At 40.5% G+C, this 72,089-nt stretch overlaps 1 protein-coding gene across 1 annotated transcript; it reads left to right on the forward strand.

Moving 5' to 3' along the window:
* The first annotated feature begins 2,414 nt into the window (after positions 1-2,414).
* On the forward strand, positions 2,415-49,734 carry LOC149162510 (putative pectinesterase/pectinesterase inhibitor 51). Its single transcript, XM_089437306.1, has 2 exons — positions 2,415-3,550; positions 48,764-49,734. Exons 1-2 carry the CDS (start codon positions 2,557-2,559, stop codon positions 49,450-49,452), a joined length of 1,683 nt encoding a protein of 560 aa, XP_089293432.1. The 5' UTR covers positions 2,415-2,556; the 3' UTR covers positions 49,453-49,734.
* Positions 49,735-72,089: the final 22,355 nt, after the last annotated feature.

The raw sequence follows: 72,089 nt of genomic DNA on the forward strand, positions 1-72,089 counted from the left end.
TTTGCTGTTGTTGTTCATTAATGGTTAATATAAATATGGCGTGTAATTTTATTTTCTGATAAGTAATTTGTCTCTCATCCGTAAGCATATCTTGAAATCTTGGGTTTTTTTGATAATGGGTCAAATTCTGATTGGATTAAAATAGATGAAGGTTGAGTGGTGGTTTCATGATTTTATTAAGAGATTGGAGACTGAGGTTGGGGCATCATCATGGTTAAGAGCTTTTTTACATTGGAGGAGACTAAAGAGTGAAGTTGTGGCATAATCATGTTTAATAGCTTTTCCTTATTGGAAGAATTTCGTGTTCAGGTCATAAAATTGAATATCTCACGTCCAAATGCATCTTTTTATTAAATAAAGATATTAGAATACTCAATTTCAAGAAAATGATTTAAGGTGTTTGTTTAAATTGTTAAAAAATGAATGTTACTTGTGACTTAAATAGAGTGCAATTCTTATTATTCTTAATTAAATAAGTTCAAATATTTTAAGCATTATATAGTGAAATTGGGCATTGGTTAATTCTGAAAATATCATGGGATAAATATGTTTGTTTTGCAACATCAAGCGAGTTGAAGATGAAAAATATTTTTTCCTAGATTGTACATTTTATAACCACATTCAATCTAAATTTCAAAATATTTGTCAAATTCAATCTAAATTTCAAAACATTTATCACATGACCAGTTTGCTAAACTTTTTGAATCAACAAACCATAATAAGCTTAAAACACTACACATCATCATAATCATAAATATATTTCTGTTTATCAACCTCATTATCATAGTCATAAATATATTTCTTTTTAAATTGCAAACTTTAAGAAATTACTTTCCCTTTCTCTAAATCATTTGAAAACTAACAATTTCATTTTAATTTTTATTATTTTTTCATTATAAAACTTTTGTGATAAAATTTTCATTCTATATTAACATGAATAAAATAAACCAACTCAACCCAGTGTTTTAAGACTTTTATTATTATCATTATTTTATATATTGTAATTATATATTTATATTTTAACATAATAATATTAATATCAAATGGCTTATGATTATTTATAATTTTAAAAATATTAAGTTATTATTAATATCTTCATTATTTTAGATAGAGGAGGAATGACCTATTGTAGAGTTTTGTGAACCCAACATTTCGGACTACAAAGTGAGTCCATCATCAGGGGATGCTACAATAGATAATCTTTAACATTAATGATGTATCCCAGAGCTATGTTTATTATTTAGCTCTAGATAATCTTAATTTTTCGAAATCTGATGCGTTGTCCATCATATCCCTTCCATGGTAGGACTTGATGTTGTTAAATAGTGAATCCATACAGGTGAGGATGGTTTTAGATAGAGGAGGAAGGGATATGATGGACTTCACTATTTAACAACATCAAGTCCTACCATGGAAGGGATATGATGGACAGCGCATCAGATTTCGAAAAATTAAGATTATCCAGAGCTAAAATAAACATAGCTCTTGGATACATCATTAATGTTGAAGATTATCTATTGTCGCATCCCCTGATGATGGACTCACTTTGTAGTCCGAAACGTTGGGTTCACAAAACTCTACAACAGGTCATTCCTCCTCTATCTAAAACCATCCTCACCTGTATGGATTCACTATTTAACAACATCAAGTCCTACCATGGAAGGGATATGATGGACAGCGCATCAGATTTCGAAAAATTAAGATTATCCAGAGCTAAATAATAAACATAGCTCTGGGATACATCATTAATGTTAAAGATTATCTATTGTCACATCCCCTGATGATGGACTCACTTTGTAGTCCGAAACGTTGGGTTCAAAAAACTCTACAACAGGTCATTCCTCCTCTATCTAAAACCATCCTCACCTGTATGGATTCACTATTTAACAACATCAAGTCCTACCATGGAAGGGATATGATGGACAGTGCATCAGATTTCGAAAAATTAAGATTATCCAGAGCTAAATAATAAACATAGCTCTGGGATACATCATTAATGTTAAAGATTATCTATTATCGCATCCTCTGATGATGGACTCACTTTGTAGTCCGAAACATTGGGTTCACAAAACTCTACAACAGGTCATTCCTCCTCTATCTAAAACCATCCTCACCTGTATGGATTCAGTATTTAACATCTTCATTATTATATAGCCCTAACATAAATAGATAATATAGATGTAAATATTTGTCCCAGCGGCAGTCGATTCCGTATGTTGTTATGGTGTAATTATATACCCACATCTTAAACAGATAATCATGAATTAACAAACGTTTTCACTGAGAGATTCCGTAATCAAATATCCATAGTTTAAAAAGATAATAATGAATGAACTGTCTTTTTCACTGGCAGATTCTGTATTTTAATAGCTTGTCATTAAATCTCCCGTGATAATCTGCCCCGTCTAGATTCCCCGCCATTCCATACACCTCGCTGATCCTTGCACCATTCGAACGCTTCACGGACAGCAGATTCATATTCATATATTTGCCCAGGCGCTCATTCTACATATAAAACAATTCATGAGAACCATGTAAGGCTAGGTGTAAAACAAGATGACGGGGTTTACAATGTTAATCAGAATTAATATTGTGGCTTCGCTTCTCTTAATCACAATCCTCCTCACGCTTTCTGCCCAACTCTCCTCAGCTAATTATCTCTCAGCTGGCAGTGGCCATAAAATTCTCCTAGTTCAGAAATCTTCCACGAGCCATAGCATAGTTTTAGCGTGCCAGGCATCACAGTACCCGGACTTCTGCAAGTCATCTCTGCAGGCCAATTCTAATATTAGTGAAAATGCAGGGCCAGAGGAAATCATTGGTGCAGCCATGGTTCTCTCATCGGACCTCACCACACAAAGTTATCTTCATTCTAAACAGCTACTCACTACTTCGGATAACAGGAATTTCACAGGCGCCGTTAACGACTGCTTGGAGTTCCTGGAGGGTGCCATAAGGTATATTGCCAAGAGCAGGACTCAGGAGCTGAACCCGAGGAATATTAAAAACGTCAAGATCTGGATGAGCGCAGCGCTGAGTCGTCAGAATGACTGCAATTCGGCTCTCAAATATGTTAATACTACCCAGGCAGTTGGAAGATCCATGCAAGAACTCATTATAGTTATGAACTTCACTAGTAATGCTCTAAGCATGGTCGATGCTCTGGATACTTACGGGAAGAATATGGTCATATGGAGGCCTCCCAAAACGGAGAGATCATTGAATTTATCTAGCACTGCAGATTATTCCCATCATTTCAATAAAATTTTGGGTGTATCAGAGGTAAATGAATTGGTTCCCGACGTTACTGTTTCGAAGGATGAATCCTCCATGAGCATTCAACAAGCTGTGAATAGTGCACCGGATTATTCTGAACGGAGATTTGTGATACGTATCAAGGCTGGGGTTTATGAGGAGATCGTTAGGATTCCTCCCAATAAGACTAATATCATGTTTGTGGGCGATGGCATGGATAGGACTGTGATCAGGGGGTCTATGAGTGTGCCGTCCTTGCCTGGTGTTCCCACTACATATGACTCTGCAACTGTTGGTAATACTCTGGTCCTGGTTCCTCTTTCTTCTCCTTCATACCAAGTTAATTTTGTTTGCCTGAGTTTGGTTATGCTATTGTGTTTAATGATGGTGTGATTCCTGGCTGATTTTACATGCCTGAATTCCATGTGTTAGACCTATGAACCAAAGGAATCCTATTGAAGTAGTTAAAACCTCTTTGATTTGAAAAGCAAATACCCATTAAGCTAAGTAGGTTCCCGAATCCCTTGATAGTTCCAAGAACAAAATGGAGGTGTATTCTACAACTTGAGTTGTGTCCACTACCCCACGCCCCCTGCTCCCACCAAGCGTGTATTGAATCAAATCCATGCATTTGGTACATTTATGATTTAATATGGATACTGGACTCAGTGTGCAGCTTCAGAAATCCCAAATACATATTTCCAGTTTAGCTTCAGAAATCCCAAATGCATATTTCCAGTTTATCCAAATAACATAGTGTTTTGGCTTTTGTCAATTTTACTCGAAATCCAATGAGCTGAGCTTTACAGCCTCTAAGAAAGAGGGAAATAGTCATAGACACAATACAGCTAGAAAGGTTTCAGGCTGTCTATGTAAGAGGGAAATAGACACAATACAGCTAGAACTGTAAGAGATGGCCTCTTATTTCAATGCTTTGAGTAAGCATCCCTAACTATGTACGGGAGATCGTCTTTAGACCAAGTGTTGACCCTGGCTGTCGAAAAAGAGTCTCCATCGTAGGCTTTGAAGCTCCATGGCTACTAGCTTGTGCAACATGTTATTGTTGCTACAAGGTAGTGTAAACTATGTAATGTCTTAAGAGCAGAAACCATTCATCATGCAAAAGGGATTAATAAAGTTTAGTAAAGCAAGAACTTTTTTGAACTTTATGGTTTTATACCATGGTCCTTTTATTGAAAGAGACCAGAGAGCGGTTGTCAATGATCAAGTTTGGTGTCTTGAGTCCCTTCTTTAATATTATTTTATAAAAATTGGCCCTTTTCCTCTGCCTTCAAATTGCAGGGAAGATGGTATTTTTGAATACTGCAATTCACATTCCTACAGCGAACTCTTAAGCGTGTCTTCATGAAAATGGCACGTAGCACGGTCAAAGAGCAGCTTTGGTCTTGGGTTGGGCTTGATTCCTAGCTTGTAAAATTTTCCAAACGTTGTAGTTCGAACTTCGAAGATGAAAGTACAAAACATTGGTAGACAAACTGCTTAAGAGTCATTAAGCATGTAAAGGGTTAACGGCTGAGTATACACATTTGGTGTGAAACAAGAAAACAGGAAATTAACCGTTTCCCTGAGAAAATGCTTCAGGGACTGCTTGCCAACCTACTTTCTCTATCCAGGACTCTGGCTTCTTTTTTGGTGACTTGTGTACAAAATGCGGTTGATTGCTGCGACTGCCAACTTGACACCACGTACAGCTCTAGAAGAAGATCAGTGAGAGCTTAAGAACATGTGTTTCTTCCGGTTAAAATCCAGAGTAGTGTGGATTATGTATGCTTTTGTATATTTTAGTAGTACAATGGCTGCCTGAAGGATCCAATGGCTACTTAAAGGTAGGTCCCTTGTCGCACAAACAAAAAGATCTTATACATCAATTTGATGTCTCGCTTGGCTGTGACCTTAAAAGTTGGATTATTAATATATATCCCTAAAGGACTGGCACCCTTATCAAAAGTTTGTAAATCTCTCAAAGGACTGCAAGTCTGGTCATGGATGCAACTACCTTTGATACAGTTGCAGATTCTTTTATGGATCCTCTTAATGAGCCCAAAGGGGTCTAATCACTTGTCCAAATCTTGTAGTCAAGGAATGCGGACAGAAGGTGTGCCTTTCCCATCATGTTGCTTACAACTGTTGCCTGAAAAAGCCAAAACACAATGCCAATGCCCTGCATGCTAGATGAAGTTAATGACAGTCTGAAGAAAGGTACAGATATAGATGACAAGACCTCCTTCCAGGGAATCAAAATGGAAAATGACGCTTAAATATCCAATCAACGAATTAGAATTTCACCACTGAAGTTCAACGCAGATTAAATTGCTTGGTAGGAAATGTTGATCTAGAAATCATCAACAAGAATTCAGATGGGAGAAGAGAACAGTTGAAATCCAAGATTGCTTCGAATGCACTCTGTCAATTGCTAAAACAAGAACAATGCTTTTCTTTAGATTGTGGGTTGTTCAAGAGAGGAGAACTATAATATTTATTTCTGCAGATTCTGTCTTCTTCTTAAGGCATTTAAAGCAGAAAACATTTAAAGATAGTTTTACATTTTAAGGATAAAATATCTGGAACCTTTCATCATGACACCTGTAATGTCATTTAACAGGCATTGAGCTTTGCAAGTTTGATCCTCAGGTTACACCACAGTAGAGCATAATTTCCAGGGGCATACGCTAAAATTATAAATTGGATCCTGGGGTTCTGCTGATAACTGTACAAGTATGTATATGTTATTTTCACACAGAAATGGTTTCCCCTGTGAAATCATCTCCAAATCAGCTACAATAGCAGGGAAGGTTTACTCAACATCTCAACTGCAAGCTCTCTCCACGAGATCAATGACTGACAAATGATGCAAGGTAAGCTTCTGAAGATGTAATCTAAGGTTAGATTTTTCGATTTTCTTTTGGATTAAATTTAATATGGTTCATTTGTTTTAAAATGGGTCCCACGATGTCACCTTGCTGAAGCACCACTTTTCTTCCCTTAAAAGCAAAGATTAGCAGGTTCATTGCTCCCTGTACACTGACAAGGAGCAATGCATCGCCCTTTTCCTTACTGCAAGGAGCAATGATTGCCTAATGCCCTTCAGCAGCAATGACCTAGTCAAGCTTTTAGATTTGTTCATTTTCTAGGGGATCACGTTGAAGAGGTTTGAATTTTCAATTACCTCATGTAATCGCTTGGGAACTCGTACTAAACTTTGAATTCAATAAGACATAAGGGTCTGGAATCATCCTCTCCTCTCCTCTCCTCACCAATTCTATATAATGAAGTCATTCCTAAGGGACAGAGTTAGAGAGATATGTAATTACATGCTGCTGAAAAATGTTAGAGAGAGCTTCTTTGCTGCCATGAGTTTGCCTATGGTAGAAAGAAAGTTCTCTCTAAGATTTTTCAGTAGCATGTAATTATCTCTCTCTGGAGTGGCATCATTATATAGACTTGGTGAGGAGAGGAGAGGATGAATCTAGACCCTTAGGTCTTGGTAAATTTAGAGTCCAATATGAGTTCCCAAGCCATTAGATAAGTTAATTCAAGCCTATTCAAACTGATCATCTTGACAATGAGTAAATCTAGAAGCTTGACTAGGTCATCACTTTCTGGAGTGGATTCATTATATAGACTTGGTGAAGAGAGGAGAGGATGAATCTAGACCCTTAGGTCTTGGTAAATTTAGAGTCCAATATGAGTTCCCAAGCCATTAGATAAGTTAATTCAAACCTATTCAAACTGATCATCTTGACAATGAGTAAATCTAGAAGCTTGACCAGGTCATCACTTGCTGCTGAAGGGCGTTAAGCATTCATCACCCCTTGCAGTAAGGCAAAGGGCGATGTATCGCTCCTTGTCAATATAGAGGGGGTGACAAAGCTGCTAATCTTTGTTTCCAAGGGCAGAAAAACGATGCTTCAGCAAGGTGACATGAGGATGTGTCTCAGGGAGACACTTAGGATGGAAAATAAGGTTATAACACTAACACTGACTTGACATTCATTATGTTCGGACCAGGTCAGTTGTTGACATGTCTCCCGTGGAGTCATCTGACAAATCAACTTGTCACAACGCTGAGTCAAAATCAGCTAATTCTGAGTGAACTGGCCAAGTTTGACAACACTGCTTTGTAGCAGGCAAAGTAATCTTCCGCTTGTGAGATGCAAATGTCACCATTTTAATTATCTCTGTTCTTCAAAATATAAATTCAACATGAAGTTCACACTATGGCCATGTTCACAGAAAGCGCCAGAAATGCTGTACAAATGCATGAAAAAAACAGAGAAACAGCAATACAAGAAAACCGAATGCCAAACTGAATTTTGGATCGAACTGTTTTATTTATCAATGAGATTTCCCCACTTTACATTTCATGGGCAAATGCCTGTTTTATAGTTACAACTAATTAACCGTTACAGACTTATTCGTTACAACGAACTGACTATACCTAAATTTGCTAAAACGACTAAATCGTTGTCAAAACTAACAAACTCCACCTTGACAACAATTTTCCCATTCATCATCTTTCCTGCAAGCCAAGAGAAGCTAAACACCACCGCAGCTTCTCTACTGTAACTGGCTTTTTGAATATGTCTGCACAATTTTCTCGTGTATGGACCTTTTTAAGAGCTACTTTTCCGCCATCGATCACATGTCTCAGAAAATGATACCTTACATCAATGTGCTTGGTTCTGCTATGATAGGCAGGGTTTGTAGCCAAGTGAATAGCGCTTTGACTGTCACAAAGTACATTCACTTTCGCTTGCTTCCTTCCAATCTCATCGAGCAAACCCTTTAACCAGATTGCTTCTTTACTGGCATCTGAAGCAGCTATATATTCAGCTTCGGTAGTGGACAACGCAACTGTTTCTTGAAGCTTTGACATCCAACTAATTGCTCCACCTGCAAGAGTAAAGACATAACCTGTAGTAGATCTTCTTTTGTCCAAATCACCTGCATAGTCAGCATCTACATATCCACAAACTGATTCTTCACTACCATTAAAGATGATGCAATGGTCACTTGTGCCTCTTAGATATCGACGCACCCATTTCACTGCTTTCCAATGTTCTTTACCTGGATTTGCCATGAATCTGCTGACAACTCCAACTGCATGTGAAATGTCAGGTCTTGTAGATACCATCGCATACATTAAGTTGCCTACAGCGTTTGCATATGGTACATGAGACATATACTGCTTTTCTTCATCAGCTCTAGGACTCAAAATCGAAGAAAGCTTAAAATGGGAAGCTAAAGGAACATTAACAGGTTTCACATTATTCATAGAGAACTTTTCAAGTACCTTCTCCACATACTTCTGTTGTGACAACCTGCTGACAACTCCAACTGCATGTGAAATGTCAGGTCTTGTAGATACCATCGCATACATTAAGTTGCCTACAACGTTTGCATATGGTACATGAGACATATACTGCTTTTCTTCATCAGCTCTAGGACTCAAAACCGAAGAAAGCTTAAAATGGGAAGCTAAAGGAACTTTAACAGGTTTCACATTATTCATAGAGAACTTTTCAAGTACCTTCTCCACATACTTCTGCTGTGACAACCAAAGCTTACCATTTTTCCTGTCTCTGTGTATCTCCATGCCCAAGATATGTTTTGCTGCTCCAAGATCCTTCATATCAAACGCCCTAGAGAGTTGAGCCTTTAACCTGTTGATCTCTTCCATGCTTTTGCTTGCAATAAGCATATCGTCAACATATAAAGCTAATATAATGAATATGCCATTGAAACTTTTGAAGTACACACAATGATCATACTCACTTCTTATAAAGTTCTGGCTCACCATGAAGGAATCAAATTTCTTGTACCATTGTCTGGGAGACTGCCTCAGACCATACAATGATTTCCTGAGCTTGCAAACTAATCTTCTTGCTGTGACCTCATACAAAACCTTCTGGTTGTTCCATATATATCTCTTCGTTCAAATCACCATGTAGAAAAGTTGTTTTAACATCTAACTGTTCTAACTCAAGATTAAGCAACGCAGTTAGTGCCAACACAGTACGTATAGAAACAAGTTTTACAACTGGAGAAAAAATCTCATGAAAGTCTATACCTTCAACCTGAGAATACCCTTTTGCTACCAGTCTCGCCTTATATCTTTCGATACTACCATCAACTTTCCGTTTCAGCTTGAAGACCCATTTACATCCAACAACACTTCTCCCTTCAGGAAGCTCTACAAGATCCCAGGTATTGTTCTTGGCTAAGGAGTCCATTTCTTCTTCCATAGCCTTTTTCCATTTCTTGCTATCTGTATCATCTATCGCTTCCTGATAACAAGACGGTTCCCCATCTTCAGTAACCAAAGCAAAAGATGAAGCAGAATCTTCATACCTTTTGGGAGTTTTCCTTTCCCTTGTAGACCTTCTCAGAGCGACTGGTTGCTGAACTGGTTCAGAAACTTGCACTGGTTCAGAAGCTTCAACGACTTCCTTTGTGTCTTCAACACCTTTGTCTCCAGAAGTCTCTCCTTCCTTTCGACTGTCACTGAAAGATCTAGCCTCCAACTGAACTCGTTGACTCGGTGATACCTGTTCCTGTTCAATTCTTTCAACATTTGATTTTAACAAAGAGGATTCATCAAATGTTACATCTCTACTAATGACTATCTTCCGCAATGTAGGATCCCACAACCTATATCCTTTCACTGCATAGTCATACCCAACAAAGACATAACATTTCGACTTTGGATCTAATTTTGAACGCTGATTTTTCGGAATAAGAGAATAAACATCACAGCCAAATATCCTCAAATGAGAATAGTCACAAGACTGACCTGTCCAAACTTCTTCAGGAATTTTACAATCAATCGCTACTGAAGGTGATCTGTTAACTAAATAACAAGCAGTAGATACTGCTTCTGCCCACAACTCCTTTTGCAAGTTAGCATTGCTGATCATGCTTTTGGCTCTTTCCATAAGAGTCCGATTCATACGCTCAGCAACACCATTTTGCTGAGGAGTATAAACAGCAGTTTTGTGTCTAACAATGCCCTCATCCTTACAGTATTGTTCAAACTCAACAGAAGTGAACTCACCACCATTGTCAGTTCTTAGACATTTAATAGATTTGCCTGTTCTTTTCTCTACCATTACTTTAAATTGTTTAAAGACATTGAATACATCAGCTTTCCTTTTTAGCATATAGACCCAAACTCTACGAGAGTAATCATCAATGAACGTTAAAAAATACAATGCACCTCCATATGACATAACAGGGGAAGGCCCCCACAGATCAGAATGAATGTAGTCTAAAACATCTTTACTATTATGATTGCCAACTTTAAATCTCTGTTTACACTATTTTCCATACACACAATGTTTACAGAAATCTAAATTCAAGGATTTCAGACCGAGAAGAGATTTACGTTTCATCAGTATGTGAAGACCTTTCTCGCTCATATGACCCAAACGCTGATGCCACAGACGAGTACCTGCTTCTTCCTTTTCTGACGCAACCGCTGCTTCACCGACCTGAGTACTTCCTTTTAACCTATAAAGATTTCTGACCTTTTCTGCCTTCATAACCACAAGAGCACCTTTGAAGACTTTGAAGACGCCATCCTGACCTGTAAACTTATAACCATCTGAATCCAACACTCCCAAAGAGATTAAATTTTTCTTCAAATCAGGTACATGTCTAACACTAGTTAATGTTCTAACTGTGTTATCATACATCTTAATCCTGATATCTCCCATCCCAACAGTCTGACATGACATATTGTTACCCATAAACACAGAACTACCGTTTACATTTTCATACGAAGTAAACCAATTTCTATGTGGGCACATATGATGCGAAGCACCAGAGTCTAACAGCCAGCTATCAAAACTCTGAGAGACATTACATTCAGGTGAAGTTTCATCTATCATACACAATTCTTCAGCAGATAAAACTTCGTCTACCATACCCGAATCAGCCTGATTCGCTTCGTTCTTCGGGTTTTCAGATTCCTTCCATTTCCAACAGTCCTTCTTCAAGTGTCCAACTTTACCGCAGTTCCAACATTTTGCCTTACACTTCTTGCCCTTCGATTTCGACCTGGAAGACCCCCTTGACTTGTCTCCTCTTTCCTTTGAGCGTCCTCTAGCGACCATGGCTTCTGATGCAGTTGTATCAGTGCTGGATTTCCTTCGTACTTCTTCAGACAGAAGAGCTCCCACGACTGATTCAAACTTCAAGGAATCAGCAGAGCTGAAGCTGATTGAGGTTACGAAGTGATCCCATGGTTCAGGCAGAGAACACAGCAAGGTTATGGCTTTATCTTCTTCCTGTATTTTGACTTCCATATCTATTAATTGACAAATTAGTGTATTAAAAACATTCAAATGTTCTGCAACGCTTGAACCTTCTTTCATTCGAAGACTGTATAACTGTCGTTTCAGATAAATTCTGTTGGTTAATGATTTTGTCATATAAAGGTTTTCAAGTTTTTCCCACAAACCTGACGCCGTAGTCTCTTCAACGATGTTGAAGAGAACTTCATCCGCTAGACATAATCGGATGGTACTGAGAGCTCGGGCATCCAAGTCCTCCCAGTCTGAAGTAGTCATGGTTGTGGGTTTCTTAGTAACCCCATCCAATGCCTTGTGCAACCCTTGTTGCACAAGCAGATCCTTAACCTTCAGTTTCCAAAGAGAAAAATTGCTCTTTCCGGTGAATTTCTCCACCTCGAATCTTGCATTCGACATCTTGGCCATTTTTCCTCCTTCCTAGGGTTTCAGTCTTTCTAGGATTTTATATTTCCCTTTTCTTTTAGGTTTTCCTTCAACTAAAGAGTATATCTCCTTATTTCTCCAAATAGGAAAAAAAAACCCTTAAAATTTTTCTTTTCTTCAATAATAAAAAAAATTGTCTCCTTACTTCTCCAAAACCCTTAAAAAAAATTCCTTTTCTTCAACAAAAAAGACTGTTCTGTTCCTCCTATTTCACTCACACATTCCTTTAAAAAAAAAATCTGAAACAATTTCTGAATACAAGCCCAGAATTATTTAGCAACGGCTGAAAAAAAAAAAGATACCCGGTCTTTCACGCAGCTTTTGCTGGTCTTTACGCAGGTTCTGAAACGCTGACCTCCTCTTACGCAGGCTGATTGCAAGTCTTGGACTCACGCTGCCTTCACGCCCATCCAACCGCTCTCACGTAGGCTGATTCAATGCACAGCTGGTCTTTACACAGGTGCTGATTGCAAGTTCTTCAATGCACAGCCGCCTTTTATTCAACGCTTTTGCACACGCAGATTTGAGAAACACCTTCACGCTGACCGCTGAACACCTAGACGTTCACTCTGACCGCTGAACACATAGACGCAGCCCTTCCTCCACGCAGGTCTGGCAACGTGGAACTTGGCTGGGCGCAGAGACACCTTCACGATGACTGCAGAACGCAGAGATGCAGAGACACGCCTTCACGCTGAGAACAGCCTCTCGACAGCACTCCTGGACTCCAGACTCAATTCACTGGCTCCGATACCACTTGTTGGGACTCTGGACACCACATATCTCCACAATGGTATGATATTGTCCACTTTGGGCCTAAGCCCTCATGAGTTTGTTTTTGGGCTTTACCCCAAAAGGCCTCATACCAATGGAGATATTTGTTCATCCTTATATACCCATGATCCTTCCCACTTCTACCACTTCTACTTTGTTCGTATACCCAACAATTGTTGGGACTCTGGACACCACATATCTCCACAATGGTATGATATTGTCCACTTTGGGCCTAAGCCCTCATGGGTTTGTTTTTGGGCTTTACCCCAAAAGGCCTCATACCAATGGAGATATTTGTTCATCCTTATATACCCATGATCCTTCCCACTTCTACCACTTCTAATCAATGTGGGACTTTGTTCGTATACCCAACAATCCTCCCCTCGAACAAAGGACCATCGAGCCTCCCCTCAAACCATCCGCAGGATTCTCCCCTCTCTACCAACCAGGATTCTCCGCTCCAATGCGTTGGAAGCACACGCCTTACATGGTAGCACCACCTGTCTCGAGAGCTTGCTCCATCCCAGGTCAACTCCTCTTCACCGTGTTGGAGAACAAGACACGTCCATGAAGAATCCGGAGCACACCGCCTGTTTAACCGAGCTCATCCACAGGCTTACGGGGGCTCACCATCTTTGTTCGGCATTCCGAGGATTCATCCACTTGGGTAACCTCGAACTTGGCTCTGATACCAATTGCTGTACAAATGCATGAAAAAAACAGAGAAACAGCAACAGAGAAACAGCAATACAAGAAAACCGAATGCCAAACTGAATTTTGGATCGAACTGTTTTATTTATCAATGAGATTTCCCCGCTTTACATTTCATGGGAAAATGCCTGTTTTATAGTTACAACTAATTAACCGTTACAGACTTATTCGTTACAACGAACTGACTATACCTAAATTTGCTAAAACGACTAAATCGTTGTCAAAACTAACAAGAAAAATCTAATGAAAATTATCCTAGAGGCTGGGGCTGTCATTAAAATCCGATAGTGACCCTAACACATTGTGGGGGGATGTGGGGGTCGGGGAATGGAAATCTGAAAGAAAAAACTCAGAGTCTGAGACTCCTAATGCTTCTGTATGGGAAACCCCTTTATCAATAATGGTGGGAGAAAATAACTTTTCCGATCATGTTTCCTGATATTTACCGGATAAAATTTGAAGAATTACAGTAAGTTGTAGAGCATATAGGCAGAGTTCAACTTAAATCCAAATTCTACCAAATTTCGAAAATGCTGAATGCATTATGCAACTCTATTCTCTCTGAAAGCAAGGGCCATGCCAACTGTACTTTTGATATACACAGAAAAATCAATCTGCTACGTGGAACAAGTGATTGTCACATATCCTAACAATCTCTCACTTAACAATAACTTCAAACAAAATTGGCTCCCCACCTTGCCCCATTAATTTCTTTCCATCTATTGCCTTAAAGCACCTGTAACATTATTGTTAGTCTCAAACTTTACATCACTAGATTTCATCGCCTTTTAATATGGTGGAATTTTTCCTTGATATGCTTCTCTGTGAATGGAATTTGGGATTCTTTGTCAAAGAAATTTTATTCTGACTGTCACAACAAATAGGCATGGTGCCCTATTCAAAAACAATATTTCTGCAATGAAACGGCTTCCTTGGTTGTTTAAGGAACTGCAATGTTCTCTGCCTTAATACTTGATTAGGCAACCGCCCATTTCCTCCTACTCCTCCAACTCAAAACTCTTTCAAAACAAGATAAATACATAAGCACTAGTAGAATTTCCATTGTGCATATCATATGCCCAGTCAGCACCAACGAACCCATGAAGCTGAAGGCTTTTGCCTTGATATTTCTCATAGCAAATAGCATAGCCATTAGTGCCCCGTATGTACCTAAATATCTCCTTGACACCTGTCCAGTGATGTCTAGTCTTGTACATGCTATTAATATATAAGGTTACCAACCACACTACACATGAAACTCTTGCCATCTCCTCTTCTTGTTTGCTCTTAGGACTCATGTGAGTGGACAAACACGATCCCACTTGAGATGGGGTGCAAACTGTTTTACACTTACCCATCCTAAAAAGCTCAAGCATGTTCTACGAATAGTTTTTCTGGTTGATAAACAATTTCCAATTTTGGTGGTCTTTCTTTATTTGAATTCCCAAGAAATAGTGCAACTTACCTTAGTTCTTCATGTCAGACTTACATGACAATTGGGACTTGGTTTTCTTGATTATTTTTTGATTGCGGCTAATCAAAATTGTTATCAGCATATGAGCCCAGAATAATGAAGTGATTATATTGTTGCTTGAAGCAAGTGCAATGATCTGCATCACTCCTTATGAAGCCTTGTCCAGCAACATATTTGTTTAACCACTGGTACCACTGTCGTGGCACTGCTTCAATCCATATACTGATCTTCAATTGAAACACCATGTCTTCTCTCCCTTCTATCATAAATCCTTTCCTTCTAAGTTCTGGTTGCTTCATGGAGATTTCTTCTTTGAGCTCACCATTTAAAAATATGGTCTTCACATCTGTTTTCCCCGCTTCCAAATCATAAGCAATTGCTAGCATGTTGGGCATGGAACCCACCCATAGCAGGTTTTGGGGCTCAAATCCCAAGTTTTGGTCAAAGGTTTTGTAAGACTCCGCGAATTGCGGGCGCGAAGTAGAGGTTAAATCATAGGGTTTTCCACCCTAAAGTAATGTAATGTAATGTAAATTCATGTCGGCCTACCCATGGTCCGCGGACCATGGGATTGTATAAATAGAGCGAGGCTCTAAGTTGTAAAGGGTGTAGTAGATAGAGGAAGTATCGAAGGAATGGTTCAAGCATAGAAGAAGAGTCTAAGTGCACTGGGTCGTAGTAGTAGGATGAGGCTCTGCAACTGAGTGCGTAGATGCCTAGTCGAGTCTACAGGTGAGTGCGCGGACCCCTGCAGCTGAGTGCGCAGGGCAGTGTCGGGTCTGTAATCGGGATTGAAGATTAATAAAGAGAAGTTGATTCTAAATTCTGTGTATCTAGGTTTCCTCTTACTTTTATGCATTTATACTATTTGATGATTTCGCGCACTGACATGAATGTTGAATGATAAATATGAATATTGAGCTCACATAGATAAGTTAAGTACTATAATAAGAATGCAGTAAGTATAAGGAATCAAGGTAATACTTTCTTCGCGCTGCAAACAGAGCTGCGTGAAGGCAACTTCACAGTAGCAAGGGATAGAGAGTTGCACCAAGCAGCGTGTTCGAAGGGTCGAACCGCGAAGACATCCCTAGGGTGCGGAAGCCTGGTGCTAGCACCCTCCCATACTACTTCGGGTGAGACTTCAGTCCGTGCTCTACGGATTGTTGCCGAAAGGGCTAGTAGTACCGGGATTTGTTTGGCTAAATCACCTTTGAACCTGGGTCAGGGCCATACAAGCCAACAAATGGTTCCATTGTCGGGGCCAGGATCTACATATGGGATGTCTGATGTCGTGCCACTGGAACCCAACAAAGAAAGAAATTGAAGAGTGGTTGGACAAGAAGATTCACGAGTTCGTGACACAGGGAAACAGAACTCCGCGAGTATCTAAGGAACAATGGTTGGAGCGGTACTTGTATATGGAAATCCACGAAATTTTCTTTGCATCCTTTCCTTTTGAGCTGTATGAATGGATCATGAAGTTAGTAGACAGCCAGGGAAGGTGTAGGCTTGAAAAACCAATAGTGTGGAATCTGGAATTAGTGCGCTGACTAGAAGCGTCAGAAGATAAGATCGCGCAAGCTGTGGACCATTAGCTCGACTAAATGATAGGAGGATTTATCATTGGGTTTGCGGTAGACACGACTGTTAGCTACAGTGAGGCAGAATGACATTTTCTCAAGGGACCGTGAGGTAAGTATATTAAATCTTTGAACACTTGGATTAATATGTTATTGTGTGAAAAGCAGGTTATGCGAATAAATTAATGTTTGGGACTACGCGGAGTGGGAAGATCTACAAAAGCGAAAGTAGTGAAAAATTGGAAAACAGTCCCTTAATTTCACCCTCGCAGAAGGGCGAGGACAAGCTCGTGAAGGTTTCTTCGAGAAGTGTGGTCAGTTTGATAAGGCAGTGAATTCCGCGGTTACCACCTCCACTCACACTGCCACCCGTTTCACCCCCCTCACCGCCATCCCCACCCACTCCACCTCCGCCACCTCCACAGTTCAATATGGCGAGCGCGATCAAACTACTAGTATTCAGAGGAGTAGGGAATGAAGGTGCGGACCAACTCTGGTTTGTGGTAAGAGTGGTATGGGAAGCACAAGGTGTCACGGATAATAATATTAAGAAAGCAACGTTAGTAAGTGCATTGCAAGATCACGCATTAACATGGTATATCAAGCATTCTAATGACCACCCAAATGGAGGAATTGCAGAAATCCAAGCCGCGCTGAATAGGGAATTTAGTAGGCCGAAGTCGGAAACACAATCAATCATCGAGTTTAAAGAGATCGCGATGCTCCTGGGTGAGACCCCCTGGGATCTATATCAACGGTTGAAGAGTACGATTCACGAAGCCAATATGACGTTGACGGATGGACAGTATCGCGCATGGTTTGTAGCATCTTTGACACCGCACTTGAGGATGACGCTATCATAGCAGAAACTTTCCACCCAGACCGAAGCATTGGAAATAGTAATGAGATTACATGAGACCCTTATACAAGACCCTGGGTTGGGGGTCCAACAAATCCACGCGCAGCGACATAATTTGTGTCTGGAAATGCAGAGTTTGAAACTGGATAGGGCACCTCGTCCAGAGGCGCATGAAGAAGTATGGTGCATAAAATGCAAAGGCCAGGGCCACAACAAAGATCATTGTCCAATGTTCGTGAACTACTTGGCAGGAGGAGGGCCGATGTCGTTGGGACCGGAGACACAGGCAAGGCTGAGCGCTGCACCTACTTTATGGTGCGCAATCTGTCAGATAGGAGGGAAACACACTACGGATAATTGTCATTTGTTGCAGAAGTATACGCAGACATCCTAGCAATTGTTTTGTAATTTCTGCAGGTCAGTAGGCCACGATGAACGCACTTGCCGCAGTTACGAACTAATGATGGATTAGACCCCTGCCTATAGGGTGCAGACTGAAACGCGAGCCCTCGACCCAAATGTAGGGATGGTGCGTGTTGGATTTCAGGGGTGTGGTCGAGGACGAGGTGGAATGGGACCAGGAAGGGGTTGTGGACAACTAATTTGCTACAATTGCGGAGGGCCAGGGAACTATGGCTGTGATTCTACTAACCCGACAAGGATATCATGTTTGTATTGTGCTCAGTTTGATCATGAGACAGAAGACTGTCCTTTGTTGATCACAAGGATGCGCGAAAAATGGGTATTCCAGCCCCCTCTGACTCAGAATATACAAATGATGAGATCTGAACCGCTCGAAGAAGACCCGAATGTAAACATGATGCTCAGAAGTGGTATGACCACTGTCACACGGAATCAGTCAATAGTGCGGACACAACCGACCTTCCTAGAAGTCTAAGACATTCTAATGACAAACAAAACAAAGTAGAGCTATCCTTCTCTAAACATGCATTGTTACATGAGAAATCAAGTACGTGACTCTTACCTTTGTCCAAACGCTGTTGTAGAAGTCCAAGCTTTGTTGATCTGGATGAGCTCCTCCTTTTCTCCAAAACCTGCAACCACCAACAGTCAAACCATTAAATAGCACCTGATTGTAACATAAAACAAAGCATATTCAAAATGTAGACCAAGGAGTACATGAAATAACCCATAGATAACAAGTTATTGAGAAGAATGGACTAATTTGCATTAAAGGTAACAAAAAAGGAACCGTTACAACCTGAGCCTTGGTGTTGTGCAAGCTCCTTCCAGGGTCCACAAGAGTCTTCCTTTACTTTGACAAAGCTCACCCTCCTCCCAATGGAAACAAGTAAAGATGACAATCTCTCCTCACAAGTTCTCACAAAGAGGTCCCAATTCCAGCAGCATCTACCCTTAGGAATTATTAGCTTTCAGCCTCCCTCCCTCTGGCCCAATGCCTGTATTTATAGTGCTCAAAAGGAAGTTATTCAGGTCCAACATCAATGGGATAATCCCCTCTTTGGGTGGGATAGCTCCCTTATTGATGGGATAAGTTCCTCTTTGTTAGGGGTACATGAACCATCTGGAGGCGCTTCATACACGTCAAACAACCTTCTAGAATGCTCTAGAAATGACCACAAGTAAGTTTTTGAAGATAAAACTTGCGCATTTTAACCTTTTCAGAGGGACGCACCTGCCCCTTTAGATACAGAGCGTCTTTGGACGCAGACATCATGAACATTAGGTGCGTACCCGCAGGCAAGGTTGAGAGAACCTGCGTCCCAGAGATAAACACATTTTTAAAGACTTTCTCTCTTTCTTGGAGTTTGACATGGATAGCAGAGGCATAAGACTTGCTTAAGAGGGTAGTATGACTGTTGATAGAGCCATACCAACTGTAAATAGCCATGGTGACATTTTTTAGTGTAACAGATTGCCCCCTAAAGTGCGAAGCCTGTAGTAGATTAGGGTTTCATAGGATCTAGGAAGGGTGAAGCGCTTTATCATTTCAAGGATTATCTTGTGGAGAGCCTGGTCGGAACCTGCAATTTTCAACACAAAATACATGTATAAGATTATATCATCACTGAGGTAGGCATTCCCATACTCAGATCAAAACTTTAACTAACAGACTAACTACTCTGATACAGGAATGATCTTGCAGTACATCATAATCATAGACTTTTGTAGACACAGTATGGGCGCAGCCATCTGTTTATGATTAGTCTACTTAGATAATGAATACAAAACTCCTCGCAGCCTGGATGGTGGAAACTAGATCCAGGGTCTTCATTTCTCCTTCTCGAATTGGTACGATTCTAGCCATGTGAATAAATGAGTCGATGTCGAACATGGTAGAAACCACTTGATTACCGGTCGATGATGTAAACCGTTAACAAGTGTGAGAGAGACCACCAGTAATGTCAATGGTTCTCAAAGTACCCAGTACAATCCATGAGATGTGAATGAATGAGTTGATGTCGAACATTTCATGGAATCCTTCGATCGAAAGTCAATGATGTAAACTGACGTCAAAGGCGAGAAACCTGCCATTGATGCATGCAGACTTCAAGGTACTGACGATTTCTAAGTCATCTCTCTAGATAATGTGTTGATGTCGATAGAAAGCGACTCATTGCAGGCAAGCCCGCAACACGAAATCATTGTTCAAGTTGAAGAAATGTTGCTGTAAGGACTGACTCAGGGATGGTCAAACGGATGACAAGTATTTTGCAGATGAAAGTTTTGTTTGCAGACCTCTTGAACACATAACGACACGACAGATGGCTTGGTGATAAATAACTCAAAGTTAATCCCCGGAACCCAGTTTGAAGACTTTCAAAGCGGTTTGGTCAACTGTGAGGTAAAAGATTTCCCAACCCAGGTGAATCAAAAGTGTCGTGTCCAAGAGCGGTGATAAGGTTTTTCTGTAGTAAAAGATAACAAATAGGTTCATTCTTCTCTCTTTTCCCCCACCATTTCTGGCAAGTACCTCTTTATTTTTAACAAGCTTGAGGAGGATAACATATGCTTGATTATAAGCTCATCCTTCGGATGAGTCCAACCTAGTTTTGATTCGAACCCTAGGAAGGAGTGGTTCGTTCCTGTTTGTAATTGAACAGGTCCTTTACTGTGAAATGTTTTACGAGCCCAGTATAGGAGAAACTCGGCGTTTTTCAATTTTAGAGAGTCTGAAAAAACTAAAGGAGACTCCACGGTGAACTTTTTCGTAGATTTGTGTCCCTCAAGCCCGAAAAAGTATAAAATAATACCTGGGGGAACTGCTTGATCTTGCGACCAAGGAGTACTTTCATGATTAGTGCCACTGACCTGAAAAGTAAAAAGCGATCAAGGACACGTCGTTTTATTTCCATATCGAGTTTGAAACGACAAAAACCCGGCAATCTTTTCCTGATTTTACGGTCAGAAAAGAGCTATAAGGGGACCGTCTTTTAATTCCGTTTTAACGAGTGTAAAAGAAACGCTCGGCAATCTTTTCATGTTTTAGGAGTCAGAAAAGGGCTTAAAAGATGACTCTGATATTTTTGTTCGTGAAAAATGACAATTTTCCCTCTAAATCCCTTTGTCCTGCACAAAAACGACACATTACTCATACCTGTTTAAGATAGGCAAAAATTCATTGAAAAACATCCTTTCATGGTGAAAAATAAACAAACCTAGCATTCATTTATCCAAAAAACCTATAAAAAGACTTTTTACCATGTCATTTTTACCATTTTACTGTTGAGGTTGAAAAAAAGGCTTTTGGCAAGAAACTTCCCGTGGTCATTGCGGAGAATCCGACCGTCAGAATCGAACGCCGTCTCTTTCAGGTATTCCACAACATCCTCCTTGTCAATTTCATCCGTTTAGAATTTCATTTTAGGTTTCCTTTTTGATTTTTGGGGGGTTTTAGGTTTTGAAAACCGCTCCGCGGGGTACGCAGGTGCCCTAAAGGGTGGCCTGCGTCCCTCAACTTTTTCCTACACAGGAAAAAGGTCGGGGGACGCAGGCTACCTTCAGGCCACCTGCGTCCCGACGCACTGTGTGCCAAACGCGGGGTGGGTCCTCCGCAAAATGCGGATTTTGAAACCCCAAGCTCCCAATTTAACCATTGAATTTGCCCAAGATTTATTCTAATGCCTGTTTATTCATGTGTATGGCACTTACCATGCTGGATTGGAGAGAAAGAGAGCACGAGGAGGTTGATGAAGCTGCAATCAATCATCAACCTTCCATCGATGCCCTAAGAGGATGTGGATTATACAAATACTGGGCCATACCTGGCATGAGGGCTCAGGTAAGATTCTTGGAGTGGCTGGTCGAGAGATGGAATGTTCATGAACAATGCTTTTATATCGGAGAGCAAAAGCTCGAGATAGAGCCCTCCGATATCTACTTTCTCACTGGCTTGCCGAATAGAGGCGAGCGACTCAATCTAGCCGGGACTAGGCCGGGTGGCCAATCCCTTGATAGTCTCTGAGCAGATTGGTGCCTACCTGATCGACACCATGCGAAAGGCATAGAGATCAAATAAATCTCTCGGCGTGAACTCATGGTCTTAGCTTTTACTGTGACCAGGATTTGTGGCTCAGCCACTTTACACATTGCCACTGGGTCCCAAATGCGGATGGCAATTGACTGTCTCCAAGGCACCATCTTCAACTGGTGCGATGCGGTGTCGGCTAACTTGAAAGCCCAACTGACCAGGGCAAAGACCGGAAAACTAAAGACCTTTGGATATGGGCCTATAGTCGTGAGCTTTGCCTTAGAGAGAGTTCCGATGCTGATCCCTCAGCATCTCACTGTTGATATTTTGGGTCCTCGGGAGCCAAAGCTGATACGATGGGTTACGGTGATGGCCCGGCATCCTGACGAGGGTGCGGCAGTTGTTCGATTCACTGATGGTTACTTTCACTGGTTAGAGGACCAGGTGTTTGCGATTCAGGACTTTCCGTATGCCGGAGTAGATTTTCGGAATGATCCGGACATGGTTCTTCCACAGGGAGAACAATGGGATGACAGAGGTACTTTGTTTTTCACAAGTGTTTTAAGTTATGTATTTTTTTTTTTTTATATATATCGCCTTAAACTGACAGTAAAAAATGTTTAAAATGCAGATGTAGGCCCACGGCGTCCAGCCAATCTCCGGGCATTCGAGAGGAGACACCCACCTGCACCGCCACCGGCCCCACAGGATGCGGCCGCAGAGATGCTAGTCGAGTTGGAGCATGACCTAGAGCGTCTCACGGTAGGCATACCGGAGACGACCATAGACGACATTCCTATCAGACTGCAGCGCTATGTAGTCGCGGTCCCGGGGCCTATTAGGGGTTTTTTATGTAAGGTGGCCCAGGCAGTAGTGTCTTACAGAGAGCATCACCAGTGACTGGATGGTCACCTTTTGTAGTCACATGTGACATTTTTGACTTTTTGTACTTATCATTTTACCGATCATAAGGTGTTTTAAACCTATGATCGAAGGCGATGTATATTTTTTGACACACTTCTATCTATATATATATCATTATTACCGGCTTACTTTGTTTAACATGTATGATGAAATGTTTATAAATTTGCATTTATGATTGTTTACAAATGTCTATTTAACATTCGAGACGCCAATGCATCTGCTAATGTATTTAAAGACCTTGGAATATGTTGATATTCAATGTAATCAAATTCACGTTCCAAGAGACGCACCCTCAAAAACAATCTTAACAACACAGGATTTCTAATGGCATAAACTCTATTAAGCTGTAATACAACGAGTTCAGAATCCAACCTCACTATCAAACTCCGAATCCCAAATGAAATAGACTCAGATAATAATTCAATCACTGCACTGTATTCTGCAATGTTGTTTGTTGTTTGACCGAGGCTTACCCCATGCATAGAAACTAACTCGTCAGAGGGCGAATAGATAACCCAAGCTGCGGAAGAGATATTCCGTGTACTACGACAAGCACCATCAGCAAATCCTATATACGTTTGGAGAGGTGTCGACATCTGCAATATCAAGAGCAAAACCAAGATAAGCCAGAATAACGACGAAAACACACTCTTCTAAACTAAGCACACTGACTAAACTAACAAACATACTAGCTAGAAAAGTAAATCTAACCTAACTAAAAAATTCTCCACACCCATCATTTAAGCATAATACCTCTTCAGGTAAAGCCCATTTCTGGGTTTGCCCAAAGAGTCCCCATCAAAATCTACTAACTCATAGGCCCCTTTTGCTAGCTTTCGCTTTACAATGTAGGGCCCATGCCACATAGGAACGAATTTTCCAGCACCTAGCTTATCGTTAGCTTGATCATATAATAGTACTAGGTCTCCTTCCGAAAAACTGCGAGGGGTCACATTCTTATCATACTGAGCTTTCATTCGCTTCGCGTGAGTCTCGATTGCTAAAGTAGCTTCACGTCGAGTCTCATCTAATTTGGCTAAGTATAACAAACGTTTCTCCTCTTCGGAAGTAGCCGGAAGTAATTCGACAGCCATTTGAAGTGATGGGATTTCGCATTCAATGGGTAACACAGCTTCCAAGCCATAAACTAGCTGGAAAGGAGTGAACCCTGTTGAAGTTTTCACTGAGGTTCGGTATGCCCATAGCGCCGAAAACAACATGTTGTGCCAATTCGACCGATGGATACCAATGATCCGTCGAATCATGATGACTAGAACTTTGTTGATAGATTCAACCAAGCCGTTGGCTTGTGGATAATAAGGAGTAGAACTGTCATGGCGCAAACCAAGCTGGCTTGTAAGCTCAGTCATCATGATGTTTCGAAAGTGACTCCCATGGTCAGTAATGATTGCTTGTGGGACACCAAACCTAGTTATAATATGATTGAATACGAAAACTGCAGCTGTTTTGCCGCTTGCGTCGAATGTAGGCATCGCCTTGGCCCATTTAGTAAAATAATCAACCGTGAGGATGATATACGCATGCCCCCCGGCCGAGTGAGGGTTACAAGTAATAAAATCGATACCCCATTTGGCGAATGGACCAACGGCAATTATAGGGTGGAGAGGAGCAGGTGGTGCGCGCATCTTGCGATCAAACACTTGACAGTTGTGGCACTTCCGGACCGCAATGATACAATCTTTAAACATGGCCAGCCAGAAGTAGCCAGCGCGCAACACCTTCTGAGCTGTGGCATACCCAGACATATGACCACCACATGCTCCAGAGTGACAGTCATTCAAAACCCTCTCAGCCTCTTCGTGAGTTAAACAACGTCAAAAAACCAAGTCTGCCCCCTTGCGATAAAGTGTATCTCCAATAATTTTGTATTGTTGGGATTGAAACCAAATTTTTCGACGTTCCGACTTTGAAGCTTCAGGCCGAAAGGTTTGGGTTTGGAGATAGATGATTATATCCCCGTACCACGGATCTAAAGTACTGATAAGAAACAAAGATTCGTCTGCAATGGGCTCCTCTGCCACTGTTTCCGTATCAGTATACGGGAAATCACACATCAACTCAGCGAAAACTAAGGATTTCTTAGACTTGGACTTCTCGAACTCCAAATCGAACTCCTGCAAGATAACGATCCATTTGGAGTACTTGCCCCCTAGCAATTGCTTTGTCAAAATATAGGTCATAGGGTTGCAATCCGAAATCACAATAGTTTTGCGGAGAAGGATGTAGTGACGAAACCGCTAAACAGCTTGAACGGCTGCCAGAGCCAACTTTTCCACATGTGAGTATTTTAACTCGGTTGGATTTAAGGTCCGACTAAGATAATATATCACATGTTCCGTTCCGAGTTCATCTTCCTGAACTAAAACCATTCCAATGGTGGAGTGGGAGGCGGCGAGATACAAGAGGTAATCCTGGTTGTAGTTGGGAGGATGCAGCAACGGTGCATGGGTTAACGCGTGCTTTAGCGCATCAAAAGATTTCTGAGCTATCTCATCCCAAAAGAATTGAACATTTTGTTTTAACAACCGGGTGAAACCCTTTGTAATCTCGGCGTAGTTAGGAATGAATCGACGTAAAAAGTTTGCTTTCCCTTGCAAACTTTGGAGTTGGCGTAAACTCGAAGGAGGAGGCAATTTGACGATAGCTTCTACCTTTGAGGGATCGACGCGGATACCGGCTTTTGAAACAACGAAACGTAGCAATCGTCCCACTTCTATGCAGAAGACACATTTGTGTGGATTCAAACGAATTCGATAATGCCGACACCTCATGAAAATAGCTCGTAAGTGAACAGGGTGATCAGCTCGACGTAATGAGTGAGCAGGCAAATCATCGAGATACGGTTGCACAATGTGTTTGATGTCGTGAAACGTGTAAGACATTGCCCGTTGGAAGGTGGCTCCGGCGTTCTTAAGTCCGAAAGGTAATTTGCAGTAAGCAAACGTTCCCCAAGGGCAAATGAAAGCCGTTTTTGGTTGATCGGCAGGTAGAATATTGATTTGATTGTATCCGGAAAAACCGTCCATAAAGGAAAATATTTCACTGCCGGCACAATCATCAATGATTTGATCGATATAGGGCGTGGGATAGTTGTCTTTTGGACAAGCACGATTTATATCCCTATAGTCGATACAGATTCTTATCGTCCCTTGTTTCTTGTTGACCGGAACAATATTCGAAACCCAATCCGTTAACGGAATTGGATAAATGAAACCTGCTTTCAACAGCTTCTCAACTTCTGCTTTTATGGCAGCCGCTTTCCTAGGGTGTATCTGGCGCAAACGTTGCCGAACGGGTTTAGCGTCCAGGTAGGTCTTAATCTCATGAACAACAATGGAGGAATCAATTCCTGGCATCTCCTCGTAAGACCAGGCAAACACGTCGCAGAACTCTTGGAATAGGGCCTTGTAATTTTGAATTTCATCGTCTGTACATGAGGCACCTATATGAATGTTCTCAATAGTTCCCGTTTTTACTGAAATGTCAATAGCAATAGTATGAGAAATATTTGCTAAGTTCAACTTGGAATCAGGATGTTTCATTGGATTCTGAGCGTCCTTGACATATTCAGCGGAAAAAATAGATGAAAAGTCTTTTTCAAAAGCATCATCTTCAGGTAAAAACGAAGATCTATGATGGAGATCTTCCCATGGTAGATCGTCTACACTTAGGATTTCGCGAAGTTGTTCGTCAGATGACACAACTTCAGGAAACGTTATCCGTTCTGAGGTTGATGTGAAAAGTGACTCTTCACCGACCACATTCATTTGGTCAATTTGGGTTGAACTCGTGTCGGAAAAAGACATAACTGCTTCATAAGCAATTTCATATGGACTCAAAGGCATAGCATCACCGAATGAGTCTATCTCAGATTCAGATGGGACAATCCAAGGATCATCATAGATAATATTTTCTGATGTAATCATATGAATTGTTGCAAACGAAGGGTCTACGTTGATTGGAGGGAAAGGAAAAGTTCCCAGTAAACCGGAATCTTTAACTAAACCTACACCAACGTCCCTATAAGGGATTGTCGTTTTTCCGACATGCTGAATACTCTCAGAAGAGGCTGGGTCAGATGAAAAATAAGCCAGCTGATCTATGGTCACGATCTTACCATTGTGTGGAAATTTTATAACTCTGAAGACCGATGACACGACCGCTGTCATAGCGTAAGACCAACTTCGACCCAAAAGAAGGTTGTAGTCTAGAGGGGCATCAACCACTTCCACATCCAGACTAACGGTTTTTCCTTCAACCCCTATAGGCAAATCCTGAAGAATGCCAAACGGATGGAACCCACGGCCATCGAAGGCCTTAAGAATGGTCGGGGATTGGTTCAATGTAGGAGAACCAAGCGATCTCCAACATTGAATCGACATAATACACGTAGAAGCTCCTTCATCAATTACAGTCCTATGAATGGGTCTGTTTTTTACTATCACTGGGATCTGGAAAGCCATTTGATGAGGGAGACGCGGTGTACTATTTTCTAGATCGAAGATTATCAGGTTCGGATCCTGAATATCAACAGCTCCTATAGCCGACAATAGTAATTTGCGTTGTGCTGGACATGATTGCAGCACTTCCAAGGCCGACATTGCTGATGGTGAAACAGCTAAGTCCTCAACAATGTTATAATTCTGAGCTGCTCTCGCATGTGGATTGAAAGCAGATTTTCGAAGTATACCCTTGGCGGGCGGTTTGATTACCAAGTCTGGGTTAGGTTTCTCGATCTGTAGTGGATCGGAACCAGGAGCTGAGGTTGATGGATTAGAATGAGAAGATTCTGCTTCTTTACCATCAACAGGACTCTTACTACCATAATCATGCGACCGAGTCGCAATCCGTACGTGAGACATCATTAATATGGGTTCTTCACTAGCACCCGAGGAAGAGCCTATCATCTTAGTCTCCTGCTTTGGAAATGGATCTTTCAAAACAGCAGGAGTTGAGGAACCTTTAACGATTTTCACAACCTCTGCCCGATGAGGGCAATCCCTTGTGAAATGATCTTCTTCACAAATTAAACAAGGATATTTAGGTTTGCGCTTCTCGTCATTAGGTTCTGACTTCTCTTTTTTCTCCTTTGGAGCCTTATCTGCTTTCTCTTTCTTCTTACCTTTCTTCTTTCCACCGTTCTTTGATTTGGCCGTAGATGACTCTACAGCGTGAATGTCGGCGGTAAGTTCAGGAGAAGACTCTCCTGTCGGGGAATCAGGCAAAGTGATAATAGGAGTAGTTGAAACCTTGGAAGACTTCTTCTTACTCTTTGTATTCACGGTACCAATCATACCATCAGCAGCATGAGATCCCGAAGGAGTAGCAGCGATTTGATTCGATTTTGGAAGATCTGGGATCTTCTCGTGTAACGTACCCGACTGAGTATAAACCAAGTCAAGGTATTGCGCCTGAGCAATGACTTGCTCCTCAGTAACTACTCCGGCCTTAGCTACATCTTCAGTAATCTTTGGTAATAATGATTTAACAAACCATTCAGCTAAGATTTGGTCCGGGATAAAAACTTTCACTAACCTTCTACGACGTCTCCACTCATGAATGTGATCAGAAATATACGTGGACGTCGATTGCTTTAGTGAAGTTAATAATTCCGTGCCGTTATCGTATCTGACCGGCAACTGAAAGTGAGTTAGGAACGAGGTAGCTAACTGGCTAAAATTGTAAAAAGAGGCCCGTGGTAACTCAATGTACCACTTGGCCGCGAGACCAATGAGTGTACGCTGGAAAAGACGTAAACGGATTGAATCATCCGAGATAGAATTTGAAGCACACCAGAGGTGGTAAGTCATCACATGATTGGACGGATCCTCTCCAGACTTACCTTCGAACTTGGGTATATCACTGGGCAACTTATTTGGCATTGGCGGCCAGTACGGAAGATATTGAATTGGATCATTCGTCAGGCGCGTCAAGTCTGGTAAATCCAAAGTTGCAATAAACGGTAACTGCCGGTTAGGATCTCTAAAAGTCTGGGTCACAACACCAGCCCCAGGAGGAGGATATCCAGGATAACTAGGAACAGGAGTCGCATTTGGGATATTATATCCTCCTGGAAAACCAGGATTAACCGGACCGTACTGGGGTTGTTGAGGTTGTTGATAAGTGTACCCAGGATACGGTTGATACTGGTAAACTGGTTGTTGGACAGCTTGCCCGGTTTGGTACTGTCCCTGGTACGGTTGGTGAACAAATTGAGGTTGAGAAGTGACAACCGTACTTATACCAGGCTGCCCTGTAGGCATCTGAACCGTGGTTTGAATCGTGGATCCGGACAACGGTACAGATGTCTGAGGGGTGGTTGCAGAGACAGTAGAAACCGGAGCCGTCGATACTCCAGAAGTAAGTGCGGTGGACTGGACAGATGGTGCGGTAGTTGCAGCAGTCGTTTGAGATGGAGTACTAGGTGCAATTGGCGACTGAGTAACTACCGAAGTTACAGGAGTTTGAATAGTTGACTGGACAGGTTGTGGTTGCTGGGGTGTACCAGAAACTACAGGTTGTCCAGCTTGAGGTAACAACTGTAAACTTGGCTGCAACACCTGCTGACCTTGTGATGGATCCCACACTAACATTCCAGGGTATTGACCCGTAACAGGTTGAGGATACTGAGACCCATAACCGGATTGAGGATAGGATTGATAATTGTAAGGTGTAGCTCCCATACTTGGAATATATGACTGACCTTGAGGTGGTTGATAACCTTGATTTGAGTATTGACCTTGAGGTTGATAACCTTGAGGTAAATACTGATACTGGGGTTGACCTTGACCTTGAGGTTGATAACCCTGAGTTTGATATTGATACTGAGGTTGACCCTGGGGTACATATTGAGGCTGGGGTTGACCTTGAGGTATGTATTGCACCATAGGTGTATACTGACCTTGAGGTTGCCCCCCAGATCCAATTTGTGTACCTTGAGGTTGTCCCCCAGGCGTTAACTGAGGTTGCCCCCCAGGCGGTAATTGGCCACCTTGAGGTTGGGAAACGGGAACTGAACCTGACATCATGTAAATGTCTCCTACACCCAATGGTATATTACCACTGTTTCCAGTTAATAACCCATGATCAATAGGTTGAGGAGATGCCCCCGCAAAGGTACCAGAAAGTGACTGATACCCAGGGGGGACAGAAGGACCGCCATGTATAAATAATTCAGATGATTGAGAAAACATGGACGACTGACCAAACATATTTACAGGACTAGATATACCTCTAGGTGGAAAAGGAGTACGAGGTGGAGAAAAACCGGCACTTAGGTTGTCTAGATAATTAGTTAACGCAAGATACCAAGTAGTACTCCTAGGTGGACTGTAAAAGATGGATTCACGCTCTCTTAAGTCAAGAGTAGGTTGATCTTCAAGAACAGGGCCTACTTCCTCCTCTGGGATAATTTCTTCAATAGCTATCAAACCAGCAGGAAGATTTTCAGTTATGACTCTTTCAATCCTAGGTGAATCAGGAACACTAGAAGCTGGAGTAACAGGTTCAGATATTTCAGGTTCTTCGCCTGTGTCACTAGTAGACGAAAAACTACCAACAAGCTCAGAAACTGTAACAGCTTCGGGATTATAACCTGTCTCTAAACTTTGGTAATCTGGATGGACTACCAAGGAATATTTTCCTTCTTCAGGTGAACCTACTCTACTGCCACTAGGAGGAGTTACAAGGACCTTTAAACCTTCGTACTGACCTGGATCGTTTTCAGGAGGTCCACCCCGCGTTCTACGGAGTTTTCTTAACAAATCAGTTCCGGTAACAATCTCAGGTGACTCGCCCCGAAGTCTACGGGACTGTCTCGGTAATTCCGCCACAGCTAAAAACTTTTAACTACTACACACGAAAACAAAGTAAAATTTCAAATGAAACCACCTAAAGTCTCTAAAGAACCAAACAAATTTGAATCACTTGCCTAAAGAATCTAGGGCGTCAAACCAAGCACAAACAGTAGCCTTCCAGACCGAAAGCGCTAGTTGGTGATGAAACCCAACATCGCCGGATTCAGTACAGAAGTGGCGGGTGGAACAGTTACCCCGGCAACCTGCTTAATGAATAGACCGGCACAAGTTCCTCCACTTTAACCGTCTCGAGTGAATTGAACCCCCCGGAAAATCCAAGTGAGTCTAGCCGACGTCTGCTCCAGGTACAGTGGGATCTTCCCTCCACCGTCACCTCGGTAGAATCCTAAAGATAATGGTCACTAAGGTTACCAACCGCAACAAATGCACCTGGGGGAACAGTCCAAACTCCGACAGCACGCAAGGGCAGAGTATCAAGCTCAATCCCCTTGCCGGTTCCTTGACAACAATCCAAGGTTTACCGACAAGTGACCCCTGGCTCCTCGACAGTGGTTAATCTGAGGTTTACCGTTTGTAATACGTGCGTGTCTGGCGTCGTTCCCAACGAGGGAGGATTGATCCCCTCACTGGTTCGGACACGAGCTCGTGCTTCTCCTTTAAGAGGAGCTTTCCCAGAGTACAAATGAGACAATTGGATTTATTCTATCACAAGATAAGCTACTTGTTTGGTTTTGTTGTCTTGGAGAGTTAATTACTCTCCTACTCCAAGACACTAGCCTGATCTAAATTGGTGCTTCAGAGCCCTAGTAAATAAAAGTTACTACATTGATTTTACTTTAAGCGTTAATTTTATGGTTTTTCCTTAAAGACAAAAGGGTAGCGGAAGTGAAACCAATGGTGTGTAGACTCGACTCGTAACCACTACAAAAATGCACCTAGGATGATTTACCCCCTACTTTCCTTTTTCAATGAAATTCCTAACTAAGAGAGTTGAGAGATGCAAATTTTATAGAAAACAACTTTCTTAGTAAAGACAATCAAAGAAACAATTCTCTTTTCTTTCCAAGCATACAAACATAACCTCTATTTACTCACGAAAATTCCTTTTCTTCAAAACTTAAAAAATGCTACTAAAGCAAATTCGATTCCAAAAGAATTTTGTATTTTGCCTAAACTAGCCAAGCAAATGACACTATTTATCAAAAATTAAATCTAAGAAATCAAAGGAAATCAAGCCAAAATCACACAAAAACAAACTAAAAGGAAATTTACCTACAAGCAAAACTTAAGGAGGACAAAAGCTTACAAAAATGATTCCTGGATGTTTTACTTGACCAAAATCAAATCAAGGACCAGCTAATGCAGAATCAAAAACCAGTCAAAACAAAACTCTAATCTTTTTGTTCTTTTTATAAAATGGAATTCAATACTCAACCAAAAAGTACTTCGAAATTTGCCAAAGAGACCACTCAAAGGGAGGTTGCTCTCATAGGTAGACTTAACGACAGGTCTGACTTCTAAGAATGCTGACAAAACCAGAGAGATCTAAGGCTTGACAACTTCCACCGTCAAAGTCACTACAAGACCCACTCAAAAATCAAACCCTATGGGTCAAACTTCTATGAAATCCACTAAAACACTTAATGCTATTGAAACAAGTTCAGGGGAAAATCTTTGACAAGAGAGCTATGGATCTGGGCAGAAAAAACTAAGAAAAATCAAAATCTAAGAGGAAAAAAGCAAAAAAAGGATTTTTCTTAAATTTTTGCAGGGGACGCAGGCAGCCTGTTAAGACAGGTGCGGGCCCGCTCTGTGCACACAGCGACAGTGCGTCCAGGGACGCACTGTGCAATACTCAGAGGGTGCGTCCTTCGGAAAAACTCAAGAAAAACTAAAACAAAACTAATCCTAAGCTAATCCACCCAAATACAAGTTCACACAGTCAAAAACCAGAAAAATAAACCAATTTTCTCAGAGCAAAGTTCATTCAAAGGAAAAGACCTTTCACAACAATGGTTCCCCAGTGGAGTCGCCAATTTGTCACACGGAATCAGTCAATAGTGCGGACACAACCGACCTTCCTAGAAGTCTAAGACATTCTAATGACAAACAAAACAAAGTAGAGCTATCCTTCTCTAAACATGCATTGTTACATGAGAAATCAAGTACGTGACTCTTACCTTTGTCCAAACGCTGTTGTAGAAGTCCAAGCTTTGGTTATCTGATTGAGCTCCTCCTTTTCTCCAAAACCTGCAACCACCAACAGTCAAACCATTAAATAGCACCTGATTATAACATAAAACAAAGCATATTCAAAATGTAGACCAAGGAGTACATGAAATAACCCATAGATAACAAGTTATTGAGAAGAATGGACTAATTTGCATTAAAGGTAACAAAAAAGGAACCGCTACAACCTGAGCCTTGGTGTTGTGCAAGCTCCTTCCAGGGTCCACAAGAGTCTTCCTTTACTTTGACAAAGCTCACCCTCCTCCCAATGGAAACAAGTAAAGATGACAATCTCTCCTCACAAGTTCTCACAAAGAGGTCCCAATTCCAGCAGCATCTACCCTTAGGAATTATTAGCTTTCAGCCTCCCTCCCTCTGGCCCAATGCCTGTATTTATAGTGCTGAAAAGGAAGTTATTCAGGTCCAACATCAATGGGATAATCCCCTCTTTGGGTGGGATAGCTCCCTTATTGATGGGATAAGTTCCTCTTTGTTAGGGGTACATGAACCATCTGGAGGCACTTCATACACGTCAAACAACCTTCTAGAATGCTCTAGAAATGACCACAAGTAAGTTTTTGAAGATAAAACTTGCGCATTTTAACCTTTTCAGAGGGACGCACCCGCCCCTTTAGATAAAGAGCGTCTTTGGACGCAGACATCATGAACATTAGGTGCGTACCCGCAGGCAAGGTTGAGAGAACCTGCGTCCCAGAGATAAACACATTTTTAAAGACTTTCTCTCTTTCTTGGAGTTTGACATGGATAGCAGAGGCATAAGACTTGCTTAAGAGGGTAGTATGACTGTTGATAGAGCCATACCAACTGTAAATAGCCATGGTGACATTTTTTAGTGTAACAACCACGGGAGATGATAAGGAGAAGCAGCCAAAAGAAATTACGTGGGTTTGCAAGGCTCCTACAAAGGAACCCGAGTTTGACTTAGAACGTGCAAAGGAAACATTCATGGAAGCTAAGAAGAGCTTCACAGAGGCCTCCACTTCAGGTAGTAAGGATCAACTAGAACCAGGAATGGATCCTTCAATGCTCACTACCTTTCTGGAGACATGCATGAAACTGCTGCGCGACAGCAAAGCAGTTAAGGGACTACAAGAACTGATCACTAGGTGCGCGGGGTCAGGAGAACCGCACGTGGTCTGGAAATTGGGGAAGCATGCATTGGACACTGGAAGGAAAATGAGGTTGACTGCACAGATTGGTGAGTATGAAATGGATCAGGTAATCTTAGACTTGGGTTCCGACGCGAATGTATTACCAAAGCAAACATGGGAACGCATGGGCAGACCCGCATTACAATGGTCCCCTATTCAATTACGAATGGCGAACCAACATAAGATTTTTCCCATGGGGAGATTGTAAGGGGTAACAGTAGATATTGAGGGTGCGAGCGCACAAGCGGATTTTGAAGTAATAGAGATTTTTGATGACAGTAACCCCTATCCCGCGCTGCTAGGGATAGACCGGGCCACCAATATGAACGGAGTCATAAATCTGAAGAAGCGCAAAATGATCTTCGAGAAAAAGTCATTACATGTAGTAGTACCACTGGATCCAGCCGAAGGAGTGCGCTACACTGAACTAGTGCGCGATGATGATCTTGATTGTATTTACAAGATAACTGCACGCGACCAGGATTGGGTGAATCCGACTATAGATGGGAGAATCTCGTGGGAGCACGAAATCTCCTGCACTTCGGATTCAGACGAAGAATTAGAGCGATGGCAGAATCGGCTGCACGAAGTAACAACGCTTAATTGGAACATGATGGTTAGATCATTGCGTCGTGTGACAACAGAGGCAAGGGAGTTGTCGACATATGATGGATTGTCAGTGGTGCATGAATTTCTGAGCAAATTTGAAAGCACAGTACCAAAACCGCAGCGGTTCGGTGTGCTAAAGGGGGTACTGCGCGCAACACCCGCACGATGGTGGGGTACACATCAAGGAAATTTTGAGGACTGGCACGGATGCAGAAGGATGATGCGCCTACATTTTGGAAAACCCCAGCTTCGAATGAAAGTCGGTCAGCAGGGGCGGAACAACTTGTGCGCCCACCTTTCTTGATGGGTACAGACACATGCTGTACAGCCCGCACAAGCACACCCCAACCCCAGAATGGAAAGTCGGAGTAAATCGCAGCAGTAGGAAATGCGACACGCACTGCAAGTTTTCCACGTGGAAGCATTCAATAGGGTCCGCGAAGTCCTAAACAGGGTTCATTGGGCAAAACGAACTGATTGAGACCTGCGCGTGCCAGCGGTTCGATGGGCCTATAGGACCATGTGCAAAAACCTGAGCACGAAGGCGATTCCAAAGATGCGGAACATAGTTGAAACCGTAATTTCGGAAGAAAGGAATCCTCACATAATAGCTCCCACAGTTAGGACAATATGCGAAAACCAGGACGAAGGAATCACACAGCTGTGCGAGGACGAACATATAAGAATTCATGAAGCCATTCAGCGAGGGAACCTTAGACTTCGCGAACTCGAAGAATATCGGGTATAATTGAGGAAGAAAATCATGTTGATGGACACTGAGATCAAAAAACTGGAAAACGAGATCGCGCAAGCATGTCTCATCGATAAACCAAGGATGACAAGGCAAGATACAAATAGCCATACCACTGCATTAGAAGATTGTCGCCAAGAATTTATGACTCTGCTACCATGGCTGCGACCGCACCTTACCAACCATAGTAACCAAGGGAGCGCACCGCATAAGGTAGAATGCGTGGCGCTGACTGTCGCGAGGGTAATTGAGGAGTGCCCACGGACTAGACTGGAAGGCGAATTGAAGTCTCGCATAGGTGGTGCGACCACCTGACTAGCTGTAGGGAGCACAGTCTCAGCGCTCCAGGTAGTTGAAAGAGAGTGTAGGACTATAAAAGAGTCTGTGTGGGAGCTGCGCGATAAGGGGGTTGCGCGCAGGATCAGCATGTCACAAGGGTCGTGCCTGCGCATAGGGGGTTGCGCTGCCGCACGGGTAGGCTGGGAAGTGACCGTTGGTGTCACTATTCATGACAAGATGTCCAATTTAAGGCAAAAGGGAGTGGGCGATGGGCAATTAAGACATGAATTAAGAGCTAGATTTGGGACAATCTGCTGCCAAGAATGCATTAATGACTCAAAAGAGGGGGGAATGGTCGAATTCAAATTCAAAAGACGCTATAAAACTCCAAGGACTAGCCACGAGACAACACTTGTTCACTTGAGATTTGAGCTACTACGAAGAGCACGAGTGTTGAGCGCCAAGCGATATGCGAGCCTCCAAATTCGCAAACAACCACAGACAGTTTGAACAAGATGACAACTACCAAGAGAGGTGTGGGTTTTGCAGAGAACACTATCGAGGAACCCGCGCAAAACCCTACAGTGTGGGGTGGGGATACGTTGGAAATTCCGAAATCACCTCGGACGCCGAGGCCCAAGAAGGATAAATAGGCAGCGAGACCAGTCCACATGTCCCCGCAAAATCCGTAGTTTGGTAAACTTTCCATGGAAGAAAAGTGTAAGGTTGTCACCATTGAGACAGACGATGACAAGGAGGACCTACAGGCTCTCCTAGATGAGATAGAGGTGGATGAAGAAATAACAGAAGACGTCTAGCAGGTGCATGCTGCCGCAAAATTGCCCGAGTACGTTCCTCAGTAGAAAGGGAAAGCTAAGGTACCCAAGGATTTGGATGCCGCAAAGAGTGCACTCCAAACCCCGCTCCTCCCAAATGGAATTCTATTCGAGGGTTCAGCAATGGGCCGTGTGCCCACAATGAAATTTGAAGACTGGGAACTCGCGGACAGTGAAAAGTTCCCACATTTAGAAACTGAGTACCTCATGAAATAGAGCAAGGAGGGGTCAGTTACAACGCTAGAGCCGCAGAAATGGCTGCACGGTGTGGAGAAGGCCGGACTACTCCACCTACTATCAATTCCGCACTTTCACCACGCACCTATCACAATCTTCGTCATCAGGCAGCTACTTTGCCTGGTGCACGATGGGTACCTATGGCTGGAGGAACCTATTCCCATCACAGTGGAGCTTATCCATAGGATTTCCCTGCTTTCCTGTAAGGGAAAGGACCCTGCAGAGATAGTCGGCAAAAGTGGAGATTTGGCGCTTGTAGAGGCCATGAAGAGGAAGTACAAATTGGTAAAAAGGAAAAGGGGCTACGCAATCATTAGCATTAAAAATAAAGGGGTGCGCGTAGCCATCCAACTCCTGGCCGGGAAGGTGATGATAAAATGCCGCGGGGATGAGGTACTAGCGCCGGTAGTTGCGCTGGCAGAACAATGTGTGGAGGGGGTCCACTTCAACTGGGCCGAGTTCCTCTGCGAAGAATTCCTAATGAACTGCAGGGAAGCTCAAGAGTAGGGCAAGACCTTCCACTACATGTGGTTGCTCTTGTCTATTTTATTGGTGATAGGGGAACTACCTGAGGACAGTAAGTTCCCTCATATTGAACAACACTTGCAAGGGGCTGCAAAATATGCGTCACTCTGGGCTACGAAGGATGCCACGAGGATCCGCGAGACTAAAATCTTTTGGGTGCTCATGGAAGCGGGTGTCCGGATGTGGATTAACAAGAGGCCGTGCCTATCCCCCACAGTGTACAACAGTCTGTGGAGCTTTGCAGACTTCAAGGTGGATATGCACAATGTGTATGTCAAGGCGCATAAGGATCCGGTGCAGACCTGGACCAAGCTTCATTTCATCGCAATTGATGACGTCATCTTCTCCGTGCTCGAATCATGGCCTCCCGAGTGGCATGCCCTAGATCTGGCGGAGTAGGACAGAACAACGGCCCAAAAGCAGAAGGATGCCACCAAGTTGCGCATCACCCAACTGGCCCAGCAAAAGTGCAACGAGCAGTTGGCCGCAGAGGTAAGGGCTGCTCGTGAAGCAGCGAAGGTAGCCGTAGAGCAGGCTAAGGCCGTCGAAAAATTAGCCGTAGCACAGGCAACAGGGGCCACCACGATGTAGGGGGAAGAAGGCTCGAACTTGACCACAGGACAAGGAGCAGAAGACACAACAAAAGGCGCGAACCCGAGCACAACATCTACACAGCTGAAACAGCCATGTCGTACAGAAAGAGCAGGCCCACAAAAGAAGAGCAAGGCTTCCAAATTGGACATTGAACCAATTACATTGACAGAGGGTGACCTCTATGACATCGGCGACACAGTGTGCGAGGTCACCAGGGAAGCACTCCAGGAAGTTATGACGGAGCAACAGAATGTGTTGGGGGCTCTAAGGGCGCAGTTGCAGGAACTTCAGGTGCGACCCCCACAGGAGGGAACAGTTGCCGCCTATGGCGCCGTAGGTACATCAGCAGCCGAGCAGTTGCTGCGCGCAAAAATGGCCAACACCATAGTGCTTCCGGAAGGAGCGCTAACAACGGAAAGCAAGGAGGACAGAGCCGTGGTGGGCAGGATCAAGGGACTTGGCCTAAACTTGGCTGCCCTTCCGCGGGATACATTATATCAACTGCAGGACAGAGTGACAGCAGAACTCCACACTAGGGAAGGACGCGCAGTACAGATGCTCAGCGAACAGAGAATCAACATTGAGCAGCTTAGTCTACAACGCGATGAAGTGCTTGTGCAGAGTTAGCAGCTGGAGAAAATGGTAGAGGAAGCATGTCGTCATGTTCCAGAGCTAGAAATCGCGACAGACCTACCAGTTGGAGTGTGAATTCACAAATTGGCCAGTGGATTCCGCAAGGCAAAGGAGGAAGCAACGGGGATACAGTTGGACCTCAACCTTCAGATTGTCGAGCTGTGATTAAAGGCGCAACCCTCTACGCCCTCGGAAGTTAGGGAACAGCACGCTGGCGCTATTCAAAAAGGGCTGGAGGAAATAAGACAGGAACTACAGAACTGCACCACTATGTTGGAAGAATCCTTCGCAGTCCTCACTTCATTATAGGAGGACCCCAACATACAGTGCCTGGAAACGGAGGCGTGGGAGCTTCAAGTGCAGTATGACAGTGTGCACAGAACAACGTAGATAGTTGTCCTGACCCAATGGCTTGCGAAGCTACAACAGGAAAAGGCGTTGAAGGAACAAGTGGATGCCATGCGGCAGAAAGAGGTAGTCCTTAAAGCGCGCGTCCAGCCTTGGATTGATGAGGCCTTCATCATCACTGCAGACATCGAAGGAAAACTTGCACAGATGAAGGTGATGCATGCCTTAAGACAGGGATTTCCCTTGATAGCGAGACTTCAGCCGAAAGAGTGGAGCAGATCCAGCAGACTGCAGAACAATGTGCTGCGGACCTCCATGCAACACAGGATCGGTTGGAAGGGCTCCGTGCCAAGATTGCCGCACCAGCAGAGTGACTCAGGATGAGTCACAATGATTGTGTTAGGGGCCTGTTGGGCATGGAATCCCCCACCGCTGGTTTTGGGGCTCAAAGCCCAAGTTTTGGTCAAAGGTTTTGTCAAACTCCGCGAATTGCCAGCGCGGAGCGCGAAGTAGAGGTTAAGTCATAGGGCTATCCACCTTAAAGTAATGTAATGTAATGTAAAGTCATGTCGGCCTACCCATGGTCCGCGGAACATGGGATTGGATAAATAGAGCAAGGCTCTAAGTTGTAAAGGGGGTAGTAGATAGAGGAAGTAGCGAAAGAATGGTTCAAGCATAGAAGAAGAGTCTAAGTGTACTCGGTCGTAGTAGTAGGAAGAGGCTCTGCAGCTGAGTGCGCAGAGGCCTAGTCGAGTCTGCAGCTGAGTGCGTTGACCCTTGCAACTGAGTGCGCAGGGTAGCGTCGAGTCTGTAATCAGGATTGAAGATTAATAAAGAGAAGTTGATTCTAAATTCTGTGCATCTGGGTTTCCTCTTACTTTTATGCATTTATACTGTTTGATGATTTCGCGCACTGATATGAATGTTGAATGATAAATATGAATACTGAGCTCACACAACTAAGTTAAGTATTATAATAATAATGCAGTAAGTATAAGGAATCATGGTAATACTTTCTTCGCGCTGCAAAGAGAGTTGCGCGAAACATAGTGTGCAAAGGGTCGAACTGCGAACCTCCCAAAAATCATCAAGATATCCCTAGGTTACGGAAGCCTAAGCACCCTCCCATACTACTTCGGGTGAGACCTCAGTCCACGCTCTGTGAATTGTTGCCGAAAGGGCCAGTAGTACCGGGATTTGTTTGGCTAAATCACCTCTGAACCTGGGTCAGGTCCATACAAGCCCACATGGCACCAACATCAACCTAATACGAGTTGCTTTGGTCATCAAAGAAAAAGCCTCATCATAATCAACACCCTCAACTTAAGAGTACTCCTTTGTTACCAATGAGCTTTATATTGCTGCATTGGACCATCTATCTTATACTTCTCCTTAAACACTCATTTGCATCTATTGGTCTGCCTTCCTTTAGGAAACTCCTCCAAATGCTAGGTTTGGTTATGTTCCAATGTCTTTATTTCTTCATCCATGACTTTCTTCCCATAAGAAGCTTCATCTCCACTAAGAGCCTCCTTGACATTTTGTGGCTCATCACCCATGAAAGATAAACAACAAAAATCAGATGGCTCAGCCATATCACTTAGGCCTCATTCACTTACAAAGGTTCCTCAAACTCTGCCCCCAATTTGGTTGATCATGCTTAGCTTGCACATTTTTACTTGTCATTGATGATTGATTTTCCTCTCGCTGGAATGCAAAAGGAAGATGAATTTCATATTTTCCTCTAGAATTTCCACATTCGAGATCTATTATAGCTATTCATCTATGCTCATCTGGAATCACCACAGGCTGTACTTTTGTTTTGTAATGGATTCTTGATGTTGATCTCCACGAGATTTCTCCTTGAAAATCACATCCTGGTTGTATGTATGGTTGTAGGTATGCTAATGTTCTGACGAAAATCACAACTTGTAGCCCTTGACTCCTTCTGAATAGCCAATAAAGAGTCAAGGCACTTCACAGATATGTTGTCAAGTTCTGTGTTATTCACCTTAGCCACATACATGCATGTTTCACACTTCAGAAACCTAAGATGTGCAAGAGAGGGCTTCTTTCCACTCTGAACTCCTCTAGTGTCATGTCACCCAAAATTGAACTTGGTGACATATTAATCAAATAATTAGTTGTAGCAACTGCTTCAACTCAAAATCCTTTGCTTAAGCTAGCATTCTCTCTCATGCTTCATGCATTTTTTATCAAGGTCTGATTTGGTCTCTTAGCATGGCCATCTTGCTCGAGACCATGTGGAGTTGTCTTCAAGCCGTGCAATTCCCTGAGATTAGCAAAATGCCTCAAATTCTTGGACCAATACTCACCACCATTGTCAAGCCTTAATCTTCTTCTGACTTTGCTTTGTTTCCTTTCCAACAAGACAACAAAGATGTTAAAACTTTCAAGCATCACTTTTCTTCCTCATAAAGTAAACCCATGAATTCCTAGAGAAGTCATCAGTGAAAAAGTGATAAAGTGATAAAGTATTCAGTTCCCACAATGGAAGAGATTGTCCATAAGTTCACAAATATCTTATGAAGCAGCTCAGATATTGGAATCCCAAATCCTGGATCCTCTGGGTTCTTTTGCTGAAGTTTCCCTTGGAGTTTTGGAGCCTCAAATCCTTGGAAACTATTGGCGATGTTCTTGGAAATGTTTTCTGTCTGTGCAAAACAATTGAGGCGAAGTCTGCAACTACTTGCTCTCATATAGTGTCTATGTTGAGATAAGGACAGGGATGTTGCATCAAATGTGCTGCAATATGGTGATCACCATTGGACACAGGTTGTGAATTATGAACATATTGCATTCTGGTGGCGACGACCCTTTGAACATGGACACTTTGTGATTTCTTGCACAAATGCAAAGGACCAGAAGAGTTCTAAAGCATCTCTTCGGAGCCTTTCTTGGTGGAAGAATTCAGCAAATACTACCAGCGGGGTGGAGATGTCCAAGCATTGTGAAAATACTCCTGGCGGTACTTGTACAGCTGCCTCAGAATCTATTCCTCTTTAGCTTTCAGGGAATACCATGTCCCCTGTCACCCCTCCCGAGGAAGGGCCATCACCTCTAATTCTTGGCAGCTTGCTTCATTGTCGTTAACTATGATAGATTCCTCTTTTGGTGTTGGTACATGGAAGCATGACCCAGAATCTCAATCTCTTGAAGTGGACAATAGACAGCTGATGATCATTGATGTCTCTCCTGCCTACCAACGAGGACAAATTCCAGACAGATGAAGCCACAAGTAAATGAAGGGAAACATTGTCGAGCTTGATCCTCCATTGTGCTAGTTTTCTATACTTAGTCTTGAAGAGAGATTCCATACAGCCTGGAAGAGTATTTTTTATTAATGGAAAAACCTGTGAGCAATTTTTGAAACCGACATTTCGGACTAGCAAGGTGAGTCCATCATCAGGGTAATGAGATCTGTATTTTGAGAAGAGAGAGTCAAGAAATGAGAACCTATTAATAGAAGGATGGATAGATAACCTAGGGTTGGAGAGGTCGGCTTGATTTTCCTCAATTTATTAATAAATGGATAAAAATAATTTTAATTTTGTTTTAAATTATATTTTAATTCAATTTTTTTTTTTTATTTATTTATTTATTTTATTTTAAAGTTTAATTTTTTTTTTTTTAATTTTAAAACTATATTAAAAATACAATTAAATTACCTAAATTAATTTAACCTACATTAAAAATAAAATTAATTTAAACTAAATTTAAAATAAAATCAATTTAATTAATTAATTAATTAATTTTAATTTTAATTAATTAATTAGTTGAATTTAGTTATTAATCTATGCATTTATATATACATATATAAATTTATATATATATGTATATATATTTTAATTTATTTAATTAATGAGCTGTAAATGGTGTCCTAAGGATGAATTTGAGGGAATTAGAGTTACTTTAATTTGTTCAGCAAGGGTTTCCAGGTATTACTTAGTTTAAGGCCATCATCCCTATTCATATTATTAGAAGATTTTTCAATTTCAATTGCCTCTTTAATTCTTATTTTTAAATAGTGTTCTTCCTTGTGGATTACTTTAGCTTGTTCCATGCATATATAGTGAGAGGAAGAAATAGCATGCTCTGCAAGGCCTGATTTGTCAGACCTGTTTCTAGTAATATCACTAATGTGCTCTTTTAGTCTTACTCCAAAGGATCTCCCTGTTTCCCCTATATAAACTTTACCGCATGAACAGGGAATTGAATAAACGCCTTTGTGACTTTTTGGGTCGATTGCATCTTTTGCAGATTCAAGCATGTTTTTTATGGTGTTAGGGGGGGTGAAAGCTACCATAATGTTGTGCTTAGCGAGAACTTTGGCAATTTTATCAGTGGTACCTTTGATATAGGGAAGGGATATTCTAGGGTTTTCCAACGATTTCTTTTTGTTTTGTTTATTGGTTAAGGAATCTTTAATAATTTTGCTGATGGTGTGATGTTGATAGCCATTGTTTACAAAAACTTCATGGAGATGGACAAGTTCTTCATCTAGATGTTCTGGGTCGGAGATTCTAGAGGCTCTGGTGGTTAAGGTTTTGATGACACCCATTTTTTGCTTAGGATGGTGGTGGGAGTTTGCATGAAGATATTTGTCAGTGTGTGTTTGCTTCCTGAAGACCTGGTGGCTTAGCTTGCCATCTTTCTTGGTGAGGAGGACATCTAAGAAGGGGAGCTGGTTGTCTTGCTCAATTTCAATGGTGAATTTTATGTGGTGGGAGAGGCTATTTAAATGGGATAAGAATTCCTTGAGCCTATCCAAGCCATGGCCCCATTTGGCAAAAATATCATCTACAAAACGCTTCCATTCTTCGGGTGTAAAGGGGAAAGACTTAAGGGCCATTTGCTCAAAGTGTTCCATGTAAAGATTGGCAATCAATGGAGATAATGGGGAGCCCATTGCAACACCATGAGTTTGCTCATAAATTTTACCTTTAAAACTGAAGTATGAAGATTTAAGGCAAATGCTTATAAGTTCCACTGTTTCTAAGTCTGTAATGTTCTTTAATACTTCTAAGGCTTCATCTACTGGAATCATGGTGTAGAGAGACACTACGTCAAAGCTAACCATTAGGTCATTGTCATTAAATTCTAGGCTTTTGATCCATTCTATGAAGGAAGAGGAATCTTTGATGTACGAGGGAGTGTTCCCAGCTAAAGGTCTGAGTTTGCTTGCTAGATATTTAGCTAACCAATAAGTGGGGGATCCTATAGTGTTCACTATAGGTCTTAATGGAACACCAGATTTATGGATTTTCGGCACTCCATAAATTCTAGGGATGATGGCATTATTAGGGATTAATTTTTTCTTAATGGAGGTATCAAGGGAGGAGTTTTTAATTTTGTCACTTACTTGGCGAAGAATTTTGCTGCTAGGGTCTTTGTTTAGAACTCTATAACAGCCACTGTTTACCAAGTGTTCTTCCATTTTGTGCTCATAGTCAGTCCTATTCATGATGACAGTGGCATTACCTTTGTCGGCTTTTAAGATTATAATGTTTTTGTTATTTTTGATGTTTTTTAGGGCTATGGCTTCTTCTTTGGATATATTGCTGGGGGGAGGTCTGGCATTTCTAAGAATTCTGGAAACATCTTGCCTTATTTCCTCTGCTTTGTTTTGGTCAGTGTTTTTTATACTGACTTCAATGTTACTTATGATGTCATATATAGGAATTTTGGCTGGGGATATTGCAAAGTTTAAGCCTTTTTCAAGAAGCAGTTTTAGGTTGTCATCTAACACTAGCTGAGAGAGGTTTACTACAGTAGAATTTTTGCTGAGGAGGTGAAGAGAATTAGAGGAGTTAATACTATGGCCACAGTCCACTGCGTGAAAGGCTTTCTTATTTAGCTGAGATGAGTTAATAGAAGGTGCGCTGGAATTATAATGGTCTGCTACATCTTTTACTGTTTCAACAAATTCCAACGATTCTTTGTTCGGCAGATGTTCACTATTGTGCTGCGTGGAGGCCAGATCCTTCTGCGTGGAGACTAGTTCACAAGTCAACTGCGTTTTGTTCGGTAGATGTTGAATATTGTGTTGCGTGGAGGCCAGATCCTTCTGCGTGGAGATTGGTTCCCAAGTCAACTGCGTGGGAACAATACTCTTTATCTGCGTAGGAACATGATTTACAACATGGTTAATTTGCGCTAGTTCTTCAGACTTTGAGGATGATTGATCTGCGTGAAATTCTTTACGATGCTTCTGCGTGCCTGATACAGGTTGACCAGCGTGATTTTCCTTAGGGTTCATATCATTCACCTACGTAGGTATAATGGGATAATCGTTGGAAAACCCTAGAATATCCCTTCCCTATATCAAAGGTACCACTGATAAGGTTGCCAAAGTTCTCGCTAAGCACAACATTATGGTAGCTTTCACCCCCCCTAACACCATAAAAAACATGCTTGAATCTGCAAAAGATGCAATCGACCCAAAAAGTCACAAAGGCGTTTATTCAATTCCCTGTTCATGCGGTAAAGTTTATATAGGGGAAACAGGGAGATCCTTTGGAGTAAGACTAAAAGAGCACATTAGTGATATTACTAGAAACAGGTCTGACAAATCAGGCCTTGCAGAGCACGCTAGTTCTTCCTCTCACTATATATGCATGGAACAAGCTAAATTAATCCACAAGGAAGAACACTATTTAAAAAGAAGAATTAAAGAGGCAATTGAAATTGAAAAATCTTCTAATAATATGAATAGGGATGATGGCCTTAAACTAAGTAATACCTGGAAACCCTTGCTGAACAAATTAAAGTAACTCTAATTTCCTCAAATTCATCCTTAGGACACCATTTACAGCTCATTAATTAAATAAATTAAAATATATATATATATATATATATATATATATATATATATATATATAAATTTATATATGTATATATAAATGCATAGATTAATAACTAAATTCAACTAATTAATTAATTAAAATTTAAATTAATTAGTTAATTAATTAAATTGATTTTATTTTAAATTTAGCTTAAATTAATTTTATTTTTAATGTAGGTTAAATTAATTTAGGTAATTTAATTGTATTTTTAATATAGTTTTAAAATTAAAAAAAAAAAAAAAAAATTAAATTTTAAAATAAAATAAATATAAAAAAAAAAAAATTGAATTAAAATATAATTTAAAACAAAATTAAAATTATTTTTATCCATTTATTAATAAATTGTGGAAAATCAAGCGGACCTCTCCAACCCTAGGTTATCTATCCATCCTTTTATTAATAGGTTCTCATTTCTTGACTCTCTCTTCTGAAAATACAGATCTCATTACCTTGATGATGGACTCACCTTGCTAGTCCCAACTGTATGTTTCAAAAATTACTCACAAATTTTTCCATTAATCAAATATACTTACTCTTATTTAGATTAAGCTTTTATGCTGAGGGCTATCCTCTTTTGTGGCCTGATGACTTTGTCCGGGCTGGTGCTTTTGGTGGGCGCATGCGCAGTCCACCCTTTTTTCGTCAAAAGCTCTGTATATCATGTTTTATTAATAGTCAAAGTAAGCTTTATCTCAAAAACAAATTGAGGAATTTGGCTTCATATAACAGTCCAAGATATTCCCCAAGATCTAGTCTGTTGCGGCAATCAAAATATTCTTGAGTACCAAAATTGACGGGAATTTCTGGTTATTCCAAACAAAATACAGTGGAAAAATCCTTTGTTTCCACTGTTCAGAATTTTCTGATAAATTCTGAAACAACAGAAATATGGACAGAGAGTAATACTCTGTTTTCTGATAATTCAAAAACTCAAAAACCGAGCATAAAATAATACTCCACTTTGCCTCAGGATCACAAACTGATCAAAATAATACTCTGGTTTTGACACAGAAAAATACTCTGTTTTTAACTCAGAAAAACAGAAAAATTCGTTTGCTGGAAACGGTGTTTCAGCAACACAGTTTTTTTTTAGTTGCTGAAACAGGTGTTTCAGCAACGGTGTTTCAGCAACGTAAAAATTTTGACGTCAAGTATTTTTGAGTTACGAGCTGTTTCAGCAACTAAGAAAATTTTGACGAAATAACTTTTGGTGAAACAGAAACGCACAGAAAGGAATTTCTATTTATGAAAGTAAACTAACTGATAAAACTAAGTCTTCCTCACATAGAGGGATTTCCACAACTGCTGTTATAAAACATCTTCCTCTTAACAGAGGGATTTACAATCTATGCTAAAGAGCATCTTCCTCTCAACAGAGGGATTCACCAAACTATGCTGAAAAGCATCTTCCTCTTGACAGAGGGATTACATCAGGAACGCTTCAGTTCCACACAACAACTATCTCATAAAATTTCAGCACTGCTGTGCAAAATGGCTTCATTCATGTGAGCTCATGCTGCTGCACATTCTTTCTTAAAAACACAGAAATTACATTCCAGCGCTGCTGCGCTATATTGCTAAACTCTTAACACTGCTGTGTGCTGCGTTTCCATATTCACTAACAGAAAACTATACTCACGCTGCTGCGTGCTCTCCTCTGCTCTCTATCTTTCTCTTTCACACATATATTTTACTTCTGTTTCTGTTTCTATTTATAGTGCAGGAAAGGTTCTTCACCGCCTTAACTTGCTGATGAAATATCTGCTGCTCATAATTAACAGATTTGATTTCTTGCTGTATTTCTTGAGTCGGTTGTGCTGAAACCCAAGACTGATAAATGCTGTTACGGCTCGAGGCTGGTTCTTATCTCTTTCAGCCGTCTGCTCATTAATACGCTTGCTGAAAAGTAACGGTGTGGCGCTGGATCTAATCTTCTTCATTCAGGCAACACAAAATTAATTAAAGAGTGAAAAGATGGTAATAGCGGTGATTTAACAGATCGGGGGAAAAGTGTGGGGCGCCGGATAAAGACAAATGAATAAAGTAAAATAGCTGCTGCTGCTGCACAGCAGTTGGAATTAATATTCCAACAAAAATCATACATATTTAGGTTAATTAAAGCTTTTGCGCCGTCATTCTCCTTGTCCATTTTCAACTTCCTCAATAGAAGTTGTGGCCAAGATTTCTTCAATTTCCGAATTCGTATGCGGTAGTCTAACGAAACTGTTTTTTCTCTGTAAAGTTATCGTAATTGCTGTTATATTTTGAAAAAATTTGGTAGAGATACTTGTAAATCTAAGTAAAAGTTTAGAAAGTTTGGTAGAGATTTTTGTAAATCTAAGTAAAAGCGGTAAAACTTCATAATTTAATTTTAGGTCTTTTGGAAATTTTTGATGGTGCTGAATATATTTCCACCATCAAAAATCTGATTCAAACACTGTCTCAACTAGACTTTTTGATTTTTTTGCAATTTTTTTCCCAGATTCTAATCCTTTTTAGCCCTCCTAGCAATTTTTTTTTTTTTTTTTTCTAATTCTAACCAACTTTATTCGTCCTATCAATTCCTCCACCTCCCTAGACAACTCCGAGGAGATTTGGTTCATTAGATTTTGGATTGTTAAGATCTTGTTTTGGAAGTCTTTGATCAGACAGCTGGACAGATATGATTGTCCAGATTGTGGAGCTCAAATCGGACAGTTCTGCGTTTGCTGCGATTATTCAATCTCCTCAACCTGACAACAAAGGTGTCTTCCTGAAGCTCATAACCCTGCTTCGATACCAATTTTCGAATCTGAAGAGATAAGATGCACGACATATATTTGGCAGAAGAAACGAAGTAAGCATCCACAGTAAGCACACAGGAAAAAAGGAAAATAATATCGTCTGGGTTTTATCGATCTCAATCACTTTGTTGCTAAGAATAGAATCTTGATATTGATTTCTACAATTCTACTAGCTCGGAAAAGCAAGCGTATGACAACTATACATTCCATAGTTTGACATTCAGATGTATTTTCCATAGCATGACTTTCATTGGTTTCACAATTGCATATGCAGCTGTAAATGCGGACGGTTTTTTAGCACGGGACATTGCATTTGAAAATGCAGCAGGGCCAGGCAGTCACCAAGCAGTAGCCCTAAGAGTAGATAGTGATCTCTCTGCCTTCTACAGCTGTGCTCTTCTTGGCAACCAGGATACACTGTATAGTCATACTCTTCGTCAGTTCTACAAAAACTGCAGAATAGAAGGCACTGTTGACTTCATATTTGGTAACTCAGCAGCAGTTTTTGAAAACTGTGTTATTCTGGTGCGTCCTCGTCAAGTAAAATCAAGCCAAGGATCATCAGATGCTGTTACTGCGCATGGCCGAATAGACCCAGCTCAGCCCACAGGATTTGTTTTTCACAACTGCACCATCAATGGAACTGAAGAATACATGAAAGATTACTACGCCAACCCAAAAATTTACAAGGCGTATTTGGGTCGGCCATGGAAGATGTACTCCAGAGTGATTATCACGAACTCATACTTGGGAGAGCTCATTAGCCCCGAAGGATGGTTGCCTTGGTCAGGGGACTTTGCTCTTGACACACTTTACTATGGGGAATACCAAAATTATGGGCCAGGTGCTACGCTCTCTGGAAGAGTGCCATGGTCTAATCAAATCCCTGGGGGAAATGTAGGAATGTATTCTATTGAAAGCTTCATACAGGGTGATGAGTGGCTACCGGGTACAATCAATTAATCCAAAAACAAAGGCTGATTATTATGTATTTTCTGACGCACAGCCTTCCTGATATTGCTTCATCTCTGTAGTAGTACTGCAATTTCAACCAACCTGATATTGCTTCATCTCCAGAGTCGTTCTGCAATTTCAATTTGAGTTGTTATTGCTAATGAATATTTACATCTTTAAAGATGTTATCTCTTTGTTATTCTGATCGAAGTAAAAAGTATAAAGAGAAATATCTTTGTTATCTTTAAAGATGTTCTCTTTGTTATTTATGGTTGATTTAAAAAATATAAATAGACACGAGTATCACCTAATTTTTAGGGTAAGATTTTTCCCCATGAGAAATCAAAATAAACTTAATGAACATTTAAAAATAAATAAATGTATATTCTTCATATCTATTTTGCCAAAATACATTTAATTAACATTTAAAATACAAATGTTATTTATACTTGTCTACACTTTTCCAGCGACGATCTCCCAAGTAGTATTAAATGGTTATATTTAATACCAAGCATAAACATAATTTTATTTTTATCGTATTTATTGGTAATAATTATTTAAAATTAGAGTAATTTTTAGTTGAGATTTAACTAAATTATATGCGGATAGTATCTACAAAATATAGGTTTTTTCCAAAAGTGGAATTAAAATTATGGTTTTTTTTTATACATATAAAATATTTTTATTTGATATATATTTTTTTAAATATATAGATGGTAAGTATTTTTAATTATTATACAAATAGAAATTTGTGATATTATTGGATTATTATTGGATTTGAAGTTTATGATATTATTTTACTAAAATGTTATATGTGAAAATATTGTATAATTTATGAATTCTTGTATTTTTATTGTTATTCTAGGAAATCAATTCTACAAAGTATTAGAAGTAGTCACGCTTTGACTAGTGCAATTTCATTGATCTCAGCAAATTAGAGTTGAATGGTAAATTCTTAGAGTACAAAATTTGTTCTCTTCATGGTTAGGTCAAAATGTGAAAGAAAAGTCACTAAAACCACCATAGCCTCAACATGGGGTCTCTCTATATAATAGAAGAAGGTGGACAAGATTGTAGAGGCATACAAAGATGTCAGTGTTTCACGTGTGGGCGTGCCTCAACATTGCCAAGTCAAACACTTAATTATTTTGATACTTGGTGTTCCTTTACCTAATGGTCCAATATATAAATGCTCTCTTTTGTATAATGAGGAAATAAAATAATAAATTCATGAGTTCATCCAAAAGGGCCACATTCGACCGAGCTCCTCATCTTGCGAGAGCCCAATTGTGTTGGTGCAGAGGAAGGATAGGACATGGAAACTTTGTATCGATTTCAAATCTTTAAACAAAATCATTATCAAGAATAGATACTTGATCCTTGAGACTGCTGATTTTCTTGATCAACTTATGGATGCCAAGTTCTATAGTAAGAATCATATGAAGTTAGGCTAGCACCAAGTTTCAATTGAACAAACCAATGTGTGGAAGACAATAATCAAATCTCAAGAAGACCTTTTTAAGTGGTTGGTTATGCCCTTTGCCTTGACTAATGATCCAACAACATTCATGAGGATGATGGATGACACCTTGTGGTCATTCACAAACTTTTTTGTGGTTGCATATTTGGATGATATTCTCATCTTCAGTAGAGCTTGGGCCAAACATTTGCAACACATTCAATAGGTCCTAAGCACCCTATGACAAAACAAGTTGTATGCCAATATAGAGAAATGCTTATTTGGCATGCAGTGAATTCAATATTTAGAATACATCGTGATCTGTAAAATGCTGTAGATATTCCACTAGACAGTTTGTCACAACATATCTCATAAAATTATACTTAAAACTCCAAGATCTATAATATTACAGTTTTATTTCTCTTTAGGTTAAATATAGATATATAGATTATTGTTAATAGTGTATGCATGCGAATTAAAATTATGCAAAAAATAGAGAATAGAGAAATAAAAGCTCACACACACATTTGATACAAGATATGAACTGGGAAACCCTTTGAGAGAAAAACCCAGTTGGAAGTTGAGGTTGCTCTGCTCTTTTTCTCTTAATAGAAAATGTATGCGAGTACAAAGAAGTATGAGTTGTGGCTTGTGGCTACTACACTGCACAAATCCTCTTTGTGTTTTCTATCTCCTATCCCTTTCGTCTATTTTTGCTTAGCTATGGAACAAATGGACTCGAAAAAATGGAACCTCTTTTTCTCCTAGTGGCCCGATTATAACACAACCCAATCGCCTACTCGTGGCTAGGTTTGACTTCCTCAACTCTTAACCAGAGTTACATTATAAACTCTTCTAGAGTCTTCATGATGAAGCCCAGGCCGCTTCCAGGCCGCTTCTACCAGGATCCTCCATGTATGACAAAATACATCTCATTCACATATGCTTGGTTCAAGAATGCGCCCTTACTGTTCTAATTCGACCCGAATTCAAATACCAAATAACGCAATATGGTCACTCATTCTACGGCAAATCGACCCATATTCATTTCTTAAGAGATCCCGCTATCATGCTTGTTATAACAGTGGCTTTTCGATAGCACTTAAAGAAGTGTCCCGCTGGCGGAATTATGCAGCGTTATATAAATTTTATGCCTGAAATTACACAGCGTAATCTATATATATATATATATATATATATATATATATATATATATATATATAGATATAGATATAGATATATATATACGCTATGTCATATAGCGTTACATCTTAGCCTACATGTATCGCTATATCCAACGATTCCCACGCCTCCAATCCACTTACGCAGCCCAAATTATATATGTAACAGTCACGCTTTGTAATTGGAGCACATAAATAACCGGTTTATGCCAATACAGCTTCAGAAGTTATTGAGCATACAGTAGGCATATAAATAGCAGTTTTACTTCGATATGGGCGACAATTATAGGCAGGCGTTACCGTGTAGGAAGGCGCAGCTCTTCAAGGAGTAATTGCTATACATATTCGCCTTATATGCTAGTTACGCTACTACTCATTTCAACACCGAAAGATTTGAATGCTTGTCATACAACGGACCGCTCTAGAGGTCTCCGACGCCGGTTGTGGTCTCAAACAGAGACTATGATAAACTTCCAGGTATAAAATTCCAGTATGAACAGAGAAGGGAATTTCAATAATTCTTAGCAAAACAGAGACTATTTTAAGCCTGTATGTCATCAAACGGAAGGGAAACGAATTCAACAATTATTGCACAGCAAATGCGCATGGGAAAATAAAACCATTAGCCACCGTGCTCTCTGTCCCATTGCATGCTCAGATTACTTACTATATCCTGAAACTTTGAAGACCCGAACCCGTAAAATCGTGGGATTTACAATGTCTTACAACCATCTATAATTTATATCAAAGTTCTGTATAAAAACGCAGGGACCGGTGATATTCCAATACACAGCGAAAGACCAAGACTTTCAATACCCAGTAAAAATCAACTATTGGATACATGCATAGTATCATATCTCAGAATTCATTAAACGCAAACATGGTCATACAGAATATACTCATATTTACATAAAACAAACATGATTCACAAGAGCTTTACATTCATGGCCAGATATACAAATCTATGGCCCTTTTACAACTGCCCGAAGGCTCCCAAGGAGAACTTCTCACACTCACTCCCTCACGCTCCCTCCCCCATGCCTTTGAGGCTTCATAATTTATTAAACTTAGCATGATCTAAAATCCTAAAATTACTCAACAAACCCTTAAATCTCTCAACATCCCTAAAATCTAGATCTATCCCTAAAGTTTTGCAACTAAATCTAATTTAAATAGATTTTAGGTGTGGACTCAACTAAGTCCCGTACATAGCATTTCTACTTCCTAGAATTTCTATCTAACTCTATTTTCTCTCATATTCCTTAAAAGAATATTTACAAAATCCTCACTTTCTCCTATTTTATTAAAAATAACAAATTAATTAACAAAATATTAAAAATTGTCACACCCCCTATAATCACATATTTACAAATGAAAAAATGGTCTTGATGCTCCTGCATCAGACTCCCCATGTAAGAAAATTCATGACCACCTGGTCATAAGTCTGGATATCTCCTCCTGGATCCCAAATTTTATTTTGTAATCTTCCCATGCTTGTCGATTGCTTTACTATTGTTGCTATCTGCTGTTGTCTTCCAGGTTTCCATATTTTGTGTTGTAATGCTCCACTTGCTCTGCTCTTGCAATCTTTCACTGTCATTCCCTTGTTGTCGCTCCTTTTCTTTCTTTCAGCTGTCTTTCTCTGGGATGTCTTTATCATCAACCTCCTTATCAACTCAATTTCTCTGTCCAGTATGTCCTCTGTCTGCTGATTGTTTCCATCTCTTGATTGCTGAATTCTCGTTCTTGCTTGCTCCTCACTTGTTTTGATCACCTTTTCTGCTGCTGCTACTATAAATGTTGCATCACATGTTGCTCTAGCTGTCACTATGAATGTTGCGGCCTCCCAATCTTCCTTTCCCTCTGCAACATTCCTTTGCTTATCATCTGCAATTTCTTTTATGACAACTGCTTTGTCATCCTTCATCAGCAATCTATCCTGGACATTCATCCTCTTTTCTTCCAATTTCCTCCTTTGAAAGTCTAATTCTCTATATAACTCAATGATTTTACTTGGAGTAGACTTTGGAAAGTTTACACGATCTTCCATTTCCTCACATGGTCTTTCTTCTGCTAAATCTTCCTTAACATCCTTCAGTAGATGTTCTTCCTCTTCTTCCAAACCTGCAATCACACACAAATCATTAGTTTTAAAATCACAAGACCTTACGGTCTTATTTGATGCTTCAGTCATCAAGTCTTCGGGCTGCTTCGAATCATTCATATGATTCAACTCCTCTAGCTCTTCATCACTTTCAAAAAGTAATGGTCCACTCTCTGGGTAACATAACGAAACTTCAACATCTTCTTCAGCATCTTCATTTTGCTGTAGCTCAACTCTTTCGAGCTTCTCTATCCTCTGCCTGGCATCTATAACCTGTTCAAGTTCCCTTAGTTCCTTTATCAACTGCAAATTCACCTGATGATTCCACTTCTCTTGTAGTCTCTGCCATCTCAACTTCTTTCTCATGACATAACCATGCTTCTGGTTTTCCTCATTTCTTTGCAACATCTCCATTAACACCTCAAGCTGAACTGCTATCTCAGCCTTCTCCCTTTCATATTCCTCTTTGCTTAACTGTCTCTGTATGCCAACTGCCTTGGCACCCTTCTCCTTTTGTCCTCTACTGTGGTTTATTTCAGAACCTCTGTTATAACTGTCACTTTCCATTTCTATGAGTCCCCACTCACTTTACTATGAGTTGCACTAAGCCTTTTCAGCAGCAAGTCCTGTCCTGCCGCCACTTACCTCACCAAGCTCTCCTCACTCAGTCTTTTGGCAAGCAATTGGTTCTCAATCTCCGGAACCTCCTTTGAGCACTTCTCTTTGCTCTTCCTGGCTTCAACTCATCTCCCTGTTCACAACTGTCTTCCTTATCCAATCTCTATTGGATTTCCTCAAGGTTCTGCCACCTCTATGTTTTCACTTAGAAACTTTCACCAGCTTCCTTTATCTGCTAGCAATTGCCTTTTGGGAGTTGCAATAATATTTCAATGCAAAGACTACAATATTCTATTCTTCAAAAACATATCATCTTACCTCCACGATCTCATCTGATCTTGTCCTTCCATTTACCTGCACTTCAGTCTCATCATTCCTGCAATTCTGTCCAGCAAATCTTTATGCTTCCTCTGCACAATTCACTGTCAATCAGATTTTAAAATCTGATCCTCTCTTCCAATCTTCTAGCTTTAAACAAACATTCTTCATTTCGACAGAGCCAAGCTCTGATACCAAAAATTGATCAAGCCCAGGCCGCTTCCAGGCCGCTTCTACCAGGATCCTCCATGTATGACAAAATACATCTCATTCACATATGCTTGGTTCAAGAATGCGCCCTTACTGTTCTAATTCGACCCGAATTCAAATACCAAATAACGCAATATGATCACTCATTCTATGGCAAATCGACCCATATTCATTTCTTAAGAGATCCCACTATCATGCTTGTTATAACAGTGGCTTTTCGATAGCACCTAAAGAAGTGTCCCGCTGGCGGAATTATGCAGCGTTATATAAATTTTATGCCTGAAATTACACAGCATAATATATATATATATATATATATATATATATATATATATATATATATACGCTATGTCATATAGCGTTACATCTCAGCCTACATGTATCGCTATATCCAACGATTCCCACGCCTCCAACCCACTTACGCAACCGAAATTATATATGTAACAGTCACGCTTTGTAAATGGAGCACATAAATAACCGGTTTACGCCAATACAGCTTCAGAAGTTATTGAGCATACAGCAGGCATATAAATAGCAGTTTTACTTTGATATGGGTGACAATTATAGGCAGGCGTTACCATGTAGAAAGGCGCAGCTCTTCAAGGAGTAACTGCTATACATATTCGCCTTATATGCTGGTTACGCTACTACTCATTTCAACACCGAAAGATTTGAATGCTTGTCATACAACGGACCGCTCTAGAGGTCTCCGACGCCGGTTGTGGTCTCAAACAGAGACTATGATAAACTTCCAGGTATAAAATTCCAGTATGAACAGAGAAGGGAATTTCAATAATTCCTAGCAAAACAGAGACTATTTTAAGCCTGTATGTCATCAAACAGAAGGGAAACGAATTCAACAATTATTTCACAGCAAATGCGCATGGGAAAATAAAACCATTAGCCACCGTGCTCTCTGTCCCATAGCATGCTCAGATTTGAAGACCCGAACCCGTAAAATCGTGGGATTTACAATGTCTTACAACCATCTATAATTTATATCAAAGTTCTATATAAAAACGCAGGGACCGGCGATATTCCAATACACAGCGAAAGACCAAGACTTTCAATACCCAGTAAAAATCAACTATTGGATACATGCATAGTATCATATCTCAGAATTCATTAAACGCAAACATGGTCATACAGAATATACTCATATTTACATAAAACAAACATTCACAAGAGCTTTACATTCATGGCCAGATATACAAATCTATGGCCCTTTTACAACTGCCCAAAGGCTCCCAAGGAGAACTTCTCACACTCACTCCCTCACGCTCCCTCCCCCATGCCTTTGAGGCTTCATAATTTCTTAAACTTAGCATGATCTAAATTCCTAAAATTACTCAACAAACCCTTAAATCTCTCAACATCCCTAAAATCTAGATCTATCCCTAAAGTTTTGCAACTAAATCTAATTTAAATAGATTTTAGGTGTGGACTCAACTAAGTCCCGTACATAGCATTTCTACTTCCTAGAATTTCTATCTCACTCTATTTTCTCTCATATTCCTTAAAAGAATATTTACAAAATCCTCACTTTCTCCTATTTTTTAAAAAATAACAAATTAATTAACAAAATATTAAAAATTGTCACACCCCCTATAATCACATATTTACAAATGAAAAAATGGTCTTGATGCTCCTGCATCACTTCAACTTCATAATCATGTGGTTTGTCCCTTTTCCATGAATTATGGGCGCTAACATGGCATCCTCTCAAATTATGGTGGTGAAAATATGAAGGTCAACCCCTGAGTGACATAAATTTCGCATACAAACTCTGATTGACATGATTCTTGCGTCGTTGGAATGTTCTCCATGTGTAGAATCGGAAAAAAAATTGTTGCAGTAAAGCAACAAATTTTTACCCCCAAAAAACATCATTTGATGCTTCAAAACACTATTGGAAGGTTTTAGATCGTGTTTTTCCAAACTAGGTCCCACTGGTAAAAAGGGTCCTATGTGATGATTCCTCCACTTTTTCCACTTTAAAAGCATTGAGATGGATGAAAAATAATATAATGATCCATTTTGAATTAAACCTCCCCATTTTGGGAGGATTTTGGTTACAAAAAGCTTCTACTAAATGAGGTGACTCCACGTTCTCTCGGGTGTACCATTTAGCTTTACCTTGAAGTTGTCCTTCCAACCCAAATTTCCAAAGGTCATGTTTCCTCTGTCTCATAGTTGTGGACCTCTTCTGCAAAATTGTATCTTCTTTCAACTCTGCCTGAGCATCTAGTGCCAAATCCTCCACAGAAGCTAGGACTTGTTCGTCTTCCTGATCTAGAATGTAAGGATCATAGAGTTTCAGATTCTCTACATTCACAATTGAGTAAATGCACATATATGCTGATAAACTGAGTTGATAGGCATTATCACCCACCTTTTATAGTATCTCCAAGGGACCATACTGCAGAGCCTTGATTTTCGTACCAAGCCCCTATAGCCTCTCTCTGTTCAACTGTAGCCATATTCTGTCCCACACCTTAAAAAATTTCTTTGTTCTATGTTGATCATGCCTAACCTTATTTTTCTCCTATGACTTATGTAGTGTCTCTTGTACATATATGGATATGCCTTATCTTCTCTACAAATTTTCAGCCCTCAAGGCATCTCTTGGAAAATATTCCCTCACTCCTCCTTGCTGTCCATATGCAATATCCTAAGGTGAAGGTGACAAATATCCAAAACAAGTTTCAAATGGGGATTTTCCTATAGAAGTGTGGATTGTTCTGTTGTTAAAATATTGTGTATGTACTAGATTTTCATCCTAGGTTTTTTGATGCTTTTGGTTGTATCCCCTAAGAAGTTGCACCAAATTCTTGTTGACTACTTTTGTCTGTCCATATGTTTGTGAATGGAATGTTGTAGATCTCTTCAACTTCATATCCATATTCTCCCATAATGTAGTCTAGAATGCATTGAGAAATATTGTGTCCTTGTCTACAACGATGCTCCCTGGTGTCTCAATGTGCACCCAGACCTGTCCAAAGTACAAGTTTGTTGCTTCTTATCCACTGATAGTCTTTTTATAGGGCATTAGAACACACATCTTGCAGACCCTGTCAACTACCATGAACAGGTAGTCATGTCCCTTCTTGGTTGTTGGTAAACCTCCCATAAAGTCCATGGAAATTCTTTCCCAAGGACAAGTGGGTATAAGTACGGGATGATATAGACATTGTTTCCTATTGTTAGGCTTACTGGTACAAAAAAACATGCATCCTCTTATGAACCTAGCTACCTTATCTTGCATCTTGGGCTAATACACATACCTCTGCAAGTTGACCATCGTCTTCCCTACACCAAAGTGCCCGACAACCTTAGGTGTGAGCCTCTCTAATCAATTGCAATCACTTACCTTTAGGAACACATAGCTTATCTAACCTGAAGAGTAACCCATCCTGGAGATGATAATCAATGGTTTGTTGCCATCATGCACATGACTCTGACTCTTCAACTATTGAAACACCTCGTTGAAGTCTTCATCCTCGAGATATGCCTCTTTGTATGCATCATGGATGAATGGATCCATGTGCATAAGAGTCCCCAAAACTATGATCTTTGATGTAGGTGTCCTTAAGAGTGGTGGGCCCCAGTATTGTAGCAATAATGCTACAACTCCTGGAACTCCCTTCTTTAATTTTATCAACCCGGTAGTTCGTAACAAACTTGGAAGCGACGGTGCTGTATGCACAAGTACTAGCTCTTGCCGCAGCTATCACTTGGTCAGCTGGCACAAGTCCGCTAGGAGCTTAAGCCAACTTCTATGAGCTCTTAGAAGAAGCTTTTTAATTGATGGATGAAAGCTAACTCAAAGGAAGCTAATCTAATTGCGAAAAGAAAATGAAAGCCACAAAGGAACGCAAACCCTAGCAAACCCTAATTCTACCAGCTAGTCCTACTGACGCAAAGGAGAGCATGCAAACTACAGAAAGAGATGCCATTACTTCTAGGAAGGTAAAATGCATGTGTCTAAGTTATCACTATCTGAAGAAAACATCTTTTTGTATTTTTGATTAAGTTATTAGAATTATCATGCATGTGCTTTTAACTAGCTTTTCACTGTGCAGAGGTGGATCAAGGAGGAGAAATGCTTGGGAAAGGTTGGGAAGGTTCAGAGAGGGTCTAAGGGGTCCCTAACACCCTTCCAAAGAGTCTCACAAAGTTTGGCTGCCAAGAAACCGTGTTTATGAGCTTCTACAGGAAGTCTGCAGGGGTTCTACAGGATGTTCTGGGATTTCTACAGGATGTTTTGTAATGGGATTTCGGAGCATGGGTGAGTGAGGTAAGGTGCACGAATGGATAGGGAGGCAGGGTAGGGGCCTGAAATTACCCAAGGACTGATGGATAGAGTTGAGGAGAAGGTGTAGATGGCTGGACTTGTTCCAAGAAGACTGACGTAATGTTGCACAAAAGGTAGGGTTATGAGGGCAGTATGGCAACGTGAGGCAAGAAACCAAGTTAGAAGATGAAGATGGGTTTGAGGGAGTTTGGGTAGAAAAAGAAGTGGTACAGGTGCTCTGCAATTTGTGTTTCCAACTGAACCAACAAAGACATGCAAGAAAACAAAGATCTAGTTATGCTACCCTAATATGATCTAGCTAACAGTAACAAGAATGGACAGCAACTTTATTTGCAAGGAAACCATGTATATTAACTATGCAATGAAGCATTCAAATATCTAAACATGTAACCAACTTCTGCAAATGAAAACCAAACACTAATGATTGCATGGCAAAGCAAAGTCAGTGTTTTTGTGGGCAGCAAAGTCATCCTAGTCACAGCTCCTGATCCCACTGAGGGAGAGGTGAAACCACAGATGTTTGTTGGCCCTTTTCTTGAAGCTTTTTCTGTTAACAACCTATCAACTAAATCTGAGCATGAAAAGCTATTTTACTCATCAAAAAAACAAACTAAATAACAAAACAAGATTTAGATCTAAACAACAGATTGTATTCTAAGAATGCAGCAAAAACACATAAAGATAATCAAAGGAGGTACTGGGCACTTGAGATGGGCCCAACCCCAAGAGCTACAGCCTCCTAAGAGAGATTTAGAGCTGGTGCAAAGCTGGATTCATCTTTATTGATCAAGAAATGAAGAGTTACATCAAAACTGTCCACAAGGAGAACTTGAAAATGAGCTGACAGCAAAACTAATCTATTGCCTAAAAATCGAACTACAAAATGACTACAACAAGACTATGTAATGACTAACTACCAGCTACAAAATTACTAACCACTAGCTAACCCCAAATGAGGCCCTAAGCCTTCTTATTTATACAAATTGAGGACCCAACAGTCCTCCTAAACTTTAGGGATTCGGCTGCCCAAAACTTGTAGTTAATAGCAGTCCTACTTGACTTGCTTGGCTGCCCTTGTGCTAATTGATTCGGTGGCCCTTGAACTCCGAGCTGATGGTGGAGAATTCGAGGTAAGGGCCCATAAATGAAGGGGACACCTTCCTACAAATCCTCTCCCTTGTTCTCCCACGAATTTGGCTGCCAAGTGCTCATTAAGACCTTCAATTTTGTCTCCAAGTTGACCAAAAAGGCTACACAAAGCACCCATTAGACTTGTTGGCATAATGACTAACCAAATTCACTCTATTAGCATAAATATAATAAAAAACATGCAATAAACTAATGAGAATGGTGGATTAAGTCAAATTAGGAGGTTGAATGAGCCCAAATAATTATCCATTTTTGGGGCTCATCAAAGAGCATGTTAGCTAACTTGTTTATACTTCTCTTCTTGTACTTGATCACCAAATGAAACTGTTGTAGAAACCTGTTGGCCACCCAACAGATTCCCCTCACATTTTTCAAATGAAATGGCATTAGAATTGTTTTTGAAAAAAATTGAGGTATAAAATGGACCTTCTAAGGAATATTATAAAATAATATTAGATTATCTCATCAAGTTTTGGAGGAAAAAAAGAAAAAACTATTTTTTCAACACGTATTTTCAACTTATTTCCCTATGATTTTACTCAAATTTCAAGTGGAAGCACTCATCGGATGCAAAATTAAATTTTGTATCCAAGGACTTCCCATGTTGCATACTTTTGATGGACCCTACTACATGAAAAATGTGAAATAGGTGAAAAAACGTGATTGTAATCATGTTTTTTTCATGTATTTCACATTTTTCGTATAGTAGGGTCCATCAAGAGTATGCAACATGGGTACTCCTTGGATGCAAAGTTAAATTCCACATCCAATGAGTGCTTCCGCTCAAAATTTGAGTAAAATAGTAGGGAGATAAGTTGAAAATAAACAACGTAAACTTTGAAATGGGCACTGATATGATTACTCATTTTTTTGAGGTAGCAAAAAAAAAAACCGATTTTGAAAAGTGGTGATGTAGAATATGAATATATATATATATATATATATATATATATATATATATATAGATATATAGATATCATAGTTTTTGACACTTTAATTTTTTTTTATGTACATTAGTTTTTAGAATGTTAGTGATCTGCATGTTGATTTTAAAAAGTGATGATTCTTCATAAGCCCTTTTTTTAAAAGGCTTATTTTTTTACTTTAAATTGAAGTAGTCTTCTTCTTCATATTTTTTTTTGTAGTGAGGTCTTTATTTTTTTGCATAGATAAAGAAGAAGGTTGATGATCTGAATTGGATCCATGGAAAATAGTTAAGATGCCATGACTGTATCAGATCGAGACAAACATCGAATTCAAGAGCACAAAGCGATCAGAAAAACCTCTGAACAGTGTCAGTTGGCAGCGAGCGTGGAATAACGAGGACCTCAGTCAAAGCGCGCTGACCGAGGCCCATGGAGACTGCACATGAGGCCAAACTGGCACCTGGGAAGCCCGGATTAGGAAAAGGAGGTTGTTTCTGATGCGTGATTAGCACTAATCATGCATCATTGGGCAAAACCCCTCGACAAGGAGAGGCCTCGAGTGCTCGGTTGCATGGAAGCTGGGAAAACCGTGGGGGGAAGCGCTAAAGGCTAAAGGCGGGACCCGCGCTCCAGAAATTGGCGGTATTTATCGGGGGCACCCTTGGGTGGTAAGCGAATTTGGAGAAAAACGAGAGATTCCACTCAGCGCCCGACGCGTGGCAAGTGGAGGAGAGAGAAAACTACCACTCATCGCACGCTAACAGTCGAGCAAGTCAACCGCGCGAAATGTGCGAATGGCGTCGGATTTGGAAGCTCTAGATCTAACGGCTGAGAATGCGCCCGATGAAAGAACCGGATTTGACAGGGGATTAAGCCATGATCTATAAGAATTTGAGGTTTGATTTGACCGCTGAGGTGGCAGATGAGTCATTTCCCAACGTAAGCGAAGAATCGAATCGACAAAGGAAGAGCTGGCGCAATTCGCAAGAGGACAAGTGGCCACTCCCTGCAAGCCGATGACCATGTCGCAGAGACAAAGAATTCGAAGTGAACAATAGTAGGTGATCTGACGGAGGTGGAAGGGGAATTGAACAGTCATGAGATCGATTGGCTTTAAAGCTATTAACACACAGAACAAAACACACAGAGAAAGGAAGGAAACAAAGACAAGGAGAGAAAGCAAAGAAGACAGTGAAGCAAAGAGCAGAACAAACAGAGAGTTGAGCTGACTTGCAGCATAAGGTAGCATCGAGCAATCCCTGAGAGGATTTATCAGGAATTGAGCACCACATTGGGCTCCTACCATTAAAAACCAGAGAGGTCAAAGAGCTGGTAAGGCAAAGGGTCTGTGTACTCTAATGGCTTGGGGAATCCAAGAACCACCTTGCCAAGCGATTCTGTTTCAGGAGACTCAGATTGTGCTCCTCATTGTAATTCTCTTCTTTAAGAAATAATAAAAGAAGGCCACCACTGAAAGCTGGATCGGAGACATAGCCTTGGAGGATAGGGTGAACTCCTTATTAATTGTTGTGTTCTTATATTTGCTTACTGTGTTTCTCTGTTGTTTTCCATATTTCCAATGTCTATGTATTTTGCAATTTGACTAATCCGTTGCGTAAAATGACATAGACACACACCAACACATGAGTTTGTAATACCTTCATTCAATAATTCTTTAACTAAGATCACTCATAGGGTGATTTTCAGATCAAGTGGTATCAGAGCTTAGGCTGTCAAGGTTAGACAAGCTTGTGTTGGTTTAGCTGTTGAATTCTCACTAGATCAAAGCTCAAATTAGGAGAAGGAGAGTTGGTCGAAACTAATCCTGAAATTGGGAGAGTCTATCCTCGGAAGACAATGTCAAAGGAAGGTTCTGTGGGGCCAGACCCTCAATTCATAGAAAGTTTCCTAGCCATAAAGTCCATGGTAGAAGAAATGTATAGGGACTTTAGAAAACACAAGGATGAAGATTCATCAGGCTCTAAACAAGACAAAGGAGAAGATGAATCACCTTTCCATGACCACTCAAAAGGAAAAGGGAAAGAGGAAAGCTTTCTCACACCTCGTAACAGCCCTGAAAACAAAAAGAAAGCATCTTTGATCAAACTAGATGTTAAATTTGATTTTCCTATATATGATGGAGAGCTAAATGCAGAAAAGTTGGACAATTGGATTAGACAAATTGATGTGTATTGCAAAGTACAGAACATCGACTTAGACAAGAGCAAGATTCAGCTGGCAAGCCTATGCCTTGGAGGCACAGCCTTGGTTTGGTGGGAAGGCAGAACCCAAGCTGATATGAAAAGACATGGTAAGACTATTTCTGTCTGGAGTGAATTTGTGTCTACAATAAAAAAGAAGTTCTATCCATTGGCCTATATGCAACAAGCCATGATGAGTTGGCAAACTCTTCGACTGTTAAAAGGGCAAAGTGTGCAAGGGTACACTCAAGAATTTAGAAAGAGAGCATTGATTTTAGGAATCTCATTAGACTCACCTGAAACTCTTTTGAAGTACATTGGTGGTCTACACAGCTACATGAGGCATACCATCCTCATGTTTAATCCCACTAGTATAGATGAGGTATCTGTACAAGCTACTCATCTAGAAGCTAGAGGAAAGAATGGAAATCTAGAAGTTGGGAGACCATCCCAACCCACTGCAAGCAAGAGCAAGGAGAAAAGAAATAAGAAGTGGAAAGCAAGGAAGGCTAACACTGCACAGAAAAGCAAAGCTTCATGCACTCACTATAAAAAGGATGGACATGATGATGAGCATTGTTGGATTCTGCATCCAGAACTGAGACCTAAGAAATTCGAGGGCAAGAAGAAGAAGACTGCTGCAGCTATTGAGAAAGATTTGGGGTCAGACTCGGGAGATGAAACAACCATTGCAGCCACAGGTATAATTCTGAAGCATCCACTAGTAATTCTGCTCAATCTATTATTGTTGAAGAGAATGAGAGAAAAAGACATGAGCTTTTCGATATTCGAGTTGTTTCCAAATATCAAAAGATTGATACTTTGTTTGATAGTGGCTCACAAGTAAATTTAATTTTTGAAGCAATTGTAAAGAAATTGGGATTAGCAACTACACCTCATAAGAAACCATACCCATTAGGATGGTTGAATGATAAAGCACAACTACAAGTGACTAGACAGTGCAAACTCAAGTTTTCTTTTGGGTCAACATTTGTAGATGAGGTTGAGTTAGACATAATTCCTTTGGATATATGTGGAATTGGTTTAGGAAGTCCTTATTTGTATGATAGAAAAGCTATTTTCTATAGAGTTGAGAACAAGTATCTACTTGTCAAAGATGGAATCGAATACTTTGTAAGAGTTCATAAGCTCAAGAATAATTATACTCTCATAAACTCAGGGTAGATGAAAAGAATGATAAATTCATGCAAACAATTCTTACTGATGGTTGTAAAGGAAAAGAAACCTGATAAAACCAATGTATTTGAGGGCTGTAATGCTAAACAGCAAGCTGATATAGAAAAGGTTGTTTCAGAGTATGATATCTTGTTTCAAGAACCTAAAGGTCTGGCACCCAAAAAGGAAATAGTAAATGATATTATTTTGCAGCAAGATGCTCCATTGCCTAACATTGGAATGTATAGGTTGTCTGCTTTAGAGAATGCTGAAATCAAGAAGCAGGTGCAGGAGTTGCTCGAGAAAGGGTTCATCAGGCCTAGCACATCACCATGTGGGTCACCAATCATTTTGGTGAGAAAGAAAGATGGCTCGTGGAGAATATGCATTGATTACCGAGCACTGAATAAGATAACAATAAAAAATCATTATCCTCTTCCTCGCATAGATAATCTTTTAGATCAATTAAAGGACGTTGTTTATTTCACCAAGCTAGACTTGCACAGTGGATACCATCAGGTCAGAGTTGCAGAACAAGATGCATGGAAGATTGCTTTCAAAACAAAGCAGGGATTGTATGAGTGGCTGGTTATGCCTTTTGGCTTAACTAATGCTCCTGATACTTTCATGAGATTAATGAATGATGTACTCAGACCTTTTCTTGATGATTTTGTTATTGTGTATCTGGATGACATTTTGATTTTTAGTAAAACGTGGGAAGAACACTTAAAGCATGTTAAGCATACATTAGATGTTTTGAAAAGAGAAAAACTTTATGTTAAACTCTCAAAATGTGAATTTGGCAAAACATCTCTAAATTATTTGGGTCATATAGTAGGGGGTGGTGAATTGAAGATAGATCCCTCTAAGGTGGCAGTCATTGTAAACTAGCCTAAACCCAAGTCTGCTACAGAAGTGAGAAGCTTCTTAGGGGCAGCACAATATTGGAGGAAGTTCATTTCTAATTTTTCCTCAATTGCAGCTCCCTTACATGCTTTAACAAGATTGAACAAGGTGTTTCAGTGGGGAGGCAAACATCAGAGAGCCCTCGACACCTTGAAAGAAAAGATTAGTACATCACATGTACTAGCACTGCCTGATCTGCAAAGACCATTTGAGATCCAAACAGATGCTAGTGACTATGCCATGGGAGCAATGTTGACACAACATGGTAAACCCATATTTTATCATTCTGAGACTTTTAATCCTACAGTAGTTAACTATCCTACATATGATAAAGAATTGTATGCATTAGTTCAGAGTGTGAAAAAGTGGAAACATTACTTAATGGGCAAAGAAACAGTAATACATACTGATCATCAACCACTTCAATATCTACACTCCCAAACTAAGTTGCAACAATCAAGACACTACAGATGGATGGGTTTTCTACAACAGTTTCATTTAGTCATCAGATATAAAAAGGGCATACATAATAAAGTTGTAGACATGTTATCTAGACCCATTATAAATGCATCTACCATGCTTAAGCATAATTATGTGTTACATGAAAGCTACATTGAACAATATGCTCAAGATATAGACTTTAAAGATGTATATGCAACTTTAAGTCAAGGCAAAAGAGTAGAAGAATTGGATTATCATGTAAAGGACCGACTCTTATACCATTGTGGGAAACTCTGCATTCCACAAACTGAGAGAGTAAAGATAATTAGAGAAGCACACACTTCTCTGATATCAGGTAACTTTGGGGTAAGTAAAACAGTTACACAGCTACAAAGATTTTGTTATTGGCCAAAAATGAATGAGACAGTTTCTAGATATGTAAGAGGGTGTACTATGTGTGCTAAAAGCAAGCCCAACAATAGAAAACTAGGCTTGTACACTCCACTACCAGTTCCTTCTCACCCTTGGGAAAGTGTTTCCATGGATTTTGTTGGAGGATTGCCTAAATCTAGGAAATGTCATGATTATCTATATGTCGTTGTGGATAGGTTCAGCAAAATGTATATTTTAATACCTTGTAATAAGCAGATTACAGCTGAACAAACTGCAAAACTGTTCTTTGAACATGTATGGGTTCATTTTGGATTACCCACTTCCATTGTATTTTATCGAGACACCTGATTTGTGGGGAAGTTTTGGTCAAGTATGAGGGAACTGATGGACACCAAACTGAAGAAGAGCACAACTTTTCATCCACAAACTGATGGCCAGACATAAGTAGTTAACAGGACAATGATCCAGTTACTCAGAGGATATTGCAGCAAACATCCTATGCTTTGGGATGAACATTTGTGTTATGTGCAGCATGCTTACAACAGAGCAAAACATTCTTCTACACAAAGATCTCCTTTTGAGACCTGTTTTGGTTTCACACCAAGGTCTCCTTTGGATTTTGTCTTTGGTAAAGATACCATAGTTGAGGGACATAGTGATGTGGACAGGGCAACTAGGTTCATTGAACAAATCCAGGAGATCCACCAGGCAGTACAGGAACAATTGGAAAAGAGCCAATCCTGTTGAAAAATGTGCAACAAGAAATGTTAAATTTAGAATGTGCTAAAAATAGACCTGCTAAAAATAGCATGTCTAAAAATAGCAGTTTGGCTAGTGAGGTCATTAGCCACATTGGGTGAGAGGTGAAACTGCTAAAAATAGAAAGTTCTAATAACAACATTTCTGGGTCCCTTCCTATTTATAGCAGTTCCTAGTCTATCTATAGGAAATAAAATTAATTTTGGTCTTAATAGCAGTTGAAAATATTAATTAATTAATTCAGTTGATTTAATTAATTATGGAAAATTAAACTTGAAGTCTTTGTGAGATCATGTAGTTATTTTCTCCCTTGATTTAGGATTTTATCCCTTGATTAAAGGAGATAAGGTTTAGTTCTATAATGAGAGGATCAGTTGACTTAGTTTTACTTAGTCAAGTCCAGTTAGATTAATTTAACAAGTTGTTAAATTAATGAAATATAGTTTGTTAGTGCTTGCATGCATGTGACAACTATTATTTTAGATAACTGAGCATTCCCTCATGGATAACTAATGCATGTCAGTTCAGACACAGACCCAGTTGAGATCAGATGAGGGACAATGTACTATCAGATGCTTGGATATTTCTAGTAAGTATTCCTTGCATGGAGAAGGATCTATTATAGGATATTAGAGGACTTGTGGCCTAGGCAGTCCATGATTTTCATCTTCTGATTGAAGATCATCAGAGTACAGAGAGAGCAGGATAGCTATTGAGCTGATTCTTTTTGTATGTTGTTGAGGATTTCCATGTTGTTGAGGATTTCCACTTGATTGATAATATAGTGTTGGGGTTATATGCTGGTGCTTTCCCCAGTGATATATTCTGTGTCATGTGTGATTGATTTCTCTTGATCAGTTATGCATGTTTCTACTTGATGTTGCTCATGAATTCGATTATGCTTCCACTTAATGTTTTGTAGAAGTAGAACAAGTATTGTGCTTTAGGACATTGCATATATCGGTTTGTTCTACTGGTGAAATTTCTACATGGTATTAGAGCACAGGTGATCAAGGAGAGAATAGTATACTGAGAGGAGATTTCAAAGTTTTGAGTTTTGGGCCGAGAGTTTGCAGAGCAGATATGAAAATTTTTGTACAAAATTTTCAGAAATAAATAACAGATTTGGATTCCTTATAGAAAAATACCCAAAATAAAAATAAAAATCAGCTGAATTGGAGTTCAGATGAGGGAGATATCGCTGATTTAAAATCAGTTCTTTTCCTAGAAAATTTCGTGACGGTGGGAAAGTGGAAATTGATTGGTTTGCTAGCCAAGAACTTGTATACACTTGAGGTACAAGATGCATGCAAAGCCTTGAGGAGCAAGGCAAAGGTTAGAGACTTGGTGGTTGAGAGGGAGAGTATATTACCTCTCAACATGCAGCGCCAGAAGAAGTCTCAGACAATTGTGGAGGAGCCACGATTGGTGCAGCAGCTTCAGGAGGTTGTGGAACAACCACAACAGGGGAAGCTGAGAGGAGATTGAGTAGAGACATCTACTCATGCAGAGACCTCCAGTAGGGGGAAACTTCAAGCCAGGTGGGTAGAGGAATCACATGCAACCATACCTCCAGGTAGGAGGTGGAGCAATGTGGAGTGATCGTCCCATGGAGGAGGGGCAGGATCCTTGAGGTACCCAACTTCTTGGATGAGACCTTGCTACAGGAGCCCTGATGTGGAGTAGCAGGAACTGACTGATTGGGTAGAGACAGATGCGGATGGAGCGATAGAGAGAGCAACAGTGCAGGGAATCCCAATACATCACATAGCTAGCAGGCTGCAGCAACGCGAGAGGCACAAGTGTTTTGCACAGTGCTAGGTGGCACAGAGAGGTGTGGAATGGTGCAAGATGCATGGAGATGTTGTAGTAGCGCAGATGTCAGAGAGGGAGCACTTTTCAGCAGTAGGTAGAGCTTCAGCAGCAGAGCATGTTCCTAGCCCAACAGAGTGGTCAGTTGGGAGTGTTTTTGTTCCAAGTATTGTTGGAGCAAGTGGACTGGGTAGATGTGTTTCATGCAGAACATTCTAGAGTTACAGGATCGGGTTCGAGAGAAAGCCTTTCTTGTTGAAAGGGAGTGTTGAAAAATGTGAAACAAGAAATGTTAAATTTAGAATGTGCTAAAAATAGACTTGCTAAAAATAACATGTCTGAAAATAGCAGTTTGGCCAGTGAGGTCATTGGCCACATAGGATGAGAGGTGAAACTGCTAAAAATAGAAAGTTCTAAAAATAGCATTTCTGGGTCCCTTCCTATTTATAGCAGTCCCTAGTCTATCTATAGGAAGTAAAATTAATTTTGGTCTTAACAGCAGTTGGAAATATTAATTAATTAATTCAGTTGAGTTAATTAATTATGGAAAATTAAACTTGAAGTCTTTGTGAGATCATGCAGTTATTTTCTCCCTTGATTTAGGAATTTATCCCTTGATTAAAGGAGATAAGGTTCAGTTCTATAATGAGAGGATCAGTTGACTTGGTTTTACTTATTCAAGTCTAGTTAGATTAATTTAACAAGTTGTTAAATTAATGAAATATAGTTTTTTAATGCTTGCATGCATGCGACAACTATTATTTTAGATAACTGAGCATTCCCTCATGGATAACTGATGCATGTCAGTTCAAACAGAGACCCAGTTGAGATCAGATGAGGGACAATGTACTATCAGATGCTTGGATATTTCTAGTAAGTATTCCTTGCATGGATAAGGATCTATTATAGGAGATTGGAGGACTTGTGGCCTATATATTGAGGCCTAAGTAGTCCATGATTTTCATCTTCTGATTGAAGATCATCAGAGTACAAAGACAGCAAGATAGCTATTGAGCTGATTCTTTTTGCATGTTGTTGAGGATTTCCACTTGATTGATAATACAGTGTTGGGGTTTTATGCTGGTGCTTTCCCTAGTGATATATTCTGTGTTATGTGTGATTGATTTCTCTTGATCAGTTATGCATGTTTCTACTTGATGTTGCTCATGAATTTGATATGCTTCTGCTTAATGTTTTGTAGAAGTAGAACAAGTATTATGCTTTAGGACATTGCATATATCGGTTTGTTCTACAGGTGAAATTTCTACAAAGCCAAATACAAGGCAAGGCATGACAAGCATCGGATGGAGCATAGTTTCCAAGTTGGTGACCAAGTCTAGCTATATATCAGCAAGGATAGGATGCAAGGTCAAGGTAAAAAGCTAAAGCCTATCAGGTATGGACCCTTCAGGATACTTGAGAAGATTGGTGAAAATGATTTTCGCCTTGATCTACCAGCTTACATGCACATCTACTTAGTCGTAAATGCAAATTGCTTGAGATTGTTTGAACATTCAACGATTGAGAATCCCAAAGAGCAGAGTCAATTGCATTCTATTGATGATCTACTACCTGAATATCTTAATGAATTACAGGAAGACACAGTTCTGGACAGGAAGGTGAGGACGACACGCAGAGGATATGTCGAGTACCTCAGAGTAGGACTCAAGGGTTCAAAGCCAAGCAGTGCAAAGTGGATAGAGATTGGACAAGTGAGACAGTTGTATCCTCACTTAGTCGATGCTTGAAAACCAAATTTTGGTGGTCCAAAATCTTTTTCAGTGGGAAGGCCGTGATCCGAATTGGATCCATGGAAAATAGTTAAGATGCCATGACTGTATTAGATCGGGACAAACTTCAAATTCAAGAGCATAAAGCGGTTAGAAAAACCACTAAACAGTGGCAGTTGGTAGCCAACGTGGAATGACGAGGACCTCGGTCAAAGCACGCTGACCGAGGCCCATGGATACTGTGTAGGAGGCCAAACTGGCACCTGGGAAGCTCGGATTGAGAAAAGGAGGCTGTTTCTGATCCCCTCGAGAAGGAGAGGCCCTGAGCGCTCGATCGCATGGAATTTAGGAAAACTGTGGGGGAAAGCACTAAAGGCTAAAGGCAGGACCTGCACTCTAGAAACCAGCGGTATTTATCGGGGGCACCCTTGGGCGATAAGCGGATTTGGAGAAAAACGAGAGATTCCACTTAGCACCCGATGCGTGGCAAGCGGAGGAGAGAGAAAGCCGCCGCTCATTGCGAGCTAACAGTCGAGCAAGTCAACTGTGCGAAATGTGCGAATGGCATCAGATCTGGAGGCTCCAGATCTAACGGCTGAGAACACGCCCAATGAAAGAACCGGATTCGATAGGGGATTAAGCCATGATCTATAAGAATTTGAGGTCCGATTTGACCGCTGAGGTGGCGGATGAGTCATTTCCCGACGTAACCGAAGAACCGAACCGACGAAGGAAGAGCTGGCATAGTTCACAAGAGGACAAGTGGCCACTCCCTGCAAGCCGATGACCATGACGCAGAGACAGGGAATTCCAAGTGAACAACAATAGGCAATCCGATAGAGGTGGAAGGGGAATTAAACAGTCGTGAGATCGATTGGCTTTAAAGCCATGAATAGACAGAACAAAACACAGAGAAAGGAAGGAAACAAAGACAAGGAGAGCAAAAGC

The sequence above is a fragment of the Pinus tabuliformis genome, chromosome 5_2 (genome assembly GCF_031772625.1).
Source record: "Pinus tabuliformis cultivar Carrire ecotype Pingquan chromosome 5_2, CPIR1, whole genome shotgun sequence".
Classification (NCBI taxonomy): domain Eukaryota; kingdom Viridiplantae; phylum Streptophyta; class Pinopsida; order Pinales; family Pinaceae; genus Pinus; species Pinus tabuliformis.

Excerpts from the sequence above, each read along its gene's own strand:
- LOC149162510 (XM_089437306.1), top strand. The coding sequence starts at position 2,557 with ATGACGGGGTTTACAATGTTAATCAGAATTAATATTGTGGCTTCGCTT. Across the intron at positions 3,551-48,763 it reads ATATGACTCTGCAACTGTTG|CTGTAAATGCGGACGGTTTT; the intron begins GTAATACTCTGG and ends TTGCATATGCAG.